At 36.9% G+C, this 60,948-nt stretch overlaps 8 protein-coding genes, 1 long non-coding RNA gene and 1 pseudogene across 10 annotated transcripts; 4 read left to right on the forward strand and 6 right to left on the reverse strand.

The window, feature by feature from the left end:
• Nucleotides 1-5,672: 5,672 nt before the first annotated feature.
• Nucleotides 5,673-8,416, reverse strand: LOC103326499 (transcription factor MYB120-like). Its single transcript, XM_089047740.1, has 2 exons — nt 7,439-8,416; nt 5,673-7,333 (listed from the first exon to the last, which is right to left on the reverse strand). Exons 1-2 carry the CDS (start codon nt 7,793-7,795, stop codon nt 6,059-6,061), a joined length of 1,632 nt encoding a protein of 543 aa, XP_088903866.1. The 5' UTR covers nt 7,796-8,416; the 3' UTR covers nt 5,673-6,058.
• A 4,103-nt stretch (nt 8,417-12,519) lies between these two features.
• On the reverse strand, nt 12,520-17,621 carry LOC103326439 (DNA-binding bromodomain-containing protein). The gene is given in 11 exon segments (XM_008228659.3): nt 12,520-12,977; nt 12,980-14,093; nt 14,183-14,256; nt 14,259-14,327; nt 14,601-14,934; nt 15,010-15,078; nt 16,049-16,147; nt 16,257-16,302; nt 16,395-16,473; nt 16,582-16,627; nt 17,049-17,621. Coding segments are annotated over 11 exon segments (2,682 nt in total). The 5' UTR covers nt 17,490-17,621; the 3' UTR covers nt 12,520-12,666.
• Nucleotides 17,622-24,885: 7,264 nt separating this feature from the next.
• Nucleotides 24,886-28,230, forward strand: LOC103326438 (putative tetraacyldisaccharide 4'-kinase, mitochondrial). Its single transcript, XM_008228658.3, has 8 exons — nt 24,886-25,156; nt 25,523-25,646; nt 25,754-25,990; nt 26,421-26,570; nt 26,703-26,912; nt 27,220-27,279; nt 27,673-27,753; nt 27,948-28,230. Exons 1-8 carry the CDS (start codon nt 24,984-24,986, stop codon nt 28,101-28,103), a joined length of 1,191 nt encoding a protein of 396 aa, XP_008226880.2. The 5' UTR covers nt 24,886-24,983; the 3' UTR covers nt 28,104-28,230.
• LOC103326437 (lactoylglutathione lyase GLX1-like) lies at nt 28,052-31,612 on the reverse strand. Its single transcript, XM_008228655.3, has 9 exons — nt 31,556-31,612; nt 31,295-31,416; nt 31,065-31,192; nt 30,852-30,916; nt 30,533-30,748; nt 30,395-30,445; nt 30,151-30,261; nt 28,391-28,543; nt 28,052-28,275 (listed from the first exon to the last, which is right to left on the reverse strand). The coding sequence occupies exons 1-9, from the start codon at nt 31,580-31,582 to the stop codon at nt 28,228-28,230; spliced, it is 921 nt and encodes a 306-aa protein (XP_008226877.2). The 5' UTR covers nt 31,583-31,612; the 3' UTR covers nt 28,052-28,227.
• Nucleotides 31,613-35,961: 4,349 nt separating this feature from the next.
• On the forward strand, nt 35,962-40,092 carry LOC107880692 (putative tetraacyldisaccharide 4'-kinase, mitochondrial). The gene is made up of 7 exons (XM_089048730.1): nt 35,962-36,032; nt 37,897-37,990; nt 38,371-38,520; nt 38,653-38,853; nt 39,036-39,095; nt 39,496-39,576; nt 39,771-40,092. Exons 1-7 carry the CDS (start codon nt 35,962-35,964, stop codon nt 39,828-39,830), a joined length of 717 nt encoding a protein of 238 aa, XP_088904856.1. The 3' UTR covers nt 39,831-40,092.
• Nucleotides 39,862-42,159, reverse strand: LOC103326436 (lactoylglutathione lyase GLX1-like). Its single transcript, XM_008228654.3, has 9 exons — nt 42,073-42,159; nt 41,775-41,896; nt 41,545-41,672; nt 41,330-41,394; nt 41,011-41,226; nt 40,873-40,923; nt 40,623-40,733; nt 40,329-40,481; nt 39,862-40,099 (listed from the first exon to the last, which is right to left on the reverse strand). Exons 1-9 carry the CDS (start codon nt 42,127-42,129, stop codon nt 40,052-40,054), a joined length of 951 nt encoding a protein of 316 aa, XP_008226876.1. The 5' UTR covers nt 42,130-42,159; the 3' UTR covers nt 39,862-40,051.
• A 4,763-nt stretch (nt 42,160-46,922) lies between these two features.
• Nucleotides 46,923-50,297, forward strand: LOC107880795 (putative tetraacyldisaccharide 4'-kinase, mitochondrial; annotated as a pseudogene). The gene is made up of 9 exons (XR_016125241.1): nt 46,923-47,202; nt 47,584-47,703; nt 47,807-48,042; nt 48,504-48,652; nt 48,697; nt 48,788-48,998; nt 49,157-49,228; nt 49,625-49,705; nt 49,906-50,297. The product of XR_016125241.1 is annotated as a putative tetraacyldisaccharide 4'-kinase, mitochondrial (transcript).
• Nucleotides 50,087-50,636, reverse strand: LOC148918912 (uncharacterized). The gene is made up of 3 exons (XR_016125242.1): nt 50,591-50,636; nt 50,336-50,490; nt 50,087-50,228 (listed from the first exon to the last, which is right to left on the reverse strand). It is a non-coding gene; the product is annotated as an uncharacterized LOC148918912 (long non-coding RNA).
• Nucleotides 50,637-50,763: 127 nt separating this feature from the next.
• On the reverse strand, nt 50,764-52,922 carry LOC103326435 (lactoylglutathione lyase GLX1-like). Its single transcript, XM_089048731.1, has 6 exons — nt 52,813-52,922; nt 52,550-52,677; nt 51,476-51,540; nt 51,157-51,372; nt 51,011-51,061; nt 50,764-50,805 (listed from the first exon to the last, which is right to left on the reverse strand). The coding sequence occupies exons 1-6, from the start codon at nt 52,920-52,922 to the stop codon at nt 50,764-50,766; spliced, it is 612 nt and encodes a 203-aa protein (XP_088904857.1).
• Nucleotides 52,923-54,563: 1,641 nt separating this feature from the next.
• LOC103326433 (5'-adenylylsulfate reductase 3, chloroplastic-like) lies at nt 54,564-57,338 on the forward strand. Its single transcript, XM_008228652.3, has 4 exons — nt 54,564-54,876; nt 55,312-55,594; nt 55,808-56,621; nt 56,737-57,338. The coding sequence occupies exons 1-4, from the start codon at nt 54,804-54,806 to the stop codon at nt 56,965-56,967; spliced, it is 1,401 nt and encodes a 466-aa protein (XP_008226874.2). The 5' UTR covers nt 54,564-54,803; the 3' UTR covers nt 56,968-57,338.
• The last annotated feature ends 3,610 nt before the right edge of the window (nt 57,339-60,948 follow it).

Consider the following 60,948-nt stretch of genomic DNA (forward strand, 5'->3'; position numbering starts at 1 on the left):
AAACTCCTATCTTTCCACAATCTCACCACAACAACCTCTCATACTCTATACATAGACAATATAGATAGCCATCCCAAAATCCATATCAACATAATCATCATACTCAAATATATATGTCTATACTCAAAATATATAGCCAAGACATATAAACATATTCAAATCATCAACCAAAGACTTATTAAATCAAAGTCACCATCATTTAAAGTATATGCACAAAACTTTCATAATTAAAACCATGCATATGCTTAAAACAAAGTCCACTCACAAGTAATCCCAAGCTGCCCGCCCCTGTGAGTCCGCTTTCTTGAGTGATCAACGAAGTACCTATTCAAGATACAAATCCTTGATTAACAGTACGTACTTCCAAAACGGAAATTCACGAAAGGAATACTTAAATCCCCAAGTTCCCGGTGGCGCTCACGTCCAAAGGAACATCCTAGGTCCGGTTCTGATTGAATTCGCTTCCCAATCGCACGGTGATCGCGATTTCTAAACTTCACATTATTGAATCGGAACATCCGGGGCTCCAATTCACGATCCGCGAATTCCTACAGGTTTCTAAGAGTACCTAAATCAACATACTTCAAATTGGAAAGCGATCCAGCGGTCAGAACTTATCGAACCGAATAACGCACAATATGCGAAATCCGTTCGATAGTCAAGCGATATCAAATTGAGATCCGCTGAAATCCTACGCACTCGTGACAGCCTAAGGATCTCAACAGGACGAAAAACAACTTCACCCACCTTGCCCACGCGCGCGCCACACGCGCGGCGGTCGCGAGTGTGTAGAGATTTCGGCGACGGAAAATCTCCAAACCAACGCTCACCCTTCCAATCCTAGATACTACTCGAAGAATGGAGCAACTTTTTCCAACTACGGCAACATCCAATTCGGACGGCAAGTGGCCGAATTTCAAATTGAAATCCGGCCAAAACCTAGATTTCCAATTCGGTTCCAAAACTCAAAATCGATCCAAACCTAAACAACGATCGGCTAGAATACGTAAAAGGAGAAGAAACCTCACGGTTCACGGAATTGGACTGGAGACGACGGCACGACGCCGTGAAAATTCCGACTTGAACGATCGATAACACTGGCCGGATTTCGCGTTTTCGGTCGGGATAAGTGGTGGGTTGTGATCGTGGCGTCGAGGGAGTCGAACAGGGAACCTGTCCTTCTGGGTGAGAGAATCGAAGAGAGAGAAAGAGAGAGTCGGGAGAGAAACGGGAGGAGAGAGAGAGTGTACTGCGGGAGGGGAGAGAAGTGAGGTAAATGTGAAAATCTGATTTTACTCCTAACTTACTTGAAATAATTACAGTTACCTGCACCGAACAAGTTTTGATCGCCAAAGCTTCGTTAAATCTCCGATTCAGCCTACCGCTGTCACGGTTTCGTCTCAGTACCACCTACGCAACCACACCACTCACGGTCCCAAAATCTTCCCGGATAAGAAAGTGACCAAAATCACCCTTAACCCAGGAATAATTAAATATTTTCCCTTAATTAAATTAAATAGGAAAATAAACGGGGTCGGGATGAAATTATTCTGAAAAGAGTGTTGGAGATGGAGAGGATGGAAGCCAACGAAGTTGAGATTGAAGAAGAAGGGTGGTGCAATCTTAGGTTTTTTTTAAAGTTTATTTTATTATTTTATATAAAATTAATTTTTTGAATTAGTTAGTGGGTGGGTCCTATATTGGTCTCTTTTTAAATGCTGTTTGGTTATGAAGTGGGTCTCACGATTGCCACCAGCATTTAACGTCGACTTTGACGGTCAATGTAACAGCGGATGTAAATTGGTAATACTTTGAAATGTCGGATATGAAATTGATTTAATTGAAACCTTGAGGCCCATTTCGATACTGACACTAAACCTCTAGGGACTAAAGTATAGTTAATCCTTATTTTTAGTTCTAGGAGGAGATCTGGCCCAGATCATATGGGATGGTGGGTTGGTGCAAGATTATATTTTAATTATTTTTAGAAATTAAGAATTAAAATATACTAAGAAAATCCTATCATGTTTTTGGTTTATGTGAGGTGGCTTCCACTTTGTCAAGTCACCCACTTAAATTGGTGTGTAAATAATCCATGTGTGAAAAAATTACAAATATACCCTTGCCACGTCATCAAACTTAATGGACTTTTGGATGGAGTTGACGGCAGGGGGCAACGTGGGACACCAAATGATGCAAAGTGGGTCATGTTAACTTTGAGGGGGCAAAGTAAGATTTGACCAAAGTTTCAAGGCACTACAAGTAAATAAGCCTTAAAATTATTTTATTTAGAGTGTTGCTATTTTACACCTCCACCACTGCCTTATTTTCTCACCTACTTTATTTTCAAAATTTTAAAGACAAATTTACAAATTTGTAAAATGACTTTCAAAGACATTATCAAAACTTGACATGTGTCCATTACTATAACCATACTTAAATATTTACTTTTAAATCATTTAAAGAATCTTAAACCAAAAATAAAGTACAATAATATAAAAAAAGGCTTAATTGCTACAGTGCACCCTGAAACATTGGTCAATTCTCACTTTATCCCATTAAAGTTAAAAGTGACTCACTTGGCCCCATTGACCAAAGTTTGATGTTCCACAATACCCATATTGTTAACTCAATCCAAAAGTCCATTAAATTTGATGACGTGGCAAGTGTTTTAGTAATTTTGTGCACCTAGGTTTTTTAATTACTTGACAAAGTTAAAATACAAAAAAAATTGAAAAAAAAAATAGATTTTAGGAAAAAAACCCTCCATCCCTTCTCCCCCAATAGCACCAAATCCACCCTTCCTTATCTGTCCTCTTCCCAACCACCACCACCCCCCCTGGGCGCAACCCACCACCCATTCATCTCCTTGTGCAGAACCTAGAAAGCCATTGCCTTTGCTACAACTAAATTGTATTGCTTTAAAGAAGGTGAAGAGAGATGATGAAGCATCCCAAAACTATAATTGCAGGAACACGACAAGCTGTAAAATTCCCTAAAAGAACAATTTCCCTAGAAAAATAAAGATCAAAATAAGTCCATATCACCTCAACTTGAAATATAAGAATGTAAACAACAATATAGGAAAGAATTAACAAATTCAAGCATCTTCCGTTCATTTCTTTCATAACTTCCAAAAACCCAATCCGAATTTGAGACTTCTCCCCCACTCCACACGCAACCCATCCCTCCTTACGCAGAACCCAAAACTCATCGCCCCTCCTCCAAGAACCCACTCTTCTTGGGCAAAACCCAAAACCCAACCCCTCCCCCCTAATTTCTTACACCTCCCGATTTCTTCTTAGCTCCCTCATTTCCCCATCGAGACCCATCGCCCTTCCTACCCCAACCCCATACCCATTCCCTTCTACCTGACCCGTGCCTCTCTAGCTCATTTTCCCTATCGCAACTTGCAGATTTTAGAGAGAGAGAGAGAGAGAGAGAGAGAGAGAGATAATTCAATTTTTTTAAGTTTTAATTTTATGTTTGTATTTTAATTTTTCAAAAGTAATTAATTTTTTATCCATGCTGGAGGTGGGCTCCACTCAAATTTGTGAATAAAAAGTCTCCTAGAGAGAGAGAGAGAGAGAGAGAGAGAGAGATAATTCAATTTTAATTTTATGTTTGTATTTTAATTTTTCAAAAGTTATTAATTTTTTATCCATGTTGGAGGTGAGCTCCACTCAAATTTGTGAATAAAAAGTCTAGGTGCAAAAATTACTAAAATACCCCTGCCACGTCATCAAACTTAACGGACTTTTGGATGAAATTGTGATAGTGGCATAGAACATCAAAACCTGGTCAAGGGGGCAAAGTGGGTCACTTTAACATTAAGGGGTTAAAGTGAGAATTAACCAATGTTTCAAGGTGCAATGTAGCAATTAAACCTTTTTATATAATAAAAAATCCCAAGTATAGCCGTGCGGCTATACTAAAGAGAGGTCCCGACTAGCTTCCGCCTAGCGAAAAATGTGTCAAACAAAGTATAGCCGTTCGGCTATACTATTTGTTCATAATAAAAACCTTAGTAACGAATCCTAAAATTAACTGAGTACACCCTATGATCTAAGTACACCCTAATATTTTAATTAAAATGTAAAATTAACTAAGTATATCCTATTGAACTACCAAAAATACCCCTAGTACACCCTAATACTTGTAGCATTATTTTATAGTTGATTTTCAGCTTGATTTTTTAAATAATGTTTATAAATCTTTGACTTTTCATATGGATTTATGCTTGTACTAAAACTATTGACACTTTTTTTGCAATTCCAAGTTCTTGCAATCACCACATTTTTCGTTAAAAACACAATAGGACAAGCAATCTCTTGATTATGGTTGAATATAGTTAGTAGGGTGTACTTATTAAAATTATATTTGTTTTACAATTCCATATATCCTTTTTGGTCATTTTATATTAGGGTAAATCAGTAATTCAATATATACTTTTAGGGAGTTTCACTAAAACACCCAAAATGGGGACTGAAATTATAAAAAAATTCAACACTTTATAAACACACCCAAAACCCATTATTACACACACTCAAAACCCATTTATAAACACACCCAAAAAATATACAATTGTTGATTTTGGGTGTGTTTCTATGTTTAAATAGTGTTTGAGTTTTTTTATAAATACATGTCTAGGATTGGGTTTATTTATAAATTTGTAATACTTTTATAGTAGAGTGTACTCAGTTAATTCTAGGGTTCGTTTAGCAGCACTCTAAGTATATTATATTTAAAAGGAATATAGCCGCACGTCTCTACTATTTATTAAAAAAAAATTAATTGCATTAGTTTATACTTTATAGATATTAATTTGCTTGTTTCGACATCTCCAAAGCAGATATTGAAGAGAGAATTTTCACAGTAACTCAATTTGAGAGCTTTTTTTTTTTTTTTTGGTGTGTGTGTGGGAATGTTTGTCTTTGGTCTACCTCATTCTCTCGAGTGCTATTAAATTCTGTTCTTGCACACGTTATTTGTGGTAGAGAATTGCATGCTCAGTTTAGACTTTAGTGGTTAATTTGTTTAATGATCATAGAAATTGAAAATGGGTTATTTGCTAGGCCCCTCACGATTCCGCTTGTGCTCAATAACAAAAGCAGGACAAAGCTGGAGTAATTTCAACCTAAATGAATGAATATTTATTACCAAATCAAGAGAGATTATGGGAAAAAAGTTCCTCTTCTACTTACTAGAAATAGAAATACAGCAAGTTGATATGTGAGGGGGGGATTCGTGGGGTGTGCTTCAGGTTCAGGCCATTAATCAGTATCAAGAGCAGTTATGTCGTCGTTTGGCTAGGTATCCAGGGAGCCAATGTAGGCATGTTCGTCGAGAGGCAAATGGCATGGCACACGTTTAGCTAGGTATTCTTTGTTAGTGATGTTTATTTCTTTATTATAGGTTAAGACAACAAATTGAGTGGAATGTGCAAGGACATTAACGGTCAAATATTTACAAAAACAAATCGAGGGACAAATTGGAAGTACAGTATAAGTAGAGGGGAATTTTGGCGGATTACTCTACAAAATATTTATCTAGCAATTGAAATTATATAAAGAGCTTCAGTTGAAAGATCGCTCAAATAAGTTTATTGTAGAATAGAAGAATAAATGTTCAAAAGACGCAGATTTCTCTTATTGCTGGTACATGCACTTCAACATATTATTTTGGCCAAAGGAACAATAATGATGTTGGGAGTACGAATCTGCAGAAAGGTTTAGTTAGTTTTTGGGCAGCAGCTGCCATAGCATTGTGTGAATCACCTTTTCTTAAAATCCATTGCGGATTGATTTGATGATTAATTTTTAAGGGAGTTTCACTAATACACCTAAAATGGGAGCTGAAATTATAAAAAAACCCAAAACCCAAAACACTTTATAAACACACCCAAAACCCATCATTACACACACTCAAAACCCATTTATAAACACACCCAAAAAATATACAATTTTTGATTTTGGGTGTGTTTCTATGTTTAACTAGTGTTTGAATTTTTTATAAATACATGTTTAGGATTGAGTTTATTTATAAATTTATATAATTTTTAACTGTACTGGGTCATTAAGACCTTGTTCATGTCCATGTGGTAGGAAAGTTGCTCTTCTTCCCGAAAGCTAGAGGCCCTACCATGCTCTGCTGTGGCATCAGTAGGGAACATCGAAGCCATTTGCTGCATATCCAAACTAACATCTGTTATGCCAGAAGAGTGAGCATTGGAGACTTCTCCACTGTCACTATACCAATCTGAGACCGACTCCGATGAAGGGATGGAACCGAACAGCTTTGAGAAATCCTTATGCATGGAATTAAGGTGACCATCAACGGAGCTTGTAGACTGCAGCCATTGGTCATAACCATCCAACACATGCTTCTCTTCAGATGAACCTAATATCCCATTTGTTGTCCTTGAATTATTTCCACCACCATAAGCTTCTAATGCATCAGCTTCTCGTAGTAAGTCGTCCAACAAACCACTCCTGCTATGAGTCTCTTCGGCGGCGGCTGCTAGTGTTGCCCCAGCCACCGAGCTTAGATTGTTATCAATGGAAATCTGAAGCTGTGTTTGGGATACTTGGTTTGAAGGGAGCTCCGACTGGACTGAATAAACTGAGCCGGCAGGTGACAGAAAATTGTCGGAGAAATCGAACTGAGAACGAGGCAGTGGCGGGAAAGAATGGTCGAAAGTCATGGGGAAGTCAAAGGAGGGGTTGTCAGACATCGAGTAGGTGCGGGTCAAGGATGCAATGGCAGGCATTGTGTTGGAGCCTGTCAACTGAAAAGAGGCAATGTCAGGCATTGACCTGGTACGGAACATGGAAGTATTTCTTTTCAGGTTTGGGAAGCGTGGTGGGGAGAATACTATGGAGTCTCGATACCTTTTGTGGCACAACGGGGCTCCAAGGATGGGGGCCGGGCGGTGGAAGGTGAAGGAGGGTGTGGAGGATGGCGAGAAGGAAGAGGTGATGATGTTGATGGGATCAAAAGGAGGGAAGGAAGTGAGAGTAGTGGGCTTGGTCTCGTGTGGGGAGGAGAGAGGAGAGAGAGATGGTGGAGGGGAGAGTGGGGGCAGATGATGGGATTGGGTTGGGCTTTGGGTTTGGGTTTGGAAAGAAAAAGTTGGGGTTGAGCCATTGGTGATGGGTTGGAAAGGGTTTTGGATTGTGGTTGTGAGTGGGGTGAGACCAGGGATTGTTAGCGAGGTGGCTTGGGAATGGGATTGTTTAATGTCATGGGGATATAGCGGTAGGCATTGGCGTTGCCTCCTCTTGACCCTTGTGTTCCAGTAATTCTTTATTTCGTTGTCTGTTCGCCCAGGTAACTAACAAAAAAGAAAACTAAAACATGGGCAGCAGAAAAAATCCAAAACCCAGAAATGAATGAGGAAATTATTATAATGAAGAAAAAAAAGAAAGATTATAGTTACCTGAGAAGCCATGCGAGCCCATTTGTTTCCGTACTTTGCGTGCAGCTCAAGAATGCGCCTCTCTTCCTCAGGAGAGAAGACACCTTTCTTCAAGTTGGGACGGAGATGATTGGCCCAACGGAGCCTACAGCTCTTGCCGCACCGGTTGAGGCCAGAGTTCCTCTGCACCGCGTTCCAATTGCCCTCGCCGTGTTTCCTCACATACTCCATTAAAGTCTGGTCCTCAGCCGCCGTCCACGGACCCTTCTTCAGACCGTCGCTACCCTCCACCACGTGCCCACCTCCTCCCCCGCCCGAATCGAGCGGCAACATTCCCTCTCTGTGTAGCTCCCAAATGCTGCCGTTGTTGGTTGTCATTGTCACAATGCAGTTTTTGGTGGCTACCCCTCTGCCTCTATCCTTGTTGAATTCTTTTTTTTTATTTTAAATTTACAATAAGTAAATTTTACCCTTTTTTTTTTTCCTGGGTATTGGGTTGGATAGTGGTATGGGGGTTGGGAAAAAGGACCCCTCTCTCCTCCTTTTGAATAAAAACTCTGTTTTTGTACTACTGGAAACCTCTTTTTGTGGGTTTGGAGTAGGAGGAGAAAAGAGAGGGGCAAGGGAGGAGGTGGGTGGTGGTGTTGGTGGGGAGGGAGCTAAGCCCTCTCAGGATCTACAAACAATAACAGAAATTATAAATCAGAAAGAAAAAAAAAATTGTTGTTGTTGGGTGTTGTGGTTGATGAGGGGCAGTGGCAAACCTGAAGACATATGTATAAACTGGGAAAGGTGGTGAGGTGTTGTGCTACATGTAACTTGTAAGACTCCAATCTGTACCAAATTCTTAGGCTCCTCTTTTTTGGCAAATTTGGTTTTCACAAGTTTTTTTTTTTTTTTGGAAACTTTTTTTATTACATGGCACCAATCTGAGCTGGTAAAAAGAGTAAAAACAGATGGGTTTGGGTTAATTTGGGGAGTGGATGAAGTGGAAGTTGAAGATTGACATGCCGTTCAGATTGTATAGTTAACTAAGACGACACCTGTGCCAGACTTTCAACAACGCTTCTCGGTGTCTTGGGTCTGACGCTTAATGCGTCCCACGGTTTATACACGGAGCGGCTGGTGTGTGCGCATAGACAGCACGCGAGTGAAAGTTACCATCTGTCTGCCTCAGCGCCGCTGTTAAAAAAAACACACGCTACTCAAAATATTGGGAAAAATAGAACTAGTTTCTTCATTATTTTAACCTTCGTTAATTATTTGTCACTCTTCGACAAAAAAAATTTCAAAAATCGTACATAATTGATTAAGTGCGGACCATCAAATTATGAACTTCACGAGAACACAAACAGAAAAAAAAAAAAAAAATTATATATATATATATATATAACTCTAATAAGTAATTCCAAGATCTAGTCCACATGATGTACCAAATACACCCAATAAATTTTCATTATAGTGATAAATAAAAAATTAAAAATTTCATTATAGAGAATGATGTACTTTTTCTTATTTGTATACATGGATGTTTTTTTTGGTATATATGCGCTTTTTTTTTCTTCATTAATAGGTACTTTTTCTCAATTTGATGTATGTCACTATAAGTAGGAAATAAGGGGGCTTTTCAAGACTCGCACATCATTGTTGCCAGCGGAGCCGCATACAGGCCTCTAGTGCCCGTGGCCCTCCAAGTTCTATAAAAAAGTCAATAACTCTTAAACACCTGTTACAATATCAGTTGAAATATAAGGCTATAAAACATTGAAATTACAGTACTCTCCCCCGTACCCCCCAAAAAAAAGTTACTAGCTCCACCACTTCCTACACATGCTATGCTATGCATGATGAGCCGTTTATTGCCCAAGAAATAAGAGAAAAAGAAAAAGGGTACTTTTTTATTTTATTTTTTTGTTTGTTCAAATTAATTGTTATTTTTATTGTAACGTATTAAGATTTTTTCGTTTAATGTAAGTTTGAATAGGAACATAATTATAGCTTTGCAGAAATAGTTGGCATTGAGCCTTCTCTTAAATATTAGAATATAGTTTATCGAGAAAGTGATAAGTTGTAAGTTTTTTTTCCCTTTTGAGAAAAGATAGAATATTTAAACGATACTACAATTAGATATATCGAACTCATCATAAATATATATTAGTGATAAATCGTAAGTTTGAAATAATGTTACTAGAATGAGAAAGTGTGAAGCGCTTTTTTTGGATCTGAACACAATGATACTCTAATTTGACCATAATTTGATGACAAGGCTCATAATTAGTTGCCTATTCTGAAAGGGTCTGTTGACATATAAAACTTGGAAGTCAAAGAGAGAGCACTGTGATTAAGCAATTAACACTTTCAACTTAAAGAGAATTAAGAAACTCATTAATGACAATAATTAAACTCATTAACAAATGTCTTAAGTGATTAAAGGAACTAATAATAATTCAAAATTTAATTGATGATCCAAAAGTGATGGCAGCATGATGATAAACATACGTAACAGGTTGGATTAAGTAAGAGGCAGCCAGCCAACACGGCATTTCTTGTGCCGCAGTCAACTCATAGACCACATACCTGAGAGTTGAGAGCAACACGTTTGCTGCAACACATTGGTTTGGATTTGAGAGGATGGAAATAAACCCAGTCAGTCAAAATTTTAAAAGGAGCCACCCAACATTGACCTTAATTTATATTAGCACATGCAAGTCGGCATATTATATCTGCATAAAGGGACCAACCAAGAGCTAATCTATCTGTGTTCTGTCCTCTGTGTATATAGTCTATTGGATTTGGCAAATAGAGAGAGAAAAATCTTAGTAAACGCTTTGAATCATCTCTATCAATGGCTTTGCATTTGCTCTCAAACATCTTGAGCTGCTTTTCAGAAGCCCCTCAAACGCAAAGCAAACGTTACATATGCGATGGTGATGTTTGTGTTCTCAGAAATCAGAAGCAGTTGCGTGGGACAAAATCAACGAAGAACAAGCGCAGGCACAGCCTCATGAGGATTTCCTTCGCCCGTCTTTCGATGAAAAGGTCTCAGAGTTTTTAGGCACAACAACACAAGCTATGAGCTCTCATGAAGCCTATCTTTCAGTGATAGATAATGGCCTCAGTTCAGTTGATATGAAGTTATGCAAGCCACTAGATTCATATGAAGTTATGTAAACATTGAATTGTATTGCAGAGCCTTTAATGGAAAAAGGGATTGTGATAAAAACTCACTTTCATTCATATAGAGGTGTCCAAAGTTGTAACCAAAAAAGTTCATGTCATTTGTTTCTTAATAGAAACTCGCTTTGCCGAAAGGGCTGGATAATCAAAGGCCAGCTATGAATTTGCTTGTTATAGAATTGAACAATTTGTCAGGCCATGTAGCAAGCTCTCAGCAAGTCATGCAAAAATGGCTGTCCCATTTATGCCATGTCATAAGTTTACGAATTTCTTAACCAATAGACTACCGGAGGTATGAAAATGATACCGAAACGAAAGTTTGTGTATGATAATGTCAAAAAATGAACTTCATATAATAAATTCTGAAATTCGGTAAACCATCGCATAGTAAATTGAAGTTACCCTAAATTATAAAGAACCAATGAACACATGGACTAAAATGTTTGCATGTTTTTAATTTTTTTGGGTCGAAATTGATGCTTCATTAAAGCCCCATAAAGAGTGAAAAAGTACGTACAGAGCAAGTCCCAAAAAGGACTCAAAGAAAACAGATTACAAGCAAAGTTGGGGTTCCTATCACAGACTAGACTACAGTCGGTGGAAACAAGCGAAACACCCAACACCAAAGAACCTATATCGAGGGTAGGCAAGACATTCCATCCGCGACCAAAACATGAACAAGAGACTGGTGGTCGATTGACCCAGCTTTCCAGCGCCACAGCTCTACTACCCAGCCCAGCCACAGTGGGCAGCTCCATTACACGAACGAGGGACCCATCTCCATTCAAGAGACTCAAACCTCGACGAGAGCTTTCTGATCTCCATCAACAGAGTAAAAATCGTCCACACCTTATTCCCCTGTTTACCTCCAACTCCATCTACCAAGCCTTTAGAATCAGATTCCATTACAACCACCTTAAAATCATTTTGCATCGCCTTCTTTAAGCCTCTCAAGGCGGCCCTACCTTCAGCTATCAAAGCAGAACTACCAAGTAACTCGGTCAGCACAGCACATTCAAAAAATCCCTTCCAGGTTACGGATTACGACACCAATACCAGCCATGCTACTTTCTTTTTTCCAAGCAGCATCAGTGTTGATCTTCTCAAACCCAATCCTAGGGGGGCACCAAACCTCCGACACATTTAAGCTACTCAATGGCTCCAATGTAGGGGTAACCATCAATCTCTGAACACTCAAATTCAGAAACAGCTGCCATTGCCACACGAATCCCTCGCTGGGGATCAAGCTGCGTCTACATTTGCGTAGTCACACTGTCCTACATTTTGCATTGTCGTTCAAAAGGTTCAAAAGACTTCTATTACTAACAGTAAAAGTAAACTTCTTCTTTTTGAGAAACAACGTTCATAACAGGTTAAGCCCAGCTTAATCCAAAGCCACACTTTTATCCAGGTTAGAGAAACTCAACAGCAGATAAAACAGTGAAAAAATTAAGAGAATTCTAAGATAGAGGAAAGGCAAATGGTAGGAACATTCAATTTGAGAGACAATAGTCCACATGTACATTATAACAGTAGAGCAGTATAAAGTGGAATTTTCAGGGCAATTACATAAAACATGAGTAAAATCTAGACAACTAATTCTCATCAACCTGTAACAATGTACAAGGCCTCAACTAGAGTGATGCATTTATATCGTTTTAAGAACTCCCAAGCAATTTGATGTAATCATCAAATGAATCATCCTTCTGCCGGATTTAGCTTGACAATATGACACAAAAAGTGCTACTGCAAGTCACTAATACTTATCTGGGACATCCAGAACTTGGAGTTCTGTTAAAGTGATCGTATCTTAAGCTCTGAACGGATCATATCTAGTCGAGCAAGCTGATCTGACCAAAGATAATCCTTCATTTTCATTTGGGCAATTCCCAGTCCAAGTCAAAAATGGATAACTACCGCCACCAAAATCATTCTGTCATAACAAGATCGAAGACATTCTCACACTTGATGCAACTATGGCACAGGAGATAAAGGTGAATTCCGGAGACAGGAGCCAGCAGCATCTCAGCTCTGTACACTTTGTTTAATTCCGCTGAATACCCCATCCAAACTCAGAGTTGCAAAGCCAGGTCTGGCTGCTGAGAGTCAACCAGAAGACCAGAGGACTGTTTCACAGGAGACCCTGGGGACTGAAAACCAATATTCAAGTCTGGAGGAAGACTTTCCTGTTTCTGTCTTGGTCTTGGCTGGGCATGCGAACTGAGACCCCGACAAGGTGACTGCACCTGAAATCTAGACAAGTCAGCTGCTGCCAACTGAGGAAAAACTGTAGGTCTGCTTTGGAACTGTGGCTCATTCCCGATACGGACAGGTTGTGGTAAAAAAGTTGGAAATGAAAAATTGTTCTGAGTCTGAAATTGCAAGGGAAACTCCCCCCGACTCGCGAAAGTTGTGATTGAAACTCCCGGGCTGGGTTGTATAAGGAATCTGCAGATATCTGACTTTTGGTTTTAGTGAGATTCTCGGTTGGTTGTTTAAATGCTCCAGCCCCTATAGACATCCAAGCCCGGGCAGCAGCTGCTGCAGCATTGTTTGAATCATCTCTTCTTACTGATGGAACTGATGGTACAACGGGTTGAGTATCAACTGACGATTGATTTGATGATTTCTGTTGTTTGTGAGTCTTTTCGGCCAATTTTTTCATCAACTGCACTGGGTCACTAAGACCCTGCTCCTGTCCATGAGGAAAGAAAGCCGATGTTCTTTCACTTTGACTAGGAGCACTATCAGATGGACTAATCATCCTATTGTCCAGAGAAGCACTCGCAGCTTTCCCATTAGGCAACCCTCGGGTAACAATACCATTAGAATCCGGCATCTTAAAAGGTACAGGTTGTGGAAGATTCATGTTCCTTGATACAGTATCTCTGGACCTGGAAGATGTCTCCAAATTTCTTGATAATTGCTTTTCTGCAACAAGATTGGCATTATTTTGGTTGACCGAGGGTACAGAGTTCAACTCGACTTCCCTTTGAACCTTGTTCTCAGGCTCTATAAACCGGGATTGCGGATTCTTCTGTGGATGAACAGCATTAACTGCAGTGCCAGGTTTTGCTCCAACAGGACCAATCACAGATGGTTTCCCTTCTGTGTAATGCCCCTTAGCAGAACCGAAAAAAGATGGTCTCCCTCCTGAAGTAGGCACACTAACAGAGTGCTGTCTCTCTTCTGTAACAGGCCCAGTAACAGGGTGCACCTTAGCAGAAACTGAAGTCCTAAGAGTTCTGTCATCCTTTCTCAAGTTCGGGTGTGAATTGAACTTTGAAGCCAAAACAGATTGATTTTGGGTACAATTTTCGATCATAAGTACTGGGGTTGGAAGCGGCTCATATTCTCCAACCCAACCACGGCCAAATTTACACCCATCAGGTAGTGCCTGTTCAATCCTCTTTGACGCAACTTTCCAAGCAACAGGTCCAAGACTTCCAGAAAAACGAGCAAGGCTCCTAGCATATGAATATTCTGCATGAAGCCCAACCTGATTCGAAATTGATAATATCATTCAAAAACTAGTAATACAAAAGCCAACTACTGGGGGAAAAGAAAAACAGATTCTTTGTTACATACTGCAACAAACTGCTTGATTTCACCGTCAAAAGTAGTAAATATTGATTCTGATCTGATCACTGGCTGAGTAGATCGTTATAGGTTGCACGACGGTTCTCATCAACCACAGATGGCTTCCTCCCAACTTTAGATAGGTGACCCTTCCCTAGAAAAAGTGCAACAAACAAGAAATTAGAGGAGAATCCTCTCCTATGAGACGACATTATGACGAACAAGCTACTTAAGATCTTTATGAGCTAACTAATGCGTGTTTATCAACTATTACCTCCAAAAGAAAAATATTAGGAGAGGAAAAAGAAACCAACTCTGCTAATGTAATCCACTACAGTAACAAGAATATTGAGATCCACATTTTCTTTTTTTCATCTATCATTGTAGATCTACATGATGAAAAAGGAAAACAAACACTTCAGTGCACCTGATGACATATCTTCTGCCTTCTCCATATTAGCTTCATTCAAGGAGGAATTACCGTCTACTGGTCCATCAATGTTGCTAGGTCTCTCACAACCACTGCCTTGTGTTGGACGGGAACTGTTCTGGACATCTCCAGCAGTCGCAAGTGTTGCACCTGAGGAGAAATCAGAGCCAATAGGTTCCTGTAGTGTTCGGCACAGAGGCTTCTTTGTCTGTTTCTTGACCAAGGAATTGGAATTTGTTTTCTGAACTAATTTGAGCTCCTTTTCTGAGCGTTCATAGTCAATCCTTAACCTCTCAAATTTTTTCCTCGCCAGCTCTTGTATAGAACATGCCTTTCACAAATATCAAAACACAATGGTAAGAAACAAACAAGATGGATAAAGAATAAGATGGTAAAAGCTAATTACCTGTTTATAGTATATTGTATCGGATGAATTGTATTGCATTGCGTTTGAACATATTAAAAAGACATCACCCTGCAACCAAGAGGACCAGATTACCAAGATAAGAAGACACTTCTTTCCTCTTTTAACATAATTTCAAGGGAAGGAATTAGAATAAAAAGATTATTAAACAACAAGAGAGAAGAGCCAATTTGAAGATGAACTTGTGCACTTTTCTCTCCTTCACCCCCTTTTAATTAAGCTAATAGCCAGAATATCTTCAAAGATTTAACATACATTCCCTCAGCCCCTGGTAGAATATCAAGCTGCTTGGACTCTAGAATGATAGATAAACGTCTTTCCATAAATATACATTAAAGGTCTCAGTTTCAAATATGTTTTGATAATAAATGTAATCATCTAGCAAAAAAATGAAGAAAAAAAATTGGAGGAGAGGCACAGGCAGGGAGCGAGAGAGAACTCATAGCCAAATTCTTTACCAATCAACTCTAGTCTGACCTCACATACCCCAGTAAATTCTGAAGTTTTATCACTAACAATTTGCAGAGAATCCACATCCTGCACCCTTATTTTGTCTAGGAGACCTATGGTAACTGACCATATATACAGATCATAACTTAATCTTGAATGAACTGAAAACTTTGGAGCTTTAAAATTAACAATCCAACTCTGACAATTCTCTTGCATACGCAGCATAGTATTATAAATATTAGTGTGAATGAAATTCCAAAGACTATCACACTCAAAACATAAAGAGCCCCTTCCCTCTTTCACTTAGCATCAAAATTCCCCAAACGAATTAATGAACAACAGGATGAAACATAAAAAAGTGTTCACAGAATCAAAAATCCAAAAAAGGAGAAAGAACAAAGAATAAGTTAGTCTGCTCCCTCAAGCCCCCCACCCATTACATAAGAAGATCATATAACACTGTAAAACATCAAAGGGAAGTTTTGCAGTGCTTTTACAACAAGACATATCTAAGCCCCCTAGATATTAGTAATAGTACATGGGTAGTATTTGGTAACATATGAGCACCCACCTCAAATTGTTCCAATGTAGAATATGATCCATTCTCCAACTGCTTTCTCACCGTGGCAAAGTCCATGGGATGCTTGATGACATCATGATAGTCGGGAAGCTACAATATCAAACATCATATCAACCTCTAAATCAAATTCTTAACCCCAGAAAGAGATGGAGAGTTTTGAACAAACGTAAAGCCATATTCCATGGAAAAATTCACGCACCTCCTCAGGATCAACTGGTTCTGCATATACGCCATAAGTGTCTTTCCTGCCACAATGAGATGTGAACATCAGAAAACGAAGCTTTTAGCTTTGAAATTAGCAACATGAAACAAAGGGGAAATAAATGAGACCCCATACTTTTGAAGCTTGTCAAGGATCAACTCCAACGTTTTCTTATCGGGCAATGGAATCCCAGGCTGAGGATCAGACGGTGTTTCTGAAACAAAGACAAGAAAAATTCAACAACCCCTATCATCTTCACACATCTCAAGTTCACAACACAAAGCAACCAAGACCCACATATCCAACTCACACAAAAACAAACCTGGAAGGAGACCTTGGCGCTTAGAGTCAGCTTTTCGACCCCGTTCCTGTCAAAATCCATAGGCCCCATGAAAACCCACAAAACTAATAAAAAGTACCAAGGCAAATAAAATGTAAAAGGCAAGAAAGACTGCGTTTTAATGAGACAGAGACAGAGACAGGTAAGGCAGCAGACAATTGTATCTAGAGAGAGAGAGAGAGAGAGAGAGAGAGAGAGGTGGGGAGAGCGTGATCAGAATCCTGTGTTGGTTTTTGACAGTTGACTCCAACTGTTAATATCACAACACTCAAACAGAGAGTGTGAGGAGTGAGAGAGAAGCTAGAGAGAGAGTAATTTAGAAATCTGGACCAATGAGAAAACTATTCTGAGCTGCACTCTCACTACACTTCTGTCTCCCACTTCAAAAAACCACTTCTTCTTCTGCATCAGATCCGTACATTAATGTTATGCTATCTACACATACATACCTCACAATCATCATCATCATCATCATCATTTTCATCATCATCTTTATCGGAATCATCGCCACCGTTAATCCGGCGCTTCTTCAACGGCTTCCTCTCACTCTCACCATCCTCCTCCTCCTCTTCCTCTTCTTCCTCCTCCTCTTCTTCGCCAGTCTCATGCGCGTGGGAGTCACGCGCCGAGCCATTTCTGCCCTCGTCGAGCTTGACCACCAGCTTCACCTTCTTCTCTCTCCTCCTCTCCTCCTCTTCTTCCTCCTCGTCCTCGTATTCCTCGTCCAAGTAGTCGTCGTAGTCGATGTTGTACTTCACATTTCGGCGCCGGAGGCTCCTCCGCACGTCCGTGTCTTTCTTCACTGACTTCGCCGGCAACTCGCCAGACCGGCGAGCCAGATCTGCCTTGGATGGCCTCCCCTTCTTCTTCCTCCTCACGATCTGACCCATCCGCCCTGCTTTTTTCTCTCTCTAAAACCCTCACCCTCTCTTACTCTACTTTCTCTCTCTAAAACCACGCTCTGTTTCTCTCTCTATCTTTTGGTTTGGCTCCATTATTTTCGATGCCCGTGGCTTGGCTTTTTCGAAAGGGGGGCCTAATTGTGAGGTCCGAGCCTGCCTCCGAGCCTCCTGTTCGGGTGCGAGTAGGTCAATAAATCATTGATTTTTTTAAAAACTTTGGCTCTGTTTGGCCAAAAACGGCGTCAGCGCTTGAGGAAGACGGCGTTTGGTGCTGCCCGCTGCCCGGATGGGGCTTGCGTGCTGCCCGCGATGCTTTTTGTCAATTGCCACCTTTGCCTATTTCTTATCGGCTAGGGACTGTCTTTGGCGCGTCCTTCCACGCTCCGCGAAATTTTCTTCATTTGAATACTAAAAAATACATTTTGTTAATTCAAATATTTGAATTGAAATTATTAATTAAATGAAGATAGTATGGTAAATTCACATTTTTTCATGTTAAAAAAATTAAAATTAAAAACAAAATCATATTATAGGTCCTACTTTATGAAACATAGCTACTCATATTATCTTTTCTTAATTCTAAAAATAAAATAAAAAGAAAAAAAACCAATTGGCACAAGGGGCTAGTATATAATTATAAACAAATAAAAAATAAATCATAATGAGAAAAAATGGATATTCTTTTTTGTTGATTGAAAAAATGGATAGTTAACCACATTAGTGCGATTGACAAACTGCTATCTCCAACGAGGTTCGAATCCAGTTGGGAGTACTTTGTGGTTTAGGGACAAACTGAATCCCGAGCATAGATTAATCCCACCATTCTAATGTGGAAACCCCTTGTAGTATTTACCCAAAAAAAATGAATAGTTAATGAAAACAATATTATAAGTCTAGAAAACATAATCACATGTTGTTAAATGAACTGTGTGCTCTTAAAATTTGGATTTATTAGTGTGAGTTGATGAAATGATGATACCACTACCTAATTCTACTTTTAAAGCATCATTTATTGCTTATTCCATTAAAAGCTTTCTCACAACATCACACGTCGTTTTTGGTTGCATAAAGTGGTACCCTCGTAATAAAGTGCTAGTTAAATAATGAGAGACTAGTTTCATGTGGTAGACAATAATTACAATGGTTGTACAAGTGGAATGTGGTTTCAATAAAAATAAAGTTTGCACCCAAAATCTTCCACGATTGGAAAATTAATTTTAGCAGTTACCAGAATTATACGTTAGTTTGTCAATTATTCCATCAATTTGGGGGTTAATTTGTCCATTCAAGTTGGGACTTGTTTTAACACACTTTTACCATTGACCCCAGTCCCCTACAATAAAATTTTCCACATCCTTTGAAGCAAGGAAAATGCTACCTTGCTCAAGCTACCCAAATTATGCGGAGTAGAGTCTTTGAATTTGTTGTAGATTTGAATTCAATTCTTCTTAATTTTTAGACGCTCTCTCCTTTTGTGAGTCTCAAAGAAAAACTCCAAAGAAGGGGGCGGAGGAAGAAGCTTCATTGCCCCTCCTTTCTCCTTGTCTTTTTCTTTTGGGTTAGTAAATAAGTTTATCTAATTAAGTTTTTTTCTTTTTTTTTTTTAAAGTTCCTCTTAACTTTCTCTCATAACTTAATTTTGCAAAATTTCAAGTTTTTTTTTTTTTTTTTGAAGGAAGAATTTCAAGTCTTTATTAATTTTCCTTGTCAATGTAGCATTTTATTGGTCACCTCGTCAGCATTTTCATAGATACATAGCTATATTGTTTGCACCCTAACCTTGTGACTTTGAGTTTACCAAAGATCTCTGGTACATAACTGTGACAGAATTGTATATTAGTTCGCACCCTAATGGGACTCAAAATCAAATTGAAAATTCATAAGGCAAAGTGAAACATGACCGAATGATAGGATTTTGCTAAAGTTTCCCTTAGTAACTTGTATATTATATTTTTTTTTTTGCATTATTTCTAATTTTTAGTGTATATGTGATGGCAAATCCTAAGGCAAACTCCCAAAAAATCCTACAAAAGTATTTATGAAACAGGCGAGCAAGTTTCCTTTAAAACTTTTCCCACTTTTAGAGTAACTCCAATAGAAGATGTAAATTTTAAGATTTCTTGATCCACAAGCTCATCAACCCAATACTTTTTTTTTTATGTTGTGTACCCTTTAATCTATTATATGATAATAAAGTTCAAATATTGTTAAGAATGTTTCATATATTCACAACCTACTTTTAAATTGATTCCATTATAACTGCAAAGGATTTTAGTGAGTTCTACAATACAATAAAGGCTAGACTTTTTACCACAAGTAACTATTGTACTATTTCAAACACATCATTTTCATCTTTATTATGTCAAGTCGAGTAATGTCATCCCAATCTTCTTATGCTGCAAAAAAGATTGGTGATGACTTGTATCGAATTGAAAGTTTTTACACGAAAATAATGTAATTAACATAACATTAATTAAGTATCAGACTCATCACAAATATATATGATCTTAGCTATTTATGTGAGCCGAACTTGAGAACTCCTCTAATTAAGTAGAACATAGACAAATATTACTATACCAAATTTTAGTTAGTATTAGTGGAAAGGTTTAGGCTACTAAACTATAAGCAATGGCACAATTTCAAATTGGAAGGAATGCAATGTCAAAATTTGACAAGAACTAGTCCTCCAACCAATCTGAAGCACCTTGAACAAAGTGTGTAGAGTGGCAGCACGCACTTTTAAGCAAGTAGAGCAAATTTTCAGTCATCGTTGTGATTGAAAGAGATTTGCCGTAACCTAGTGCGCATTGCCACTACAAATTTTCTTTTCCCGCTTGTAATGGATTCATGGATTCGTTTGTCATTTCACTCAGTTTACCTTTTTCAATTTTTACTTTTTCCACTTTATTTGATCAACAGTTGTAGATGATTTTATATCCATATTATTGTTATTATTATTATTATATAAATCCACTATGATCGGAGACATGTAATACGGTCCCACATAATATGAAATCATGAAGCTAAATTTTCCTAAGTCGGCCCCACAAATCGAAGATCATTCATGCACTTCAATAGGGAAGCTGGGGAGAAATTTTATTCTTTTCAATGGAACTAGGGGAGAAATTTGAAAGTTTTTTACTTGGCCCAAGTACTAAAGAAAGTTCACAAACTTGGTAATTTAGCTTATTTTTCCCAAACGATACGAATATATTTATAAAAAGGGTGAATTGGTGATTTGCTATTTGAATTTATACCTAATTTTTTATTCTTTTTTTTTTCAGAAAATTAAAGATATGAACTTCTTTTTTTTGCCAATTTCCCCATTGACGTCTAAATCATCAACATTTCATCCAATTTTCTGTTAAATCAATAAAAATAAATTTATTTTTTAAACAAATTAAAGAAAAAGAGATAAAGAAAAAAAAAATACCTATCACCATTCAGTAACCCATCCCCCCCTCCCTCCCCACCGTCATTGTCTCCCTTTCGCAATGCACCCTCAGACCACGACCACCTTTACCCATTGGCCTCCCTCTTAGCAGCCCACCCTCCCACAACCACCACCTCACAACCATCTCTCTTCTCTCTCTCTCTCTCTCTCTCTCTCTCTCTCTCTCTCTTCCCCCAAACCCCAGCTCAAGCCCCAACCCACAAAGTTACCCACCTTACCACAACTTGCTTGCACTTGGTGCGGTTTTCGCCCAAATAGATATGGTTTTTTTATGTTCAAATCTGTGCATCTGGGTTTTTTTTTTGTTCAAATAGATGGTGGTGGTGGTTTTGGTGTTGTTGTATGGGATGTGTTCGATCTTTGGGTGCAATGAGGGCATAGAGAGAAGTCAAGGGAGAGAGAATGGGTGGTGGTGTGATTTGTGAAGAGGACATGGGAGGCTGGGATTTGGGGAAGAAGAGCTTGGAGAGAGATATATATATATATATATATATATATGAATAATGCTACTCTTACCACATTTGTATACCACATTTCTATACCTTATATGGCAGCCGAGGTGGACAGCCACATCAATTAAAATTATTTAATATATATATTTTTTATGATTTATTCTAGTATTTGTTTTTCTAATTGTCTTAATTAAAATACACTTCATTGATTTAATTGATGTGGCATATAATATGGTCATGCCACATCATATGGTATAGAAATGTGTGATAAAAATATGGTAAATGTAGCATTACTCATATATATATATATATTACTTTATTGTTTTAATTATTATTTCAAATGTTAAATTAATTTTATTTTATTTTAACATGAAAACAACCAATTTGCCCTCATATTTAATGGTAAACTGGATGAAATGTTGAGGATTTAGATTGGTGAAAAAAAAATGTTCATATCCTTAATTTTCTAAAAATAAATAGATAAAAGGATAGGGAGTAAATAGAAAGCTAGGTACAAATTCAGGCGACAAATCACCAGTTAAGCCTTATAAAAAAGTGGCACTAGAAATCTTAGCCCCATTTCTCCCAAAAAAACACTATAGAGCCATTTTTACTTTGAGGGGAGAGAAAGCCACTGATCTTCCTCCCTTCTCCCCTCCTCCCTTCCCCTCTCTTCCCCCAATTTTCAGAGACAAAAGGTTTCCTCTATTTGTCTTCATTTTGTTATGATTTTCCTTTACTCATCATAGGCGAATGTGTCTCGGCATTGGATCTCCACCTGCATTTAAGTGTTGGATCTCTACCACCATACTTTTTGCAGTTTCTTCATGTTTGGAATAAGTCGTCGAGACTCTTTGGGTTTTTTGTAGTTTTCACCTATCATTTTGTGAGAGTTTTCACCTCTCCTTTGTGAAAGTTTTCCACCTATCTTCTGTGAGAGTTTTATTTGTATTATTATGGCTTGGTTTTTTCAAGCTTTATCTATTTTTTGTTGTTATGAGTCTGGACTCTTAGTTAGGATACCTATGCCAGAGTTTCTTTGATCCTACGTGATTGTTAGTGGATGAACCCTATGTTGTCTCAATTTTGATGTCTGATCGCTCTATTATTGTAATGGCCCTTTGTGACTAGTTGCTTTTTTTGCTGAATTATGAATGCAATCCCAGAATTTCTGAAGAAAAAAACTACTATTATACTATGCTAAGCTAACCACTCTTTTGAACCCATTCCACAATGTCATCTCATGATTTGAACTATTCATTTGTTAGGTATTCATTCAAAGATAAAAATGCAAAAAATTATCCAAGATTGACAACATATGGTCATCTAAAATGTTATTAAATAAATAGACATTTACTAACAATGTTTGATTTGGCTAATTTTTTTTGGGTAGCGAATGTTCATTGAATGATTACCTAAAAAATAAACGGTTTAGATCATGATATGACATATTAGAGTGGATCCAAATGAGTGGTTAATTTACTGATTGAGCGCTTGAGCCGTCCTATTATAATTGTTGTTGAAAGTGACTCTTCAATGCTTTCATATCGTGGATGCAATTAATAACATATCTGGACAACACTTTCCCAATGAATATGCTCAAGTTTTGTTTAATTAGCTTTAACGTTCTATGTTTTGGTAAATTTTTATGACGGCCAATTTATTGTCTTACATGTAAGGCCACCTCACAGCCCAATTTGCCAGGGCAAGAGGCCCCCTAGCGGGTTTGGACCTCCAGCGAAGGAGAGAGCTCGGCAAGCCCAAAGGTAGTTCTTGCGGCTGGCACAGCACCGCGTTAGTGGTGACGTCAAGCGACGTCGTGAGCAAAAAAAGAGCATTTTTAAATAAAAAATACCAAAAATTATGGATGTTTTCCCTATAAATACATACCAATTTTATTTACTTTTCACACCAAATCCTCATACAAACTCTTCTCCTTCCAATATTTGAAAATTGTAATCATTTTTTTTCTTGCATTTGTAAATTGTTTATATTTTCTTCCATATTTATTTTTTCTTGCATAATCATTTTATTTCTTGCATTTCTACATTGTTTATATTTTGTTGCATAGTCTTTTTTTTTCTTGCCCTTACCCTAGCCTTTTGGAGTGGAACAGAAAGGGCAAAGCCACTATTCACATGAATAGTGGCAGCCCTTGCTTTGCCTTAGCCTTAGCCTTAGCCTTTTGGGGTGGACATGCTCTAAGGCGGTCATCATACATCATTTGTGTCAATGATAGTTTGTGGTTTGATAGCCTTTGATATAATTCAAGACACTTTCTTAGAGGATCCTAGCATTTCAAGTTCTTTAATATTTTCAACTGGTCCAATTTTTGACTGGGAGCGAAGTGTTTTTTTTTTTTTTGTAAATATCTTCTCTACCACATAAAAAGCACAATAAAAGTGTTACTTTTTTGTGTTAATTTTTTTTTCTTCATAAATTTCTATTTTTGTTTAAGAATATTTTTCATCCGAGTCAATTAAGGGTGGTCAATAAAAATATTCTCTTTTTGTTAATTGGATGTACTTTAATGAGGTGAAATCACCAATATTAAAGTCAAAATGAGAAAAGAAAAGTTTGATAATTCGTCACGCGTGTATTTTGACTAGTTCTAAATTTAAGGATGATATTACTCTTTTTTTTTATCTTTTTTTTTTGTGTGTGTTGAAAATAAGCGATAGTATATTATTGATGAACAAAACAACTATGTGCCGAATATGGGTAAATCTTCTCCAGTGACCAAATACATCAACATGTTGAATTGATTTGTAGAGAATCACGCACAACCTAAACAATCACTAAATCCCTGATCCAGCAACCAGAAGCACATGTATTCATACATACAATACAAATATGTCGCGCAATGGTAGAAATGGCAAATACGTATCGAAAGCCAAAAATAAAAAATAGATAAAAATCCTAAATAAAAAATAAATTGCACAAACTCCTACAAAGTTTTTGAAAATTATTAGTTTAAAACAAAACTAAGAAACATGACCACCACTCCACATCTTTCGGGTAACCCGAAGAAAATCATAGCATCATACAGACTAAACCCGTAGTCTCGCACTAGCTAAACCCAAACCAAACGCAACTAGACATATTTCCCTCTTTAGAGCTCCAAACTAAGTTGAAGGGAGCCAAGTCCTTGTGTATATGGGCCAAAATGCGGTGACTATATCATGACGACTACTTCCACGTCACAAAATAAACTAACAATCTTGAGGGAAAAAGAAAGAGAGGAGAAAAGAAGGGATGAAAGGAGTGGGGAGGACGTAGGGAAGGGGGCCACCAGACCCTATAAGGGGCAGCGGCTAAGATTTTTTTCATGTTACTCAAGTATAAATTTTGAGAAGTATAGTAAAAGTTTAGGAAAAGTTTTTTGTAATTTTCTACTAGAAAGATTTTTATTTTATTTTATTTAAAAAAGAAAAGAAAAAACTGTCGTTGAGTTTTGAACTGCACGACACGAGCCTACAACAAAGTAAACAGCAAATTAAACTGAACTGAAACCCTCGATCTTTCCCTCTCTTTTCCGAGGTTTTCCTCTTCTCCTTGGCTCTTTCGCCGTCTTCAATGCAGAAACTGAGAAAAGCAGTGAGCGAGATCGCCTACGCTCAGAACCACGCTAAGCTCACTCATCTTCAACTCTCTCTGATCCCTGTCCTCCGCTTCGCCTCCTCTCTCTACAAGCTCGCTCTCTCTCTCCGCCGCTCTCTCTACCATTCTGGCGTCTTCAGAAAGCACCGGTAATATCTCTCCTCCGATCTCCACTTCATTCTTTCTCTTCTGTCTGGCTGCTCGGAAAATAAAACAGAACAATTGTGGACCTTGGCTGAATTGAGACCGTTACCGCTAGAGGCCATGAGTCGAATTCAGTTGTGCTATATCAATTTTAACGCGATCTCTTGACTTTTATTGCATTTCTCATATTTTCTGAGAAACCAAACGGTAGCGTTTGTCTGTAGGTATTGTTTAGAAGTTTTAGCTCAACTGGTTCAAGCCCAAATCATGCCAATTTAGATGGAATCGATGCAGAGCTCTTGCTTGAAATGATTCTGTATAATTATTTTCTTATTTTAGCTTTAATTAAGAAGAAATTATTGAATTGGAAGGTTGCCGGTGCCAGTGATCAGTGTTGGGAATTTGACATGGGGAGGCAATGGGAAAACTCCGATGGCAGAGTTCATTGCTCGCTTTTTAGCTGATTCAGGAATTTCACCTCTCATTCTTACTAGGGTACTTTTACTTTATTTAATTTTCTTTTGTATATTGTTTAACATTTATCGATCTTCATGTTTGATTTAAAGTGTCCATGAAATTTCAAGTGATATTTCCGTTGGCAGGGTTATGCTGGTGGGGATGAAGCCAAAATGCTTCGTAGGCATTTACTTGGAAGGCCTGTAAAGATTGGTGTGGGTGCAAAACGGGCAGCTGTTGCTGCTCGATTTTTTGAAAGATATGGTTATGTTGATCCTAGCTCTACAAATAAACGCTCTGATGGACTGTGCATTGAACCGAAAGTGGGGGGTCATCTTAGTTCAGAAACAATTGGTGCTGTAATTCTTGACGATGGAATGCAGGTATAATTGTATACTTTATCCTTATTTCTTTCCTCTTTTCCCTCCATTTTGGGGACTTAGGATGCACTTTCTATCATTTAAGTCTTTACCAAGTAGTGGTATGTGATCTTTGAGTGTAACTTAGACAATGTTCTATATCCTTAATGTGGGATAGCAAAGGAAAGGGTGATTTTGTGGTTATTAGTAGAGTAGTTTAGGGGACATGGCAAATTGGCCTGAATCAAAATTTAACATGTTGTTGAGATGTTTTAAAATGTAGAGCTTCTTGTTGTCTGCCAATCTTTTTCCCTTTTTCTTAAGTTTGTATATGTGTTTTGGGTGCTAGTCTGCCACTCCATCAATTGGTGACCTAGAGGATCTGTGATCCCACTCCTTCATGCTCATTGAGGTGCTATTCTTTTACTTTATTTTATAAATATGTGGAAGACAGCACTGGAGCTTGCAGCGTGACCTAGAGATTGTAATGGTTAACGGATTAACACTATGGGGCAACTGTCACTTAATCCCACGTGGACCATTAAGGGAGCCTTTGAATGCGCTTAGACGGGCAGATGTTGTTGTACTCCATCATGCAGATTTGGTATATAAACTGATCTTTACTTTTTTTTTTCCCTTAAAAAAAGTGGGTTAAGGATTTTGTCTCAGCCCTTGTGTATGTTAGCCAGTGGAAGTCTGTAATTGACACAAAAGTTTATGCTTGCGAATCTCACAGGTTTCAGAACAAAATCTCAAAGATATTGACTTGATGCTACAACAAGTTAATAAATCTCTTCCTATTTTCTTCACTAAAATGGATCCCTGTTATTTCTTTGACGTGGGAAATGTCAACTCCAGAAAACCTCTGAGGGATTTGTCTAACAGCATTGTATTATGTGTTTCTGCCATTGGTTCATCAAATGCATTTGTGAAGGGAGTTGAGAAGGTATTATACTCTTGGCCACCTCTCCTTTGTTGAAAGCAGATACATATATAAATATATTTGTGTGTGTGCATCTGTTGTGCAATTAATTTTCAAATATATGCAAAGCAGATACATACGTAAACATATTTGTGTGTGTGTCTGCTGTGCAATTAATTTTCAAATTTGCTTCTTGGAGATGCTAAGAAACTTCATACGTGTCGTTTTCTGGTCCGGTGACAAATTCTGTGGGCACCACTTATTTCTTTACTACTTAGCTTGTTTCTCCTGTCTGTGCATCCATCTCTAAATTGAATTGAACTTGCTGCAGATAGGAGCATTCTATGTTGATCGCCTTGAATTCAGTGATCATCACATATTTCAGGCCAAGGTACCACTTAATCTTTCGCTTCTTTGACATGAGATTCTTGTCATGTGCAGTGTCTTTTTTTGAACCAAATGATGGGGCAGACACCTTTATATTTTAATATGCTTACTGCATAAGTAAAATGTAAAATACATGTGGGGCTTCTAGCTTACGTGGTAGAGCCCTTATCCCTTTACATTCACGGCCCTTTCGCTTCCCCAAATGAGAAACAAGATGTAAAACTTGTTTTTATCTGCGATTATTATAATCTCGTCAATTTAAGTAATTTCAATCTGCTGATCAAACACAAGTATATGGCGTGCAAAGCTACATTAAAACGGAATATAACCCCCGGGTTAGCTAAATGTTGATCTAGATGGTAATATCTCAAGCTTTGTAATTTTGTGGCAAATGTAGGATATTGAGATGATCAGGAGGAGACTAAGAGAGCTGGAGGACACGTTTGGGCACAAGCCAGTTGTTATAGTCACGGAAAAGGTGAGTAGCATATCAGTCCTTTTCTTTTCTTTCGTAAGACCTTTTCTTAAATAATTTTCTTGGTTAGTTTAGGTTTTTGGGGCGCTGGCCAGATCTGTGGGAGGGATGCCTGCCCTTTGAATTGAATTGATGTAGAGCGTCCTGACTTCCTCATTTCATTATTTCTTTCTTTGATATAAATTTCATGCTGTCAGGATTACGATCGAGACCCAGAGATTTTTAAGCACTTGGATCCTTATGAAGTTTTGGCACTCTGTTCGGAATTGAAGATCATACCTCACAGAGAATGCACTGAAGATGCCTTCAAAAAGTTATTGAAAGATGAATTACAAGGTACAGACAGAAATTAAGGTTTGCTCAGTTACATGGCAAAACTGACAAACATATATTAAAAAATACATCTGTAGAAAGGATAACCTAACAAGCATGCCATGAAACATTATTGGTTAATATATCCGATCTTATAGTTGTAAGTTACTGTTTCTTCAATTCTTTAAGATAGTCTTGATTGTCCACCAACACCTACAGAGGTTAACAAAGAATGGTTCTGTAAGCTTGTGTTAAATATCTATATATATATATATATATATATGTATATATATATATATATGAACTATGCAATCGAAGGAGGTTTTACCGTTTGAAAGCCATCTGTGTCAAGGGATGCAGTGATTTTGGTTTTGGTTTTTGGGATTGGACCCGGTGGACGAATTAATTTCCCTCCAAGTTCCTTGGTAACCAGTTCAACAGCTGCTGCGCTCTTGTACACGTCATTAGTGCCAATAGCAACCTTGAAATACAATTTAGGATTAACTATACTTTAGTACCTGGAGGTTTAGTGTCAGTATTGAAATGGGCCCCAAGGTTTCATTTTAATCAATTTCGCACCAACATTTGAAATATTACCATTTACACCAACCGTTACATTGGTGTCAAAGTCAAACGTTAATCGCCGACGTGGCAGTTGTGGGACCCACCTCATAACCAAATAGTAGTTAGAAAGAGACGAAATGAAGGGCAATTTCGGAAAAAAATAATAAAAAACTCTTTAAAAATATTATTAAATTAAAAAAAATTTAAAAAAGAAAAAATCCCTACTTTCTCTCTCTCCTCCTATCTCCCTCCCTCTCTCTGTCCAGAACTTGAAAACCTAACAGACCCAAGAGCTCAAAATCCTCCAACAGACCTAAGAGCTCAAAGACTCAACCTTCCACTGCCTCCGCCGCCTCTACTCACTTTCACTCCGAGTCCTATCAAGAGGGATGAGCGCTAAGGCTCGAAAAATTTGGGGCGGTTGTGGGTTCTGGCGGGCTAAGAACTTGGTGACGAAGACGATGGCTTGGCCTTGACGAAGAGGGTGGTGTGGCCTTGGCAACGAAGACGAAGATGACGAATCTAGTGTGGGGCTCGTCGGATCTGGAGAGAGGGAGGTTGGCTAGTGTTAGGGTGAGGTTGGGTTTTATATTTTGAGGGCAAAGGGTGGGGCTGGATCTATGGTTGGGGTGGGAATGGGTGTTGGGTTTGGAGGAGTTGGGCAGAGCGGAAGGTAGAGGTCATTTATGTCGAGGCTGGGGTTTGGCTGTCTCTCTGTGAACCTCTTCCTCTCTCTCTCTCTCTCTGCCCCCTCTCTTTCTCTGTCTTTGTCTGTCTCTGTCACTCTCTATCTTAGTTTATGAACTCGCAACAAGGGGTTTGGTCGGCAAAGCTATGAACTCACGAAGAAGTAGGCATGGGTGCCTTGATAAAATTTTTGGAAGCGAGATGAGGACATTTTCCCTTTTGTTTGGTTGGAGAAAGTTTATGGATGGTGGGCGATGGCTAGTGGTAGTCGGTGGAAGGTGGTTTTTGGCGATGGCTAGGAGGTGGTCGGAGATGGGTCGAAGATGTGAGTTGGGTTTTCAAGTTCTGGGCAGAGAGAGGAAGGGAGATAGAAGGAGAGAGAGAGAGAGAGAGAGAGAGAGAGAGAGCGAGAGAGAGAAAGTAGGGATTTTTTCTTTTGTTTTTAAAAATCTAATTTAATAATATTTTAAAAGAGTTTTTTATTTTATTTTTCTGAAATTGCCATTCATTTCGTCTCTTTCTAACTGTTTGCTTATGAGGTGAGTCCCACGATTACGTCGTGATTAACATTGACTTTGTGGTCAATATAAACACTGAAATTGGTAATATTTGAAAATGTTGAGTCGAAATTGATTAAAATGAAACCTTGGGGCCTATTTCGATACTGACACTAAACCTCCAGGTACTAAAGTGTAGTTAATCCTACAATTTATTTAAGAAGATTAGAAAATATAAATAAATGAACAAGGACTTCAAATTGAGTCATGGTCAACGAAACCCTGGGCACAAACAAAAAGATAGGGAATTTTTATTTTATTTTATTATCTTTCTGCTCACCTGTGCATATCCATTTCCTCTGGTATACTGGGTCACGTTATAATTGTATTTCAACTCGATAATAGTCGTCTCAGTAAAATTGGATCCATAACCCAACATAGCTATAGTATACTGCACCACAAGAAGCAGAAAAAAACAAAAGAAAGAAGAAAGATTAAAAATAAGATTTTTTTCCGGTTAGAAGATGCATTAAGTTCGAATTCCCGGTTCTTATATTATATATATATTTTTTTAAAAAATTTACCTGCTGTTCAGTAGCGTTAAACTTGGGATGTAGTAGGTTCATCCCCAAGGACTACATCAAATATGAGAATAATTAAGAAAAGTTACTATAACTTATTATGAATAAAAACAAAGATTTCTAATAAGAAAGTGGACAGACCTTATTGTAGAACTCAATAGAGCGATCAATGTCAAACACATTAATGCAGATTTGGCAAAGTGGTTCTGGAGTTGGCGGCCTCTGGATGAGCTCGAAACTGTAGCCATTGGGATCCTTCACAAAGGCGAAGATGGAAGTCCCGCCTTCTGTGAGTGGCCTTGGTTCGCGAGTGATGACTCCTCCATTGGCTCGAATTTTTTCTACTGTATTATAAATCTGAAGATAAACCGAAAACAAAAGTGTTACCAAATTAACGATCACTATTTCTGAATGTTTAAAAATGTCAAGGGCACGAAATTGTAAATAGAGTGATACTCACATCTTGAGTTGTGATTCCAAAATGATCGAAGGCTGTTCCAACGTCTAAATTGTCCATTGCATTGTCTGTGAATTAGGATAGCAAAAAGAAGATTTACAAGCATACTTTTAGGGTTTCTTATGGTTAACATTTAGAGGATTTACAAGCATACTTTTAAGATTTCTTTTGGATTAAGATGATAAAGTTTTGGAGTGAAGAAATTATATAACATACGGTAGGATGTGAGGCCTAGCACAAAATTAGTCTCTTGAGGTCCAAACCCAACAACTGCATTTGAGTATTTTTCTTCTGGGAAATCTTTTCTACTCAACACTTTCATCCCAAAAAATTCCGTGTAAAACCTATAAATATTATAAGAACAAATCAGTTAAAGTCCTCCATTAATGTATAAGATAAGGCCTAAAACAAATTTACATGCAATTAGATTTTGCCAAAGCACGTACTTAATGGTGTGATCAAGATCACTAACTCTGATATTGGCACGCAGGAAACGACGACTATCTTTTTTCACCCATTCTAACCCATCCTCACGGGGTACTGTGTGAGCTGCGATACTTGATCCTATCTGATTAACATGATGTTTAATTAATAATAATATTAATGTGTGATTAAGTCACATGATTAACAATTCTTTGCTTAGTTACAGAAGATATAACATTGGGCATGGATCTTAACAAAGAGAGGAACAAAAGAATAAAACATACCGACTGCTCGTGCTTGGTCTCCACCATCTTTATAAACTTCCGATTTTCTTTTTTTGTTGGAATATAATTTTCTATATCCGAGATAATATGTTTGTCTCCAATTTATAGATCTTTGGGCTCTCTGACAAGAAGCAAAAATGGACAAAAATGCCCTTATTTATTTTTAGATTTCCTAAGGAATCCAATACATTTGTATGTCTTTGATTTGAAAGTTGAGTGGTTTTTTTATTTTTTGAAAAGTTTTGCTTTTTCCAAAAGTGAAATTTTTTTTATGTCTAAAACCTAAAAAACCTTTTTGTTTGGTGAAAGGTATTTCTGACTGGTCTTTCTGACTTTTCTTAGATAAGTTTTGTGGCTGCCGTCGATACAACGAATCCAAGAAAGAAAAAGGTCTTTCTCAGACAAGTTTTGTGGCTATGTATTTTTAAGGAGCTGATTTTTGACTTTTCTTAGATTTATTTGAATATGTATGCAGAGAATTATTAAAATGGAACCTTCTTTTATAAACAGAAAAAAAAAAAAGTTTAGGTATCAGACAAAATATCATTTATTTTCTGTATATAAGAAAGGATTGAAAAAAAAATCAAGAACTGAAGAACTAAGAAGAACCATTTAGGGGGTGTATTCAATTAGGATTGTATACGATTTTGAAAGTTTTTTTTTTTAAGTGACATATTTTCTAGAATTGTATAACTCCTATGGGTTTTATCCGGATTTTTTTAATAAACTTGTATAGGCTTTTATTATAGACTTCCATACTTCGGTATGAACTTTTGTTATAGATTCAGATATATTTCCATAGACTTCCCAATATTATTTTCTTTTATCACTCTTTCTTCCCAACACTATTTTCTTTTAAACCATCATAACCTAGCCGCTAGTCAACCATCCCCCCTCTTCTTTTTTTTTTTTTTTTTCCAAATTCTTCCTCTACTTGAGTGCACAACAATGAATTTTCCTTTGAAATTTCCATGAGTTGGAAAATTTCATACCTAAACAATGAAATTCCCCTTGAAATTTCCACGAGTTGAAAATTTCCCTTTGATTTTGTTCACAAACGACAAATTCTTCGTCCAAAAATTCAATTAAACCTAAACAATGAATTTCCCTTTGAAATTTCCACAAGTTGGAAATTTCCCTTGATTTTGTTCACTAACAGCAAACTCTTCATCCAAAAATTCAATTTAAAAAAAAAACAACCCTTTGTCCAAAAAGCAAGGGCCCTATCATCTGGTAGTGTTATGGATGATGGAAATATATCTCAACCTTTCGCCGCCTTTACGTTGGCTTCACGTCGAGATGATCTCCAGGGGAACTTATCGGAGATCGAGGAATCTCTAGCCGTGCTTTCCTCCCAGCAACTCCAACGAGTTGATTAGAAGAAATCACTAATGGAGGAGCTTTGCTAATACAAGACGCTTGTACCCACCCAAGGTTAGTGCATGGCTTAGTGCATTGTTTGCCAAACAATGGAAAAATTTCTAACACAGAGAGAGAAAAAAAAAAAAACACATCGTATGAAATCTTTGGGGTGGAGATTGGACTTATGTTGGCCTTTATTATTTATACCTAAACCCTACAAATTCTCCAAACTCCAACATTTACTTAAATCCTTCCAAATCTATCTAGGTAAATTTATTTGAACTTTTTTCAAGTCCTAATTGAATACACAGTGTTGGGATTTGAACCTGGGTTAGATTTGAACTAAAAACCTGCCTAGACCACTGGTGCTAGAGTTAACCTCATTAATAATGCTATATTTATCTATATAAGTAGTACCATCAATAGGTTTTTTTTTAACAAACAAGCCTATTTTAACATGACATATTTTACAAAAACCTATATAAAGCTTATTTGGAGAAAAAAAAAATAATCCAAAACTAGCCACTTATCATTTTTTAATTGGCTATAAGTGTGTTAAAATTTTCTAAGAACCAATTAGAAAATAACAAGTGGCTAATTTTGGGATTTTATGTCCAAATAGGCTTTATAAGAGTTTTTGTACAAAATGTGATGTTAGAATGGGCCTTATAATGAAAAGCCTTAAAAACAAATATGTTCTCATATAAAATTGGGGCCCTTCATTGGTCAGGGGCTCTAAACCGCCCTGACCAATGAGTTATGACTTATGAGAGAGAGATCATGATGTTAAATATATATATATATATATATATATTAATAATGCGAATTTTTTTTTTATTAGATCAATAAGAATAAAGAGTACAAAGGACACAATCTGTAAAGGAAGTCATCCTAATAACAATAGGGCAATAATGGGTAATTAATATGTGTTTGAATTTTCTCTTGACTGTGAGCTATTCAATACGACTACTTTGATTTGGAACTGTTTGTGCTCAAAGTTGGATGACCAATAAGTGGCCCAAACTTAAAGACGTGATGTGATGGATGATGGATGAAGGTGAGAACCTTCGGTAGGTGTGAGCATTCGATAGGCAAATTGTTGTCTTAAGCAAGTGACGATAGAAGGAAAGTAGACATGCATATAGAAGACATATGTACGTGGTTCACCCTAATGAATGGCTACGTTCACAGAGAAGTATATTCTCATTATAATAATATACACTGTACAAGGTGTTAGACCCAAAAAGGAGAGGAATAAGGTCAAAGGTTGAAAGTTGAAGGTTGAAGGTTGAAGGCTGAAGGTGAAGGATCATGTTGAATACCAAGGATCCAGGGACCAACAAATAGGCTCATGGGTCAGCTCATGAGGGCCTAATGGGCAATATCGAGCCCTAGGAGCCAAGTCCCTTTCTTGAAGGAGAAGGGTACCCTTTTATAAGTGAGGAAAAATTCCCTCTTCTTGTGTTTTGTCGATATGAGACTCCCTTCCCCTTACTTGGAATGGCTTGGGAGTGCTTGGCCAGATATGGTACAAACATGAGTCCCCTAAGTTCCCGACTAAGAAGGTAGTTCTTGATTGGGGACTCGTAGTCTTCAATGCACTTGCAAAGCAACACTTCAGGTTTTTCTTCCAGCCATATATTGCACCATCCCTAGTTCCCCAAGTCATCAAGTAAGGAGGTAGGTCTTGGTCGGGGACTTGTATGCAACCTTGGTTCGGAGTTGTTGAGCTAGTTTTTTGTACCCGCCGATTGCTGAAGGTAAGGGTGCCAAATGTGGTAAGGGTGCCAAATGTGTCATAAGCATTGGTGTCGTAGGCAATATTTGATTTGAGTGTTGTTCGACAGTTTAGAATTTGAGTTTGCGGGACTAGTCACCAAGGCAGGGTGGGTGCGATGCCGTTGCCCAAATTTTCTGAATTTTGGTGGGTGTCGTAGGCCTCATACATTCATGATGCTCAATCGGCGGGCCCATATAGTCACATAAGGCCTTTGATGAATAATTGAGTTGTTGTAGCCCATGATGCCCATGTGGGTGGGTGGGTTGCCTTTGGATTATGTGGATGTCAGCATGCTTATGGATCTTGAATATTGTGAACTTGATATTATGGATTTCAGATATGTTTATTGGTTATGGTTTTGGAATATTCGTATGGATTGCAACATTATATGTACCTCCTCTGATTCTTGATACATGTATTAATCGGACACGTGGTTACTCTTCGGATATGTGTTTCGGATTAGGGGCCCTTGGCGGGGTGGATTGTATAGCCTTTGGTGAGGCTGTTTAGGCACATAAGACTTGATTCAGCCGCATGTGCGATATGTTTCTGCTGTGTGTGGTGGGAGCAATAGTCCCGATGTTGGATTACTCATCCCTAGCCATTGGGTGATGTGTTTCTGCCCTGTGGTCTAGTAAAAACAATCCCAATGTTGGATTGTTTTCCATCGGCACTTGTGATTGTGTAGTGATTATATATATATATATATATATCTATATCTATTTGGAGTTTCTTGGCATATTGTAAGTATACGCCTTGGAAAGGGTATAGCTGCGGGAAAAAGGTTCAGATTGATTACTATTGTATGCTACAACGGGTTTGTGGGATTACAATGTTTTCAAATTCAAGTATACTATAACAATGGATTTCATTGCATGGTTTTATATCATTTTCTAAAACAGTGGGGTTAGTACGTTCGATTATAATTATGTTCAAACTTTATTTTTTTCTACTCACATTTCTGTTTTGCGCCTCCCAGGCCGTAGCTTGACATGATCCGTAAAACCAAGCCAAACCACTCTGCTAGTGCATCCGACTCCATTGTAGGATATCCAATTGTTCATTTCCTTTGAAACTCCTTTGGTTGTGCAAACTAAATGATGGGATCTGCCTCGAATTCTCCCTCGGAATCCGTGACAAACCATGCTTCCAGTCCGACATCTAACCAATGCGGGACCCACTTTACTAAAAATCCCTTTAGCCCTAATTTAAATTTATAAAAACTTTGACTTCTACCGAAATTTCAACATAGTCTAACTTGTAAATGGAGCATTTCCCAATTTACAAGCCAACAAACGCCAAAACAAACCCAACTTCTAGCATGTATAAGGTAAGGTAAAGGCATACACAACAATTAAGACTATTTAAATGGGCTACACGCCCTATAACCAAATTCAAAACGAGCAAGTAGAGCATCTAAAGATTAAGTTTACAACCGGGAGAAAAAGAAAGTAGAGAAAGATAAAGGAGGAATTCCTAAAGTGCAGACAACCGCGATGCCTCGACGTGATGGTCTCGACCTCAAATATTTAGGACATGTGCAGAGTAGTCTTAATGCACATGCTCAAAAAATCTCAACCTGGAAAGTATCTCCACAAATATACCCATATACATATACATATATACACACCTAAACTCAACACATCATCATCATGTACTGGGGGAAACAATCCAACTGGGGGATTGTTTGACTAGACCACAGGATAACAACATTTTACCATGTGACTAGGAATGAGCTATCCAACCAGGGGACTACCGCTCCACAACACACACGCCGGAATCCTACATCGCACATGCAGCTAAACCAAACCAAGTCCTACTCGCTCATATTGTTCGTCAAGGGCCTACAACACACCCCGCCAGGGGTGCCCGGGTCTCAACCCACACGTCGGTATCCTTCATATCCCATGTGCTAAAGTATTAGTATCCGCCCACACGCCGGCATGCTTCATCGCACATGTGGGTAAAGTATCAATATCCAATAAGAGGTACATATAATGACGTGTAACCCATAGCTAAAATATGAAATCCACTTTCATAAACCAATATATATATATATATATATATATATATATAATAACATATACTCTCCCTTATAAAATCCATATAAGCCAAATTAAAGAAAAAATCAAACTCATGAACTCATGTGAAAATCGTATAACCCAAAACATAATATTCATTATACAAAATTCATAACTTAATAGATATACCCAACTCCGAAAATCCCATAAGACGTTGATAAAAATATCCAAAATCCATATAAACCAAATCCCAAAATAAACCAATTTCCAATCAAATCACATTTATGCAAGCAATTTCATATATGAAAAATAATGCACATTTAAAAGCAAATGTTCACTCACAACAAGTCCAACGTTGCTAATTTCATTATTTCTTTCTTTGATACAAATTTCATGCTATCAGGATTATGATCGAGACTCAGAGATTTGTATGCACTTGGATCCGTATGAAGTTTTGACACTCTGCTCTGAATTGATGATCGTACCTCGCAGAGAATGCACTGGAGATGGCTTCAAAAGTTATTGAAAGGAGATTTGAAAGATGAATTACAAGGTATATACATAAATTAAGGTTTGCTCAGTTAGAGCTCCAAACTGACTTCTTCTTCGCACTGGCTAAACCCAAACCTAAGGCAACCAGACATCTTCCCCTCTTTAGAGCTCCAAATTAGGAGCCAACTCCTTGTGTACGTGGGCCAAAATATGGTGACTATATCATGGGCATGACGACGATATTATTTCACGGTGACTGCTTCCACATCATAAAATAAACTAACAATCTTAAGGAAAAATGAAGGAGAGAAGAAAAAAAAAGAAAAAAAAGAAGAGAAGGTAAGGAAGGAGGTCTCCAAACCCCATACGGGGCGGTAGCTAAGACTTTTTTCATGTTACTCAAATTTAAATTTTGAGTACTAGAGTAAAAGTTTAGGAAAAGTTCTTGTAATTTTTTAAGGGAGACTTTGGAAAAACACAAAGGAGAGAGAAAATTTGTAAAAGAAGCCAAAATGGACAAAATTGCCCTTATTTATTTTTGGATTTCCTAAGGAATCCTTTACATTTGCATGTCTTTGATTTGAAAGTTGAGAGGTTTTTCTGTCTTTTTTGAAAAAGCTTTGGCTTTTTCCAAAAGTGAAATTTTTTTTTTTGGCTAAAACCTAAATTTACTAATTTTTTACGAGTAAACACTCTGATGGACTGTGCCTTGAACAGAAAGTGGGGGGTCATCTTAGTTCAGAAAAAATTGGTGCTGTAATTCTTGACTATGGAATGCAGGTATAATTGTATATTTTATCTGTACTGATTTTCCCTTCTACCTCCATTTTTGGGACGTAAGATGCAGTTTTTTTTCACGCAAGCCATTACCAAGTAGTGGTATGCGATCTTCTGAGTATAACTTAGACAATGTTCTATACCCTTAATGTGGGATAGCAAAGGAAAGGGTGCTGTTATGGTTATTAATAGTGTCTGTCAATCTTTTTCCCTTTTTCTTAATTTTTTATATATGTGTTTGGGTGCTAGTCTGCCATTTCTTCATGAATTGGTAACCTAGAGGATCTGCAATCCCACTCCTGGTTGCTATTTTCGCTTATAATGGTCTCGTGTTCATTGAGGTGCTATGCTTTTACTTTATTTGATAAATATGCGGAAGACAGCACTGGAGCTTGCAGCGTGATCTAGAGATTGTAATGGTTAGCGGATTAACACTATGGGGCAACTGTCACTTAATCCCACGTGGACTGTTAAGGGAGCCTTTCAATGCGCTTAGACGGGCAGATGTTGTTGTACTCCATCATGCAGATTTGGTATATAAACTTATATTTTCTTCTTTTTTTTCATTAAGAAGAGTGGGTTAAAGATTTTATCTCAGCCCTTGTGTATGTTAGCCAGTGAAAGTCTGTAATTGACACAAAAGTTTATGCCTGCGAATCTCACAGCTTTCGGAACAAGATCTCAAAGATATTGACTTGATGCTACGAGAAGCTAATAAATCTCTTCCTATTTTCTTCACTAAAATGGATCCCTGTTATTTCTTTGACGTGGGAAATGTCAACTCCAGAAAACCACTGAGGGCTTTGTCTAACAGCATTGTATTATGTGTTTCTGCCATTGGTTCTTCAAATGCAATTGTGAAGGGAGTTGAGAAGTATTTTACTCTTGGCCACCTCTCCTTTGTTGCATCTTGGAGATGCTAACAAACTTTATACATGTTGTTTTCTGGTCCGGCGACAAATTCTGTGGGCACCACTTATTTCTTTACTACTTAGCTTGTTTCTCCTATATGTGCTTCCATCTCTAAATTGAATAGAACTTGCTGCAGATAGGAGCATTCTATGTTGATCGCCTTGAATTCAGTGATCATCACATATTTCAGGCCAAGGTACCACTTAATCTTCCGCTTCTTTGACATGAGATTCTTGTCATGTGCAATGTCTCTTTTTGAACCAAATGATGGGGCAGAGACCTTTATATTTTAGCATGCTTACTGCATAAGTAAAATGTAAAATATATGTGGGGCTTCTAGCTTACGTGGTAGAGCCCTTATCCCTTTACATTCACGGCCCTTTTCCTTCCCCAAATGAGAAACAAGATGTAAAACTTGTTTTTCTCTGTCATTAGTATAATCTCGTCGATATAAGCTAATTTCAATCTGCTGATCAAACACAAGTATATGGTGTGCAAAGCTACATTAAAACGGAATATAACCCCCGGGGTTAGCTAAATGTTGATTTAGATGTTAATCTGATATCTCAAGCTTTGTGATTTTGTGGCAAATGTAGGATATTGAGATGATCAGGAGGAGACTAAGAGAGCTGGAGGACATGTTTGGGCACAAGCCAGTTGTTATAGTCACAGAAAAGGTGAGTAGCATATCAGTCCTTTTCTTTTCTTTCTTTAGACATTTTCTTAAATAGTTCTCTTGGTTAGTTTAAGTTAATGGGGCGCTGGCCAGATCTGTGGGAGGGATGCCTGCCCTTTGAATAGAATTGATGTAGAGCGTTCCGACTTCCTCATTTCATTATTTCTTTCTTTGATATAAATTTCATGCTGTCAGGATTACGATCGAGATCCAAAGATTTTTAAGCACAAGTTTTGGCACTGTGTTCGGAATTGAAGATAATACCTCACAGAGAATGCACTGAAGATGGCTTCAAAAAGTTATTGAAAGGAGATTTGAAAGATGAATTACAAGGTACATACAGAAATTAAGGTTTGCTCAGTTACATGGCTAAACTGACAAACATATATTAAAAAATACATCTGTGGAAAGGATAACCTAATAAGCATGCCATGAAACATAATTGGTTAAATTTAATCCGATCTTATAGTTGTAAGTTACTGTTTCTTCAATTCTTTAAGATAGTCTTGATTGTCCACCAACACCTACAGCGGTTAACAAAGAATGGTTCTGTAAGCTTGTGTTTAAAATATATATATATATATAGTTATTATCTCTTCCGGATGTTCGTACATTATTATCGTGCAAATGACATTGTAAACAGGAGAAAAGTAAGGAGGGATAGTAGAAAATACATGGCGTCCGCACGATATATATATATATATATATATATATATATATATATATATACTATGCAATCTAAGGAGGTTTTACCGTTTGAAAGCCATCTGTGTCAAGGGATGCAGTGATTTTGGTTTTGGTTTTTGGGATTGGACCCGGTGGACGAATTAATTTCCCTCCAAGTTCCTTGGTAACCAGTTCAACAGCTGCTGCGCTCTTGTACACGTCATTAGTGCCAATAGCAACCTTGAAATACAGTTTGTTTAAAAAGATTAGAAAATATAAATCAATGAACAAGGACTTCAAATTGAGTCATGGTCAACGAAACCCTGGGCACAAACAAAAAGATAGGGAATTTTTATTTTATTTTATTATCTTTCTGCTCACCTGTGCATATCCATTTCCTCTGGTATACTGGGTCACGTTATAATTGTATTTCAACTCGATAATAGTCGTCTCAGTAAGATTGGATCCATAACCCAACATAGCTATAGTATACTGCACCACATGAAGCAGAAAAAGAAGAAGAAGAAGAAGAAGAAAGAAAGATTAAAAATGAGATTTGTTCCCAGTTGGAAGATGCATTAAGTTCGAATTCCCGGTTCTTATATTATATATTTTTTTTAAAATTGTTTACCTGCTCTTCAGTAGCGTTAAACTTGGGTAGTAGTAGGTTCATGCCCAAGGCCTGCATCAAATATGAGAATAATTAAGAAAAGTTACTATAATTTATTATGAATAAAAGCAAAGATTTCTAATAAGAAAGTGGACAGACCTTATTGTAGAACTCAATAGAGCGATCAATGTCAAACACATTAATGCACATTTGGCAAAGTGGTTCTGGAGTTGGCGGCCTCTGGAGGAGCTCGAAACTGTAGCCATTGGGATCCTTCACGAAGGCGAAGATGGTAGTCCCGCCTTCTGTGAGTGGGCCCGGTTCGCGAGTGATGACTCCTCCATTAGATCGAATTTTTTCTACTGTATTATAAATCTAAAGATAAACCGAGAACAAAAGTGTTACTAAATTAACGGTCACTATTTCTGAACATTTTAAAATGTCAAGGGCACGGAATTGTAAATAGAGTGGTACTCACATCTTGAGTTGTGATTCCAAAATGATCGAAGGCTGTTCCAACATCTAACTTGTCCATTGCATTGTCTGTGAATTAGGATAACAAAAAGAAGATTTACAAGCATACTTTTAGGGTTTCTTACGGTTAGCATTTACAGGATTTACAAGCAGAGACTTCTAAGATTTCTTTTGGATTAAGATGATAAAGTTTTGAAGTGAAGAAATTATATAACGTACGGTGGCATGTGAGGCCTAGCACAAAATTAGTCTCTTGAGGTCCAAACCCAACAACTGCATTTGAGTATTTTTCTTCTGGGAAATCTTTTCTACTCAACACTTTCATCCCAAAAAATTCCGTGTAAAACCTATAAATGTTATAAGAACAAATCAGTTAAAGTCCTCCATTAATATATAAGATAAGGCCTAAAACAAATTTACATGCAATTAGATTTTGCCAAAGCACGTACTTAATGGTGCGATCAAGATCACCAACTCTGATATTGGCACGCAGGAAACGACGACTATCTTTTTTCACCCATTCTAACACATCCTCATGGGGTACTGTGCGAGCTGCGATACTTGATCCGATCTGATTAACATGATATATAATTAATAGTAATATTAATATGTGTGATTTGCAATGAAATAATTAATTATTCAGTAGTCTCGTAAGTAATTAGACCAAAAAGTAATTAAATCACATGATTAACAATTCTAATTAAGTTGCTGAGTTACAGAAGATATAACACTGGGCATGGAGCTTACCAAAGAGAGGAACAAAATAATAAAACAGACCAACTGCTCGTGCTTGGTCTCCACCATCTTTACAAACTTCTGATTTTCTTTTTTTGTTGGAATATAATTTTGTATATCCGAGATAATGTGTTTGTCTCCTATTTATAGATCTTTGGTCTCTCTGACTTTTGTTTTTTGGTGAAAAGGTCTTTCTGACTTTTCTTAGATAAGTTTTGCGGCCACCGTCAACAACGAACCCAAGAAAGAAAAGGGCTTTCTGAGATAAGTTTTGTGGCACGTGTTTTCAAAGGTCCTTCTGAATTTTCTCTCGACTGTGATGTGAGCTTTTCATGGACCAACTTCTTTATTTTTGCATGGACGAATCAACGTTGTAATTAATGACAACAAGCCATCGAAGATATATAATGACTCAATTAATTAAACTAGAGTGCTGTTATTTGCATCCCCTTATCTTATTTTTTAGTCGATTTTGTATTTTGATTGGTTTGGACCTAAGCCCAATATTACTATTTTCAGAAGTCCAAATCATATTCATTTTTAGCCCAAAAAAGCCCAAATCGTATATAATGCAATCTCCTGGTACTAGTAAGAGATGGAGATATATAGTTCGGACATACTCTACAGCCTACATTCTTCTAGGAAATTTATCATGTAAATTTGAAAAAATACAATCATATTTTTCCTAAAATACCCTTTAATTATTAATTCAATCAAAGACTTGCGTGTGTGAATGTCGGCAGAGGAAGAAATTGGTGTGTGGGAGAGCCTCTCTATCTATTGCAAGCCTGTTGAATTTTACAACATTTTCCAATGCCATTAATATAGACAAGTTGAAAATTGTCACCCTGTCGACATTTACAGGGAAAACAATAGTGTTGCAGATTGTTTAACAAATTGGAGTTAGAATATGGACCTAAGAATTTGCTTCTTTTATGAGGCTCCTGTCTGGGTTAGCTCTCTATTGGTAGATAACTTGCTTAGTCTTGCTAGACCTTGACTTATGCGTGATGTTTATTGTTTTATAGGTTTTCCCATATTTCAACAAAAATTGAATTTTCATGTAAAACCCAATGACCAAAAAGGTACTTCACAAAGGAAAATAAGGCAACACCCATAGCATGCACTAAAAAGGGCATTAATAAATAGGGAGTTTCACTAAAACACCCAAAATGGGAGCTGAAATTATAAAAAAACCCAACACCCAAAACACTTTATAAATACACCCAAAACCTATCATTACACACATTCAAAACTCATTTATAAACACATCCAAAAAATATACAATTGTTGACTTTGGGGTTGATTTTGGATGTGTTTCTATATTTAAATAGTGTTTGAGTTTTTTTTATAAATACATGTCTAGGATTGAGTTTATTTATAAATTTGTATAATAAATATGTGTTTGAATATAAGATTTGTTTCAGGTTAATATGTGTCTGAATATAAGATTTGTTTCAGATTATAAGAACAAATAAAGTCCATCCATCTCTGTACATTCTACAAACAAACAAGATATATACATCGGGTAGGCTATAACCACAGAGAGTTTACCAAAGAGAGGAGCAAAGGAATCACATATATAAGAATTTTTTTTGGTCGATACTAGACAGAACTAGGATTTTGTGTGTAGAGGGGCGAATTATAACGAGTTTTTAAAAGGAAAATTCAATCTTACAACAGTAAATCTTACTATATAATTGTTAACAAAGTGGCTGTAGGGTTTGCATTTAACCACCTACTAGTAATTGCATTGAGGTATTGACAACAACAAAAAGTAATTGCATTCGGGGACACTAAAGTGGTTATATGGTTTATCCTTCCTCAAAATATGATATGCAACCCGATAGTATGGGGAAAAAATTGGGGGCCTTAGGTTGGCTCCGTCCTTGAAAGCTTGGAATATAATGGTATGATAGTTACAATTTTGTAAATGTCGGAAGATATGCGTTTGTCAGTGAAAGGTCTTTCTCACTTTTCTTAGGAGGGTGTATTCAGTTCTAACTTTTAAAGACTTTTAATGAGTTTAAAAGTCTGGAGGTATTCAACTATAACTTTTAAATAGTCTTTAACAGTTTAGTGGTATTCAATTGTAATTTTAAAAGGTCTTTAGAAGTTTTGTGGTATCCAAAAAATTAATGACTTTTGAAGATTTTGTTAAATGAATGACTTTTCAATACTTTTAAGCCTAATTCTTAACACCAAAAGTCTTGCTAATTTACCCATTGAATTTGATCATGCTGCAGCTTTGGCCATCGCGAGGGTGTGCCACCATGTTTGGGTCTCTAGACCCCTTTCCTCTTTGGTCGGTGTACTATCAAGAGATGGCCTACTACACCAACAATTTGATCTTGTTTTTAGCTTCCATTATTTGTCCTAGGAATTGTTATGATGATGAGCCATTTCTTGCTTGTTTTTTTCACTTTTCAATGCTTGAAACAATTGCTATGTACTAAGACATATGGTGCATTGGACTGCATTGTAATTTTTAAGGCCTATTTGTAGGAACATATGATTTTGTTACAAAACCCACATTCTCCAACAGCAATTTAGCTCTTAGCATCCCGTTACAACTAACCCCACATTATGGTGCTATTATTTGGCTTGGCTCTATCACCATGCCACTTTACTGGTATCTCCCACCCAAACATAGCATACTTCTGGAAGTATTTAAAAAAGGAGATGAAAGTATGTAAAACTCTATGATAAAAGTATATGAAAGTATATAACTTAATTTTATAAAATATGTAAAAGTCATTATGAATATGTCAACTCCATAAAAGTCACTTACTTACAAAAAGTCTTTATAAGTTTTGTGGCTACCGTTTCATTTGAGTAACGCATGATGTATTTTCCTAGTCATATTCTCGACTTAAACTGGTGCCAATTCTTATATTTTGAAGGCCCATATGTATTTATGCCTCTACTCAACAAAAATTATTTTATTTTTATTTGCATATGTGTGTACAGAATTATTTAAAAAAAAAGTTTAGGTATCAGACAAAATATAATTTATTTTCTGTATAGAAGAAAGGATTGAAAAAAAAATCAAGAACTGAAGAACTACGAAGAACCATTTACAATGTTGGGATCTGAACCTGGGTTAGAATTGAATTAAAAACCTGCCTAGACCATTGGTGTTGGAGTCAGCCTGATCAATATTGCTATAGTTATATATATAAGTAGTACCATCAATAGGTTTTTTTTAACAAACAAGTCTATTTTAACATGACATATTTTACAAAAACCTATATAAAGCCTATTTTGAGAAAAAAAAAATATCCAAAACTAGCCACTTATCATTTTTTAATTGACTATTTGTGTGTTAAAATTTTCTAAGAACCAATTAGAAAATAACAAGTGGCTAATTTTGGATTTTATATCCAAATAAACTCTATAATAATTTTTGTATAATATGTAATGTTAGAATGAGCCTCATAATGAAAAGCCCTAAAACAAATATGTTCTCATATAAAATTGGGGCTCTCTATTGATCAGGGGCCCTGGACTACCCTAGCTTAGGGTCGGGTTTGACTACGACAATAAAAAAATAAAAATAAAATTGCTAGTTCTTTTTGTCCTCCTCTAGATCAGTTGATTAAATGAGTTATGACTTATAAAAATATGAAAAAAATTTATTAGATCAATAAGAATAAAGAGTACAAAAGACACAGACTGTAAAGGGAGTCTTACCACATTTGTATATCACATCTTTATACCATCTTATGTGGCAGTTAAGGTGGACAACCACATCAATTGAAATTATTTAATATTTTCTTTTTTTTTATAATTTATTCAAGTATTTGTTTTTCTAATTGCCTTACTTAAAATACACTTTTTTGATTTAATATATATGGCATATAATATGGACATGCCACATCATGTGATATATATAAATGTGGGATAAAAATGTGATAAATGTAGCATTACTCAATAACTATACGACAATAATGGGTAATTAATTTGTGTTTGAATTTTCTCTCGACTATGAGCTATTCAATATGACTACTTTGATTTGGAACTATTTGTGCTCAAAACTAGATGACCAATAGTGGCCCAAATTTAGAGATGTGATGTGATGGATGATGAATGATGAATGAAGGTGAGGACCTTCAATAGGTGTGAGCATTCGGTAGGAAAGTTGTTGTCTTAAGTAGGTGACGACAAAAAAGAAAGTTGACATGTATACAGAAGACAGATGTACGTGGTTCACACTAATGAATGAGCTACGTCCATGAAGAAGTATCTTCTCATTATAATAATGTGCGTTTACATTGTACAAGGTGTTAGACCCAAAGAGGAGAGGAAGAAGGCTGAAGGCTGAAGGTTGAAGGTTGAAGGCTAAAGGCTGAAGGCTGAAAGTGAAGGATCAGGCTGAAGACCAAGGATCCAGGAACCAACAAATGGGCTCATGGGTCAGCCCATGAAAGCTTAATGGGCAATATAGAGCCCTAGAAGCCAAGTCCCTTTCTTGAAGGAGAGGGGTATCCTTTTATAAGTGAAGGGAAGTCCCCTCTTCTTGTGTTTTATCGATGTGAGACTTCCTTCCCTTTACTTGGAATGGCTTGAGAGTGCTTGGCCAGATATGGTACAAACATGAGTCCTAAGTTCCCGACTAAGGAGGTACTTCTTGATTGGAAACACGAGTATTTTAGTGGATTGACGAGTTATATAGGTTACTGATTAATAGGTATTTTAGCAGGTTGGTGGGTTGACTCGTCATGACCTATTTTGTTAAATTGGGTTAAATAGGTATTTTAGCGGGTTGATAGGTTCATCTAAAACCCACCCGTTTATTAAATGGGTCATGGTGAGTTGACCCAAAAATAACCCGAATTTTAATGGAGAAACTGGGTCGTGCTTGAAATTGCCACCCCTACCTACAAAGTAAGCAGCAAATTAAATTGAACTGAAACCCTCGCTCTTTCCCTCTCTTTCCCGGGGTTTTCATCTTCTCCTTGGCTCTTTCGCCGTCGTCCATGGAGAAACTGAGAAAAGCAGTGAGCGAGATCGCCTACACTCAGAACCACGCTAAGCTCACTCATCTTCAACTCTCTCTGATACCTGTCCATCACTTCGCCTCCTCCCTCTACAATCTCGCTCTCTCTCTCTCTACCATTACGGCCTCTTCAGAAAGCACCGGTAGTACCTCTCCTCCAATCTCCACTTCCTTCTTTCTATTCTGTTTGGCTGCTCGGAAAATAAAACAAAACAATTTTGGACCTTGACTGAATTGAGACGGATATCGCTAGAGGCTATAAGTCGAATTCAGTTGTGCTTTATCAATTTTAACGAGATCTCTTGAATTTTATTGCATTTCTCGCATTTTCCGCTCAACCAAACGGTACATAAAGCGTTTGTCTGTAGGTATTGTTTTGAAATTTTATTGCATTTCTCGCATTTTCCGCTCAATCATGCCAATTTAGATGGAATCGATGCAGAGCTCTTGCTTGAAATGATTATTATCTGTATAGTTATTTGCTTATTGTTGCTTTAGTTAAGAAGAAATTGTTGAATTGGAAGGTTGCCGGTTCCAGTGATCAGTGTTGGGAATTTGACATGGGTAGGCAATGGGAAAACTCCGATGGCGGAGTTCATTGCTTTTTAGCTGATTCAGGAATTTCACCTCTCATTCTTACTAGGGTACTTTTACTTTAATTTTCATTTGTATATTGTTTAATGTTTATCGATCATCATGTTGGATTTAAAGTGTCAATGAAATTTCAAGTGATATTTCCGTTGGCAGGGTTATGCTGGTGGGGATGAAGCCAAAATGCTTCATAGGCATTTACTTGGAAGGCCTGTAAAGATTGGTGTGGGTGCAAAATGAGCAGCGGTTGCTGCTCGATTTTTGGAAAGATATGGTTATGTTGATCCTTGCTCTGCGAGTAAACACTCTGATGGACTGTCCTTGAACAGAAAGTGGGGCGTCATCTTAGTTCAGAAAAAAATGGTGCTGTAATTCTTGACGATGGAATGCAGGTATAATTGTATATTTTATCTGTATTTATTTTCCCTTCTTCCTCCATTTTTGGGACGTAAGATGCAGTTTTTTCCACTCAAGTCATTACCAAGTAGTGGTATGCGATCTTCTGAGTATAACTTAGACAATGTTCTATACCCTTAATGTGGGATAGCAAAAGAAAGGGTGCTGTTATGGTTATTAATAGAGTAGTTTAGGGGACAGGCCAAATTGGCCTGAATCAAAATTTAACATGTTGTTGAGATATTTTAACATGTGGAGCTTCTTGTTGTCTGTCAATCTTTTTCCCTTTTTCTTAATTTTTTATTATGTGTTTTGGGTGCTAGTCTGCCATTACTTCATGAATTGGTGACCTAGAGGATCTGCAATCCCACTCCTGGTTGCTATTTTTGCATATAATGGTCTTGTGTTCATTGAGGTGCTATGCTTTTACTTTATTTGATAAATATGCGGAAGACAGCACTGGAGCTTGCAGCGTGATCTAGAGATTGTAATGGTTAGCGGATTAACACTATGGGGCAACTGTCACTTAATCCCACGTGGACCGTTAAGGGAGCCTTTCAATGCGCTTGGACGGGCAGATGTTGTTGTACTCCATCATGCAGATTTGTATATAAACTTATCTTTTCTTCTTCTTTTTTTCCGTTAAAAAGAGTGGGTTAAAATTTTTATCTCAGCCCTTGTGTATGTTAGCCAGTGAAAGTCTGTAATTGACACAAAAGTTTATGCCTGCGAATCTCACAGCTTTCAGAACAAGATTTCAAAGATATTGACTTGATGCTACGAGAAGCTAATAAATCTCTTCCTATTTTCTTCACTAAAATGGATCCCTGTTATTTCTTTGACGTGGGAAATGTCAACTCCAGAAAACCACTGAGGGCTTTGTCTAACAGCATTGTATTATGTGTTTCTGCCATTGGTTCTTCAAATGCAATTTGTGAAGGGAGTTGAGAAGGTTTTACTCTTCACCTTCTCCTTTGTTGCATCTTGGAGATGCTAACAAACTTTATACATGTTGTTTTCTGGTCTGGCGACAAATTCTGTGGGCACCACTTATTTCTTTACTACTTAGCTTGTTTCTCCTATATGTGCTTCCATCTCTAAATTGAATAGAACTTGCTGCAGATAGGAGCATTCTATGTTGATCGCCTTGAATTCAGTGATCATCACATATTTCAGGCCAAGGTACCACTTAATCTTCCGCTTCTTTGACATGAGATTCTTGTCATGTGCAATGTCTCTTTTTGAACCAAATGATTTAGAGACCTTTATATTTTATATGCTTACTGCATAAGTAAAATGTAAAATATATATGGGGCTTCTAGCTTACGTGGTAGAGCCCTTATCCCTTTACATTCACGGCCCTTTTCCTTCCCCAAATGAGAAACAAGATGTAAAACTTGTTTTTCTCTGTCATTAGTATAATCTCGTCGATATAAGCTAATTTCAATCTGCTGATGAAACACAAGTATATGGTGTGCAAAGCTACATTAAAACAGAATATAACCCCGAGGGTTAGCTAAATGTTGATTTAGATGTTAATCTGATATCTCAAGCTTTGTGATTTTGTGGCAAATGTAGGATATTGAGATGATCGGGAGGAGACTAAGAGAGCTGGAGGACATGTTTGGGCACAAGCCAGTTGTTATAGTCACAGAAAAGGTGAGTAGCATATCAGTCCTTTTCTTTTCTTTCTTTAGACATTTTCTTAAATAGTTCTCTTGGTTAGTTTAAGTTAATGGGGCGCTGGCCAGATCTGTGGGAGGGATGCCTGCCCTTTCCCTTTGAATTGAATTGATGTAGAGCGTCCCGACTTCCTCATTTCATTATTTCTTTCTTTGATATAAATTTCATGCTGTCAGGATTACGATCGAGACCCAGAGATTTTTAAGCACTTGGATCCTTATGAAGTTTTGGCACTCTGTTCGGAATTGAAGATCATACTTCACAGAGAACGCAATGAAGATGGCTTCAAAAAGTTATTGAAAGGAGATTTGAAAGATGAATTACAAGGTACATAGAGAAATTAAGGTTTGCTCAGTTACATGGCTAAACTGACAAACATTTATTAAAAAATACATATGTAGAAAGGGGAACCTAATAAGCATGCCATGAATCCGATCTTATAGTTGTAACGTTACTATTTCTTCAATTCTTTAAGATAGTCTTGATTGTCCACCAACACCTACAGAGGTTAACAAAGAAGGGTTCTGTAAGCTTGTGCTAAAAAAAATATAAAATTATTTTTTATTAACTGAAAGAAAACCCCAAAAAAGAGAAAAGGGCTTTTACTGTTTGAAAGCCATCTGTGTCGAGGAATGCAGTGATTTTGGTTTTGATTTGTGGGATTGGACCTGGTGGACGAATTATTTTCCCTCCAACTGTTCCTTGGTAACCAGTTCAACAGCTGCTGCGCTCTTGTACACGTCATTAGTGCCTATAGCAACCTTGAAATACAATTTATTTATTTAAAAATATTAGAAAATATAAATGAATGAACAAGGCACAAACAAAAAGATAGAGAATTTTTATTTTATTTTTTCTCACCTGTGCATATCCGTTTCCTCTGGTATATTGGGTCACGTTATAATTGTATTTCAACTCGATAATAGTTGTCTCAGTAAAATTGGATCCATAACCCAACATAGCTAGAGTGTACTGCACCACATGAAGCAGAAAAAAAAGAAGAAAGATTAAATATAAGATTTGTTTCAGGTTAATTAGGAACAGTTGTATTTTTTAGTAAATCCAAACATTGAAATCTTCAATTGTCAGAAATTAAAATGATGGAAATCTAAATTGTCATTTTAGAATTCTATGTAATTTTCAATTCCTTCATCCAAATGAAGTGTTAAGGTTGAACATTATATACAATATTTTCACGTTTCTCCTTATTTTGTTGGAAAATGCATTAAGTTTGAATCCCCCGTTCTTATACTGTATATTTAAAATAAAAAAAAAGTTTACCTGCTCTTCAGTAGAGTTAAACTTTGGTAGTAGTAGGTTCATGCCCAAGGACTGCATGGGTAGATCAAATATGAGATTAATTAAGAAAAGTTATTATAATTTGTTATGAATAAAAGCTAATATTTCTAATAAGAAAGTAGGCATACCTTATTGTAGAACTCAATAGAGCGATCCATATCAAACACATTAAGGCATATTTGGCAAAGTGGTTCTGGAGTTGGTGGCCTCTGGAGGAGCTCGAAAGTGTAGCCATTGGGATCCTTCACGAAGGCGAATATGCTAGTTCCGCCGGTTGTGACTGGCCCTGGTTCGCGAGCGATCACTCCTCCGTTGGCTCGAATTTTTTCAACTATATTATAAATCTAAAGATAAACCAAGAACAAAAATGTTATCCAATTAACGGTCACTATTTCTAAAAGTTTAAAAATGTCAGGAGCACAAAATTATAAATGGAGTGATACTCACATCTTGGGTTGCGATTCCAAAATGATTGAAGGTTGTTCCAACCTCTAACTTGTCCGCTTCATTGTCTGTGGATTAAGATAACAAGAAGGGCTTGTTTACTATTTATCTATCATATATAAGAGCTTTGAATCAAGAGCCAATTATACTGACCCACCAATTAAAAAAATAAAATAGGATTGAGAACCAAACTTGTTTGGCTGAGCTTTGAATCGAAACAACATAAATGGGCAAGAAAGAGTTTCAACACTAAGCAAATCTGCAAACTTGGGTGTTCGAAATTCAAACAAAAAAACCAAGAGAGAGAGAGAGAGAGAGAAGAATGAAGAGAATAATCACTGGAAAAGATAGCAGAGAAGAACCCTAGGGAGAAGAAGATGAAAATATAGCATTTGATATTTCACGTGTTTTTTTTTTCTAGCATCATAATTAAGCGTCCATTATCTAAACTGGGGTGTGTGGGTTGTATTAGAGCATCTCCAAAGGAGATGTCAAACGCAAAATGTTAAATTTGAATTTGATGACTTATGTGGCAATTTGACACTTTGGAAAAAATTTAACTCAATCCGAAATGCCAAATATCATATTATTTATTATATTTTTAAAAGCAAATGGGGCCATATGATGCATAAAATTTTAAAAGAGAGAAATGATGGTGAGGTCCATGACTAAAAAAATATTTGACATCAAGCATTTTGATATGTTATTTTTGACATATCTCTTCCAGCCTTCAAATTCCATTTAGGATTTGACTACTCGGTTGGAGCAACTTTAACCTTCAATTTTTGTCATTTCATGTCCATGCGGCAATTTGACAAACCAGTGTTAGAGATTCTCTTAGTTAGTCAGGTAAGGAGAGTATTAAAAACCTAAACCGTTTAAAATAGTCAGGTAATTAAATAATACAAGTTGACATCAAACAACTGACATGGATTATTTTCTCATATCCAGAGTCTAATATGGTATACCAAACAAGCCCGAAGAAGATTTACAAGCAGAGTTTTAGGGTTTCTTAAGGTTAACTTTTAGGATTTCATTAAGATAATTAAGTTTTGGAGTGAAAAAATTATGACATACGGTGGGATGTGAGGCCTATCACAAAATGAGTCTCTTGAGGTCCAAACCCAACAACTGCACTTGAGTATTTTTCTTCCGGGAAATGTTTTCTACTCAACACTTTCATCCCCAAAAATTCTGTGTAAAACCTGTCAATATTATAAGAACAAATAAAGTGCTCTATTCATATACATAAATTAAACAATAAGATAAGGCCTAAAATAAAATTTGCATGCGATTAGATTTAGCCAAATCACGCATATGTAGCTAGGTTCAAGGCATACTTAATGGTGTAATCAAGATCATCAACTTTGATATTGACACGTAGGAAACGACGACTATCTTTTTTCACCCATTCTAATACATCCTCATGAAGTGCTATGCGAGCTTCCATACTTGATCCAATCTGATTAACATAATATTTAATTAATAGCATTCATATATGTGATTAGCAATGAAATAATTAGTCATTCATTTATCTAGTAAGTGCACTATAGAACTGAAAATATAATACCACAACTCCTAGTTGGTTAATTCGCATATTATACGCATACTGACGTATTTTTGAAAAAAAAAATCATTTTTCGTACACTTCTCGAAGATAAAAAAAAAACCGCATTTTTATGAATGCAAACATTTTGTTGTTGTTGCTATGTAACAAAAGTAATTAAGTCCACATGATTAACAATTCTAATTAGAAGATGGATGAGTCTTCATAATTAAGTTGCTATGTAACAACACTTGGCAAAATTGAAAACACTGTACAAACAAACAAGATATACATCGGTAGGCTATAACCGCAGAGAGCTTACCAAAGATTTATTTTATTTGGCGATGCTGAGGAAAGGTTGGAATATAATTGTATGATTACAATTTTGTATATGTTGGACATATGTGTTTTGTCACCTATTTATATCTCTTTGGTCTCTCTGTCCTTTTTCTTTTTGTTGAAAGGTCTTTCCTGACTTTTCTTTGAAAAGTTTTGTGGAGACCGTTTAATTTGAGTCATGCATGATGCTGTAGATTCCTGATCGTATTCTCGACAAAAACTAGTTGATTAGTATTTGCATGTGTGTTTAGCGTTATATAAAAGATTGAAAAAAAAAAGGGATCAAGAACAGAACTTTTTATTTATTTATAATAAAGCGATATAATTTTATTAGATCAATAAGAATAAAGAGTACAAATGACATATACTGTAACGAGAGTCATTCCAATAACAATATAGGAACCATAGATAATTGTTTTGTGTTTCAATTTTCTCTTGATTGTGAGCTATTCAATACAACTACTTTGATTTGGAACAAAAGGAAAATAAGGCCAAAACGCGTCGTGCACCCCTAATTGTAATTAGAGGATCTCTATCTCTTTTAATTGATTCTTTTATCCCGTTGTAATATTTTACATCGTTGAATGGACTCATTTAAAAACAATTGTATGATGACAAAATTATCAAAGATTGAGATTCTTTACTTCTATTCAATAATGTAATTTAAAATGGGCATCGATAAATCTGTGGTTGAATTTTCTCTCGATTGTGAGCTATTCAATACAACGACTTTGGTTAGGTTGCCAGTTCACCAAAAACAAAAATGGTTTTGAGAGTATTGAATTACATATTTTGATATGAAAAATAGCTCACAAAATCTTGACCATCTTAATAATCTAATCGTTTAAAACAAGACACATCTTCAAACTTTAAAAAAATATAATAACTTCAAATATTAAAAAATTTAATTTAAAACTAAAAAAAATAAGATTGAAAAAAATCACATAATCTAAAAATTAAAAAACTAGAGATGCAACTTGCCCTCCCCACCCCTATCCCCGCCGCCCCTACCAACCCCAACACACCCAAGCAGACATAACATCCACTGTTCACCATCTCTCTCTCTCTCTCTCTCTCTTGCTCGCAACCCCCTTTCCCTTTTGATAATCTCTCTCTGTATTCCTTGCAGGGCCCTCTTAATTATCCCTCTCCCCCCTTACCTTTGCGTTGCTCACTTTTCTAATACAATAGCAATATAATGTTTTTTTTGACATCTTGAAGTGGCACCATAATTTGAGGATCCCACTTTGATGACTCGAACAACACCATCCAATAAACAAGCCACGTGGAATAACAAAGTAGAGAGGTGTTGAACGAAATAGCTTCCAGATTCAATGAACCAACGTTCGTGGACAGGACCCATTTTATTGCTTTTCTTTCTGCTCTCCAGGCCATCGCTCTCCACAGCCGGACTCTCTCTCTCTCTCTCTCTATCTCCTCTCTCTTATGGCTTTCACAGCTTCGTCTCCTTCTCCCTCTTCTCTGCTTCGCGCTTCGTTCTCTTCACAAGAGCCCAAAGGCACACTCTAACCCTCTCTCCCTGTTTTCAATTTCGCAATTTTTGTTGTTGAATTTTTTATTATTCATGTATTTATTTGATAAGGAATTCATGTATTTATTGTTGAGTGGAATTAAGTTAATTTAGTTGGTGTTTATTAATAAATAACCGTAGTATTTCTTGGGTGTAAATATAAAATGTGATTAGCGAAAAATAAAAATGCAATAAAATGCGATACGAAATGATGATTATTTATGTTAATAATTTGATTTTGTTATATGACCCATTTCCTGCAGCCCATGACAATGATGTAACAAAAACCCTAGTAATTCGTTTCTTAGATACTTGGAATTAAAATTTGAATTAAGATTTTGGGTATTTTCATTATCTGTTCTTTAATTTGTTTCATTGAATGGGATCTCATGTGTTTTTTGCTTATTGTTTGAATCCCATTAGCTCCATGGGCATCTTCTGTGAGTCAATCGGATCAATTCTCCTTCACATCGGCAGCCGGGCCCTCTTGCCAGATACCATCGTTGCTAAAACCCATTTCTGCAGAAACCCAGAGGAGCAAATCAGTTGTTCCACTTGCTGCAAAAGTGGCTGCTGCAGAGGTTGACAAGAACAATGTAGCAGAAGATTATGAAATACTGGCCAAAGAGATGGAAAACGCTTCCCCTCTTGAAATTATGGAGAAGGCTCTTGTCAAATTTGGAAATGATATTGCAATTGCCTTCAGGTAAGTTCACCATTTTATAGTACTAATTTGTTTTCTTATTCCAGTCTAAAGAGTTTTCATGGAACACCAGCACATGTGGCTGAGACAGTCTAGTTGGTAGCCACATCTCCTTTAATGAGGAGAAGATCCATGTTTCAAATCCCTCCTCTTCAAATGATTGTAACTAAGAAATGAAGAGCAAAACTTAAATTTAGTTAATGTTCATTTGTGCAGTGGAGCTGAGGACATCGCCTTGATCGAGTATGCCAAACTAACTGGTTGGCCTTTCAGGGTATTTAGCCTGGATACTGGGAGGCTAAATCCAGAGACGTACCAGTTTTTTGAAACTGTTGAGAAGCACTATGGCATTCACATTGAATACATGTTCCCTGATGCTGTTGAAGTTCAAGGACTGGTGCGAAGCAAAGGATTATTCTCATTCTATGAAGATGGCCACCAGGAGTGCTGCAGAGTAAGGAAGGTTAGGCCTTTAAGGCGGGCCCTTAAGGGTCTCCGTGCCTGGATCACTGGGCAGAGAAAAGATCAGTCTCCTGGCACAAGGGCTGAGATTCCGGTTGTCCAGGTGGACCCATCATTTGAAGGAATCGATGGTGGAATTGGCAGCTTGGTAAAATGGAATCCTGTTGCCAATGTAGAAGGCCCTGACATATGGAACTTCCTCCAGGTCATGAATGTTCCTGTCAATCCTTTGCACTCACAAGGTTACATTTCAATTGGATGTGAGCCATGCACAAGGCCAGTTCTACCAGGGCAGCATGAAAGGGAAGGAAGATGGTGGTGGGAGGATGCTGAGGCAAAGGAGTGCGGCCTCCATAAAGGAAACATAAAGAAAGAAGAGGCGCTACACCTCAATGGCAATGGAAATGGGATTTCAGCAACAAATGGGAGTGCAAATGTCCCAGATATCTTTAACAGCAAGAACTTGGTTTCCTTGAGCAGGACTGGGATAGAGAACCTGACTAGATTGGAAAACCGAAGTGAACCTTGGCTTGTTGTGCTTTATGCACCCTGGTGCCGATTCTGCCAGGTAAATACTACTTGTGATATTGCCATGCATATATAGTGCGTGGATTGCACAAAATATGCTGAGTTTTCAACTGTGTCTCACTTGAATTTTTCTTTTTCCCCGGAAATATTTGCAGGCAATGGAAGGATCATATATTGAGTTAGCAGAGAATCTAGCAGGGACAGGAGTGAAGGTGGGTAAGTTCAGGGCTGATGGGGAACATAAAGCATATGCACAACAAGAGCTGCAGTTAGGGAGCTTTCCAACAATATTGTTTTACCCCAAGCACTCATCAAAGCCCATCAAGTATCCATCAGAGAAGAGGGATGTTGCGACATTATTGGCTTTTGTGAATGCCCTCCGCTGAGAACTTGATGCATCCGCATCTTCATCCGCACCTGATACCCTATTACCGGAAAGCACCAGTGCAAGGAACCGTTGGTGTTAAGTCTTAGGCAGAGTTAGGCAGTTATCTTCAGGTTATGGTGTTTTGTGTAATATCCCTGTAATGCAGATATGGTGTGAGATCAATCATCACGTCGATCTCTGCTGCGTGTTATGCTGAATGAAAACGATGGTTGTTTTCATTAGAAGTAGTCCTACCTAATCATCAATCTGTTCAATGAAGTTGCAGTCAATGTACTTTATCAAAAGCCTTTGTAAGAACATCTCGAACCGATATGTCAAATTGTCACATGGACATGAAATGAAAAAAATTAAATGTTAAAATTGCTCCAACCGAGTAGTTAAATGCTACATGGATTTGAAGGCTGGAACAATATGTCAAAAATAACATATTAAAAAGCTTGATGTCAAATAATTTTTTAATGTCAAATAATTTTTTAATATTTTTTCAGTCATGGACTCCACTATCATTTATTATCTTTTAAAACTTTATGCTTCATAGGGCCCATTTGTTTTTAAAAATATAATAAATAATGAGTGCTACTATTTCCACCCACCTATTCTATTTTACCACTCACCTCATCTTCACAATTTTAAAGATAAATTTACCCTTTTTGTAAAATGACTTCTAAGAGCATCTTCAAGGGAGATGTCAAATACTAAACATCAAATTTAAATTTGATGGCTGATGTGGCAATTTGACATTTACACAGTTTTTTACTCCACACGATATGTCAAATAAATAATTATTGTAACAGTCAAATCATTAAAGATAAAGAAGAAAAATAATAAAAAAAGAAAATAATAAATGAATGTTACAACCAATTGTCTTTAAAAAATAATAAGATATTCATTTGACATCTTGCTTTTGGGATGTCAAAAATAATAGCTGAACCTCTAGCCTTCATTCCACATCAGCTTTGACAATTCAGTTGGAGTAATGTGAGATGTTATTTCTAACCGTTAAATGTCTATGTGGCACTTTTGACATATCGGTTGGAAATACTCTAAGGACTTAATGAAAAATAGGGTCTTAAATAGGTTCACACTATTTCTGATTCTTGTTTTCACCTCTCTCTCTCTCTCTCTCTCAAATGGGTTCGGTTCCTCCTAAACTGAGCTTGGATTTTAGACCCAATTTTGTGCCTAAAACAATAAGTGATTTCCTCAAGGAGGTTTTCAGTGATCAGTAATGTGTCTGAGAGGCTGTCCAAGCTTGACGATTTTGTTAAGCGATTGGAGGGAAGAGATGAGGAAGATCGATGCCTTCAAGTGCGAGCTTCCTCTTTGCATGTTTCTCTTGAATGATGGTTGGTTTTTGTTTTTCCATTTCAGTAAACCATTAAAACTTCGAGTTTTAAGTACATATTTTTCTTTTTTCTAACCTTTTTTTTTTGGGGGTGGGGAGGAATCGATTTTGGAGATGGGGTTTTGGATTTTTGATGGTATTCAGTAAATGATATTAGTTTGATTTGAGAATTGGGTTTTTCCGTGTTTGTTGGGTTTGGATAATGAGTTTTTAGTTTTGAAGACATTGATCAATGGATTTTTGTTTCATTATAACTCTTTTTCTGGGTTTGCTTTCTTCATATTGATTGCAGCGATTCTAACTCTGAAGGAAGATGCAGAATGTAATGTGCGGCACCAAATGTTCAAGAAGAATTGTGAAAAAAACAATGGAGGAACCAATAACAATAAGAAAGAAAAGGACTGTAGAGATAAGAAGAATTGAACGAGCTTTGGAACACTGATAATTATCAACATCCCTCTAGTGATTTCCCATATGATCGAAAGCAAGTTTCTGAAATTAATTCTGAAGTCAAGAAACAGAACATAAAAAAATTTGAACAAAACTAAAAATAGCATTGAACTTTATCTTCTAACTGAGACAATAATGGCAGAAGAGTGAAGCATAAAATGGGTTAGCAAACGAGGATCTCTTCCAGACATGTAGAATTAGGATTGGGGGGAAGAGCATTTATGTCGTACCACCTCATAAGGAAAATTTACTTGAATTAATAATTAAAGGGCATTTTAGGAATAACGGTGGGTGGAAAGATAGGATTGTATTTTTTCAAATTTATATGGTGGGTGGGGAAATAAGACAAAGGGGTGGAAATAGTAGCACTCAAAGTAATATGATATTTAGCATTTCGGGTGAAGTTAAATTTTTTTCAAAGTGTCAAATGTCACATAATCTATCAAATTCAAATGTAACATTTTGCATTTGACATCTCTCTGGAGATGCTCTAAGTTGTAGGGGACATAGGTAGAAATGACAATTTGTTGTGCTTTATGAAATTATCCCAAACTCAAATTCGACCCGTTAACTTATTGTGTGTATTTATGTTACGTAACTTTGTTTATACCTAGAGAATGAAGTAACATATTAGTTTGTGAAAGCTAGAGGCAAAATTTCTAAAAGTCTTCAAAGAAAGCATCCTCCATTGAGTTCTGTGACTATTTGGAGGTGGTTAGGCATCAATCTATAGGACTATCATCGCAATAGTGTTAATACTTTTCTCTAACCGAAGAACTAAACCAAAAAACAAGTATTCGTCCAAAAACAAAAAAACAAGTAATTGTTGATGCGTTACAGTTCAAGTGTTCCTCAGTAACTTCAAAGGCTTATTTCCTTATGAAACAGCTTCCATCTGATATGCATATCAAATAAAAATGCATCAAAACTTGAAAGAATTCATAATTTACAACTGTCTATACATATTTTGAAATATTATTTTGGCGATCGGATAGTGACAATGCTTTATATTATATATTATATATTTTTTTTTCTTGTTGGAATTGTGATTAGCGCTTTAAAATAGTTATCTTCCACTCCTTGTCTTTTTAATTTTTTTAATTTTTTTAAACATGGTTGTGGGAGGACGGGAATTGAACCTAGACCTCGGGGGCAAGGATAAATGCTCATAACCACCTTAAAATAGTTATCTGTCACTCTTTTTGCTCTTTTATGTTTTCGTTAAGGAAGAATGCATGATGACTATTTTGGAGTGTCAATAACAGTTTTCTTTTCTCTTGCTAATATTCAAGTTGTCTTATTCTCCAATTAATAAGTATGTTCACTTTTTACCTTTTCAGAAGATTCTCACTTTTCAGTTTAAACAAATCTTTTTTTGGTAATGAATAAATGTTCGATTAATCAAAATCTGTTTTTGGTAATTAATAAATAAATAAAAATAAAAATCATGGGAGAGAAATAAGGAAATATTAAAAGATCAACCCCTTTCGTTTTCTGTATCCTATAATGCTTAATCCAGAGCCAGTCAATACCTTTGACAAAGCAACAAGTAGACTACTTTGCAGAAGTGCATCAAGAACTGAAGAAAAAGCTAGGATCCTCATCTGCAGTCCATAAGCTTCTCTCAAAATCCATCTTTGCCTTAGTGATTGGAAGCAATGACCTCTTTAACTTGATGGCCAAGACACTACAAGGACAAATCAAGGTAACAAATTAAATTTGTAGTAGAATCCGATTAATTAAAAACAAATATTTTAGTACAAGGGATATGTGGGTTCGAACCACTACTACAGTACCATGAGGATTGGAACCTAAAACTACTAGTCAGCAAATTATGGCATTTTTTCATTGGGCTAAACTTGTTGACCCAAAATAAAGCCAATTTGAATTGTTGCTTAGTTACAAGTTTACATTAGCCTCGTTAAACTTCATATAAAATTAGTCTTATTTTCTATGAAAATTGTTACATTTTTTTAATGCAGCGTTTGTACAGTTACAATGCTCGTAAGTTGGTGCTTGTTGGGGTTGGGCCAATTGGATGCATCCCATTTGTGAGGGTGGATGACGAACATGAAGAATGCAGTATAGAAATGAATCACTTGTCGAGTGCTCAAGAATATCAAATCAGAGTTGAAAGACATACAATACTCCTACTTCGAGGGCCAGAGTGTCATGCAGAGCCTC

This window comes from Prunus mume, linkage group LG3, assembly GCF_029339155.1.
Source record: "Prunus mume cultivar Tortuosa linkage group LG3, ASM2933915v1, whole genome shotgun sequence".
NCBI lineage: Eukaryota > Viridiplantae > Streptophyta > Magnoliopsida > Rosales > Rosaceae > Prunus > Prunus mume.

Coding starts and splice junctions, on each gene's coding strand:
- LOC103326499 (XM_089047740.1), bottom strand. CDS start 7,795: ATGACAACCAACAACGGCAGCATTTGGGAGCTACACAGAGAGGGAATG. Junction 7,334..7,438: donor GGGCTCGCATGGCTTCTCAG/GTAACTATAATC, acceptor CTTTTTTGTTAG/TTACCTGGGCGAACAGACAA.
- LOC103326438 (XM_008228658.3), top strand. CDS start 24,984: ATGCAGAAACTGAGAAAAGCAGTGAGCGAGATCGCCTACGCTCAGAAC. Junction 25,647..25,753: donor CACCTCTCATTCTTACTAGG/GTACTTTTACTT, acceptor TTCCGTTGGCAG/GGTTATGCTGGTGGGGATGA. Junction 27,280..27,672: donor ATCACATATTTCAGGCCAAG/GTACCACTTAAT, acceptor TGGCAAATGTAG/GATATTGAGATGATCAGGAG.
- LOC103326437 (XM_008228655.3), bottom strand. CDS start 31,582: ATGGTGGAGACCAAGCACGAGCAGTCG. Junction 30,917..31,064: donor GCTAGGCCTCACATCCTACC/GTATGTTATATA, acceptor CCTAATTCACAG/ACAATGCAATGGACAATTTA. Junction 28,276..28,390: donor ACACAGATGGCTTTCAAACG/GTAAAACCTCCT, acceptor TAACCTCTGTAG/GTGTTGGTGGACAATCAAGA.
- LOC107880692 (XM_089048730.1), top strand. CDS start 35,962: ATGGAGCATTTCCCAATTTACAAGCCAACAAACGCCAAAACAAACCCA. Junction 39,096..39,495: donor ATCACATATTTCAGGCCAAG/GTACCACTTAAT, acceptor TGGCAAATGTAG/GATATTGAGATGATCAGGAG. Junction 39,577..39,770: donor TTGTTATAGTCACAGAAAAG/GTGAGTAGCATA, acceptor TCATGCTGTCAG/GATTACGATCGAGATCCAAA.
- LOC103326436 (XM_008228654.3), bottom strand. CDS start 42,129: ATGGTGGAGACCAAGCACGAGCAGTTGGTCTGTTTTATTATTTTGTTC. Junction 41,897..42,072: donor TTATTTTGTTCCTCTCTTTG/GTAAGCTCCATG, acceptor CATGTTAATCAG/ATCGGATCAAGTATCGCAGC. Junction 40,734..40,872: donor TTAACGCTACTGAAGAGCAG/GTAAACAATTTT, acceptor CATGTGGTGCAG/TATACTATAGCTATGTTGGG.
- LOC103326435 (XM_089048731.1), bottom strand. CDS start 52,922: ATGGAAGCTCGCATAGCACTTCATGAGGATGTATTAGAATGGGTGAAA. Junction 52,678..52,812: donor GATCTTGATTACACCATTAA/GTATGCCTTGAA, acceptor TAATATTGACAG/GTTTTACACAGAATTTTTGG. Junction 51,541..52,549: donor GATAGGCCTCACATCCCACC/GTATGTCATAAT, acceptor CTTAATCCACAG/ACAATGAAGCGGACAAGTTA.
- LOC103326433 (XM_008228652.3), top strand. CDS start 54,804: ATGGCTTTCACAGCTTCGTCTCCTTCTCCCTCTTCTCTGCTTCGCGCT. Junction 55,595..55,807: donor GATATTGCAATTGCCTTCAG/GTAAGTTCACCA, acceptor TCATTTGTGCAG/TGGAGCTGAGGACATCGCCT. Junction 56,622..56,736: donor CCTGGTGCCGATTCTGCCAG/GTAAATACTACT, acceptor AAATATTTGCAG/GCAATGGAAGGATCATATAT.